Consider the following 72,089-nt stretch of genomic DNA (forward strand, 5'->3'; position numbering starts at 1 on the left):
TGTTGGCCTTGGCCATTTAACCCAGCAGGTAGCCTTAGCCTTTGAGGCCACTGCCTCCCCACCCCAACATATCTTAGTGTCATTACTGCATTGGGCATTTGGCGCACGCTGGGTGGTCAAGCACATAGTGACCATGTTTCCATCAGCCTTAATGGTTGATGGGAAGATGGGTTCTCCCCGCTCCATATGTTGGTCTTTGTTGCATTTGAGTAGTCTGGGGGCAACCTGCAGGACAGGCAGCTAGGCACATACTCAGAACTCCAACACATGTCTTATTGATGGTGATGAGATGGTCGAAGGGGAGCCTCAAGGTGTCATGGCCAAGAGCCATCTGCTGGCCTCGGCGCCGCACCTAGTTGCACCTTCTTGCCATGGGGGCTAAGACCCTTGCGTTATTGAAAGTGATATCCTGAATGTGCCCAGGGTGACCATTGGGGGAGGGGGTTGTGAGCAGCCGTACTATCTTTTGGTCACCGGTAGTGTGGACAGGAGCCGCTGGAGGCCTCAGATGGTCCATTGTGGTTGGGGTGTGGTGTGCGCGTGCAGAGTACATGAGTGATCAGCCCCAATAAATGGTGTTCTCTGTTCTGCAGGAGAAAAATGTGCACAACATCTATGAGCGTTCATGCACTGGTGATGGCCAGGCCCAGCTTCTCATCCTCAGCCGGTTTGAAAAACAGGCTGTGGAGTTGGAAAGGCACCATGCGGCCAGGTCCGTAGGTGTTGGCGAGGCTGGGGTGCAGCAGCCAGGTATTTGAGGGCCACAGTCCCATCCAGTCTGTCTTCCCACCATCCAAAGCACTGATGATTGCTGCAATTGTTAATGCAGCAACACTGCTCATTCACAGACTGATACAGTATGACGTGTGGGTCATACACAAAGGTCCCTTGTCCCCTTGAGGATGCGCGTCTCTAGCACCTTCCAAAGTCGCCTCATCCCAATTGTGACCACTATCCTCATGGCCAAACATGCCATGGCATCGCTGCTGCACATCCAAATACTTATTGCATCTTAGGAGGGTTGGTACCTCCATTACCCTTTCAGCCAGTATGTCCCACATTACTTTATCCAAAAAGTCCTCATCATCTGACCTGTCAACCTCATGGTACTCAAATAAATGCCACCAGGTTAGTCATCCCTCCACTAAGGGGAAATGTTGCTTTCTGTCCACCTGGTCTATGCCCGTCATAACGGTATGAAGGTCAATAATGTGACCTGTCAATCTCCTGTGCTCCACTGCAAATGTCACAAGTTTATGTAACTCCAACTCTCCAGGCCAGCATGCATCCTGGTCAGGAACCTCTGCACTCTCCCCACTCCAATGCCATCCCTCCCATGAAGCGCAGGTTACAACTGAACACACAAGTATAGCTGTGGTCTCGACAGCGTTTTCTGCACTTGCAGCATGACCTCCCTTTTCCTACATTCTATTCCTCGGCTAATAAAGGCAAGTCTGGCTTTTACCTTGTTAAACGCCTTAAGTTCCTGTTCTGCTACCTGAACAGGCCTGCCCAGCAAGCTCCCTGTAATCATCCTTACTTTCCACAGTCCTACCATTTCTCCTGTATTCCCGTACCTTGTTTGTCTTGCCCAAGTGCATAACTTCACAATTATCCACATAACATTCCATGTGACATTCCTTAGGCCATCTGACCAGTCTGTCTGTATCCGCCTGTAATGTTTGGGCCTCCTCTTACCATCCCACCAGTGTTTGTCTCCTTAGGTTCTTGGAGGTTGAGCGCACTATGAGCCTGGGGGGAAAGGGATGAACTGTGTTACTGACTGAACGCTAACTGATCCACTGTCCTTGTTGTTAATTTCAGCATCACCACAGCATGGCCGCCAGGAGGACGTCCAGAGACCCCCTTCCACACCTGAGGGGTGTCAATTGTCACAAGCGTCACATCATTTCAGTGAGCCAGGCACCAGCGCAGCAACTACCATATCGGTGGGGAACGTAACATCGGCTAGTTTCCCAGGGCACAGTGGAGAGGGCACTTCACAATCACTGGAGGAGATGACACAGAGAGTGCCAATGGCTCCAGCAGCCGGAAGACTGCAGGGGACCAGGCACATGTTGAGTCAGGCCATGATGATGCCCCTCTGGAGATGTCCGCCATGCAACAGCTGCAGGACAAACAGCCGGGTGCATGGGAGGAACTGGCAGTGTTGCATGAGGGTGTGTTTCACTTAGTCTCTGTGGTGGATGAATCCAGGTGGAGTGTCAGTGATGGCATGAACCTCATGTCAGAGCATCAGGCTTCGTCGATTGAGAGATTGGCAACTGTCATGGAGTGGGTCTTCCAACAGATTAATCAGCTTCTGATGGGGTTACGCTCAGACCTGCAAGCCTTCAGAGCACCACTGTCCACAGGTGGTTATTGGCAATGTGGGAGATATTCTGCGTCCCAGCTCGGTGCCCATCCATCTGTGGTGAGCAGGGGGGGGTCCAAAGTGACCTCACGTTGGCGCAGCAGCTGCCTGGTGTCTCTGCGAGCTCCTCTCAGGGCGTTCCGGATGAGGGCAGCAGCTCCTCCGTCTCTCTGCCAGTGACCGTTGCGTCCATTGAGGTGCGACAACTGGGGAGGTGCCAGCTGTGGAACTGGCCGCTCCCTCCCAGGCGGGGCCAGCACAGGCTCCACCGGCCAGAGGATGCCCACCAAGGTCATCGAGGCCAACAGGACAGCAGAGTCAGCAGGCTGTCTCACAAGCCTCTCCGAGCGATGGGGCGGCACCTAGACGAGACACCCGCAAACGAAAGTATAAGGCACATTACGCACTCCATGGGTTTGTCACTGGTGCTTTTCTGTTGGCCCGAGATTAGGGAATTTATATTTTTCAAAGCTGGAGCAAAGTTTTGTTTTTGATTTTTGTGGCATCATCTGATGGATGGGAATAAAGTCCACATTTGTTACCATGGCTGAGGTTGGCTCCTTTGTGCTGCATTTGTTTGTTTCACAGACATATCATGAGTGTTTGAGTGGTCATTGATGTTCATGTACTAAGCCCTTAGTTGCAGCTGATGAAGTGGAAGATGTAACACTTAAGTGCTGCTTGTGGAAGCGCGAGGCAATGCTGGTACTGCAGATCCATTTGTGTGGAGCAAGCTGAAGGTTCATTGGATTAGAGTGTCCCAGATGTCACTGCCTCCTTGGTGTAATAGCAGGTCGGCGTGCTGCCCCTCATCATTGCCCTGTGCTTCCTCATCCTCTGAACCACTGCTGGAGTCATCGTGGGCAGCCACATCCACTGCATCAAGGTCTTCATCGTCAACTGCATCCCCCCTTCCCACCGCAAGATTGTGGAGAGCGCAGCATGCTACCACTATCACAGAGACATGATCTGGGGGGTACTGGAGTGCATCCCCTGAGTGGTCCAGGCATCAGAAGCACATCTTGAGAAGACCGATGGCTCTTCGCCACAACCCTTGTGGAGCCGTGGTTCCTATTGTAGCGCTCCTCAGCTTCTGTTCTTGGATGGCAGAGAGGCATCATGAGCCACCTTCTGAGGAGATAGCCCTTGTCACCCAGCAGCCATCCATCCAGCCGAGCCAGAGCATTGAAGAGCCTCGACACCTGGGAGTGTCTGAAGATGTAGGCGTCATGGGAGCTGCCTGGTTACCTTGCACAGACTTGTAGAATCAGCATCCTGTGATCACACACTATCTGCATGCTCATGGAGTGGAAGCCCTTCCTGTTGACGAAGGCATCGGGCTCACCTACTGGTGCCTTGATGGCCACATGTGTGTGCAGTCTATTGCACCCTGGCTGTGGGGGAAGCCAGCAATGGCCATGAAGCCTCTGGCTCACTGTGCCTGAATTGCCTGGTCGCAGCGGAAGTGGATGAAGGTCAATGCACGTCTGAACAGAGCGTCTGTAACCAGCTTGACACAAGTGTGGACGGCTGATTGGGAGACATTGCAAAGATCACCCACCGAGCCCTGGAAGGAGCCAGAGGCATAGAAGTGGAGGGCAACTGTGACCTTCAGAGCTGCCGGCATGGGGTGTCCGCCTACACAGTTAGGAGATATCTCAGGGCCAATCATCTGACAGTTATGGTTGACTGTCTCCCTTGACAATCGGAGCCTCCTTCAGCACCGAACCTCAGTCATACTGAGGTAGCTGCTTCACCACCTACATATCCTGGCAGCAGGATAGTGGCATCTTCTGTGGCCCCTTCCACCTTAGACAACCTCTTGGCCCTGCACCCCTTGTGCCTGTGCCTGGTCTCCCAAAGATGGCTCCCCTGGAGGCTGATTGTCCACTCCTGGCCTCCTCTTTATTCTAGCCGTCCCTTCCTCCTCAGAGGAGCTGCCTCCAGTGGACATGTCAGAACCCCTACCCAGGGTAAATGGAGGCCTCTGGAAAACTGCAGGCCGGATAAAGATTCCTGACTGCAGAGTGCTGAGGTGAAGCTTCAAAGTACAGAGAAAGCTGCTGGAATTCGTTCTGAAATGCCGCAGATCACACAGGCACCTTTAAAATACTTGCTGCAATAAATACTTCACATAAGACATTAACAACCCCTCTGAGCCCACATATCCCGTCCATGGATGAGGTTTGTTAAAAAGTCACTTACCTACCTGCCCGTTGTGCCTGTGCGCCGAGCTGAAGATCGCACGGGCGCCTCAAAATTGGCTTTGATTGTTGGGTTAAGGGCCTTAAAAAGCCCTTTAATTAATGGCGGGCGCACGTCGCACTTCATCATGCGCCTGCCCAGCTAAATATCGCGCTGACGCGCTGTGACGTTGGGACGTTCGCCTTACATCAACGTGTGATATTTTAAGTGCTGAAGTGCGGGGCCCACCCCCCACACATCAGCCAGAAAATTCTGCCCATCAAGTCAACCCAGAGCCTTAAAATTAACCTTTATTAACTGTTCTACGGCACTAACAGACAGGCATTCTCTTTCCAGAAACCCTGAGCATTGAAGGTAGCCATGTTGGCTTTCACTGAATACAGCTTAAGTAAATATGAGATCATTGTTGTTAAAGCTCTGGAAAATTCCAGTGCACCCATTTTACAGCCTTTGGGTTTCGATTCTATGACAGCCCTCAATTTGTTCTGATCCCCGTAGATGCCAATATCTTTTTAAGTGAGATGAATTTCCTAAACGACCAACAGAAATAACCAAAGGACAATATTTTACATTTTCAGATTTTTATTGTGGCAAACAAAAATCAACATAAATCAAACAATATTTAACAGGAAAGTAATACATCAAACTAAAGAAAACTTATTTTCACATTAACTAACCAATGCGGTCAAGCTATGTCTCACGACTCTTTTTGTTATGCAGCTCACGTTTGGGGGCTGATGTGTAGCATTACAAGTCCAAAGTTACTCCCAGCTTTCCAGCAGGCTCAATTCACCCTGCTGCACTAGGTTGAAACTTCCAGTGCTCTTCAAAAACCATTCCATTCAGCCCAACTCTCACCAGCAAGGCTCACCTCAGTGACCCCTTCTTCCTTAAACCTCTAAAAGTCCTATCAGTTCTTTCTTTTGAACAGAAAAGCAATTCTCACATCTAGCATCTTTCCTCTCCACAGCAGCAGTTTCTTTGTTCCCCCACCCAGCAGAATCTCTCTCTCTCTCTCACTCTTTGTCTGTCTCTTAAAAAGCAACTGTCCCTATACTGCTTTACTGTGAGTCACTGTGGAAAGGTTTGGAAACTGTCACATGATACTTGACTAGGTTTCTGTCTGAGTTTCTCCACTATAGCCACCAGATCACATGGGCCTGTCTCTGAGTAGAGGCATGACCTCACAATCCCCTTTCTATAATGTTCTGTTTCACCTAAGATAAAAGAGACATTTTAAAACATATAATGTCTCTTGTTTGTAACATAATCACATGAGATTTAACTAAATCCTTATCCTACATGTATATGTACATAAGAATAGGGCATCTTAACATAAAGAGAAAATATAAATTTTAGGTTCAGAAGATTAATATGAATGCCCAGTCAATTGTCATTAAATCTGTTAAAATAGCATCAAAATACAAATCTGTTGAATGACTTGATAAAATAGTGGGAAAATAAAGGCTGCCATATATGTAAATATGTGATGGAGCAGGGAAGGCATTGTTGACACACATTTGTGTTACAGCTTGGGCTATTTTCTAGTGCAAATGACCTGATAATTACTTTGGGTTCCGGATCCATTATGATCTGAAGACTGTGTTGTTGACATTTTGTCATATTGTGTTACTACAGCTCAGGACTAACAATTATCCTATTTAGCAGTAATACTGCACACTAGAACTTACATTTTATTGCTACTATGACTATTGTAAAGCTGGAAGATGAAAAATATCAAACAGTGGATCTTCTAGAAGGGAAGATATTGACGGGTAATCAGATAATTAGTAACTTACATCATGTAGCATTAGAATCATTGCTCAAAGGAGCCTGTTCCTTCCAGCAACTTCAGACAAGCACTTAAGGCATAAAAACAGAAAAACACAGCAGGTTAGGCAGTTTCTGTGAAGAAAGAGACAGAGTTAACATTTTAGGTTGACGGCCTTTCATCAGAATGTTTATCCAATTGGCAGTGTGGTTTTTTGTTACAATGTTCACAGAGTTTAGTGCTGCCAAATACCTATCAGCATTAAAAACAGGACTAATAACTAAACAACAGACCTTTACCCATCTACTTTCCTTTGACATAGGATGAATTATACATCTCCAATCTCTTCTGCTCAGCTAGGGGCGGTGTTGGAAAGTGGATCTGCAGCTGGGCTCAGCTTTTCTTGGTTAGAGATGTCAAAGACATGTAGGGTCTCTACTTCTGATTGCTAGCCAACAAAATCAATTGGAAAGTACTAAGTAGATATTGTGTGAGGACAATATTTTTTTAAAATTCATTTTTACAGGATGTAGGCTTCGCCGGCTAGGTCAGCATTTAATGCCCATCCCTAGTTGCCCTTGAGAAGTTGGTGGTGAGCTGCCTTCTTGAACCGCTGCAGTCCAAGTGGTGTGGGTACACCCACAATGTTGTTAAGGAGGGAGTTCCAGGGTATTGACCCAGGGACAATGAAGGAATGGTGATATATTTCCAAGTTACGATGGTGATTGCCTTGGAAGGGAACTCCCAGGCAGTGGTATTCTGCCTATCTGCTGCCCTTGTCCTTCAAATGGTTGGAAAGTGCTGTCTAAGGAGTCTTGGTGAATTTTTGCAGTACACCTTATAGATGGTACACACTGCTGCTACTGTGCATCAGTGGTGGAGGGAGTGAATATTTGTGGAAGGGGTGTCAATAAAGCGGGCTGCTTTGTCCTGGATGGTGTCAAGCTTCTTGAGTGTTGTTGCAGCTGCACTCATCCAGTCAAGCGGAGAATATTCCATCACACTCTTGACTTGTGTATTGCAGTTGGTAGACAGGCTTTGGGGAGTCAAGGGGTGAGTTATTCGCCGCAGGATTCCTAGCCTCTGACCTGCTCTTGTAACCGCACTATCTATATGGCTAGTCCAGTTCAGTTTCTGGTCAATGGTAACCCCCAGGGTATTAATAATGGTAATGTCATTGAATGTCAAGGGGCGATGCTTAAGTTCTCTCTTGTTGGAGATGGTCATTACCTGGCACTTGTGTGGTGCGAATGTTACTTACCACTTGTCAGCCCAAGCTTGGATATTGTCCCTGTCTTGCTGCATTTGGACATGAACTACTTCAGTATCTGAGGAGCCACAAATGGTGCTGAACATTGAACAATCATCAGCGATCATCCCCACTTCTGATCTGATGATGGAAGAAAGGTCATTGATGAAGCAACTGAAGATGGTTGGACCGAGAACACGACCCTGAGGATTTCCTGCAGTGATGCCCTGGGACTGAGATGATTGACCTCCAACAACCTCAATCATCTTCCTTTGTGTTAGGTATGACTCCAGTCAGCGGGAGAGCTTTCCCCTGATTCCCATTGACTCCAGTTTTGCTTGGGTTCCTTGATGCCACACTTTGTCAAATGCTGCCTCATCTCACCTCTGGACTTCAGCTCCTTTGTCCATGTTTGAACCAAGGCTGGAATGAGGTCAGAAGCTGAGTGACCCTGGCGGAACCCAAACTGAGCATCAACGAGCAGGTTATTGCTAAGCAAGTGCCACTTGATAACACTGTTGATGACCGCTTCCATCACTTTACTGATGATCGAGAATAGACTTATGGAGTGTGAATTGGCCGGGTTGGATTTGTCCTACTTTTCATGTACAAGACATAGCTGGACAATTTTCTTTTGCTGGGTAGATGCCAGTGTTGTAGCAGTACTAGAACAGCTTGTCTAGAGGCACGGCAAGTTCTGAGGCACAAGTCTTCAGTACTATTGCCGGAATATTATCAGGGCCCATAGCCTTTGCAGTATCCAGTAACTTCAGCCTTTTCTTGACAATATGTGGAGTGAATTGAATTGGCTGAAGACTGGCACCTATTATGCTGGGGACCTGCAGAGGAAGCCGCAATGGATCATTCACTCGATACTTCTAGCTGAAGATTGTTGCGAATGCTTCATCCTTATCTTTTGCACTGATGTGCTGGGATTCTCCATCATTTATGATGAGTATATTTGTTGAGCCTCCTCCTCCAATGAGTTGTTTAATTGTTCACCACCTTTCACGACTGGATATGGCAGGACTGCAGAACTTAGATATGATCCATTGTTTGTGGAATCTCTTAGCTCTGTCTATCGCTTCTGCTTATGTCATTTGGAATGCAAGTAGTCCTGTGTTATAGCTTCACCAGGTTGACACTTCATTTTTAGGTATGCCTGGTGCTGCTCCTGGCATTCCCTACTGCACTCTTCATTGAATCAGAGTTGATCCCCAGGCTTGGTGGTAATGATAGAGTTGGGAATATGCCAGGCCATGAGGTTACAGATTGTGGTTGAGTACAATTCTGCTGCTGATGATGACCCACACCGCCTCATGAATGCTGAGTTTTGAGTTGCTAGAGTTGTTTGAAATCTATCCCATTTAGCATAGTGGTAATGCCACACAACAAGATGGAGGGTATCCTCAATGTGAAGATGGGACATCATCTCCAGAAGGACTGTGCGGTGGTCACTCCAAGCAATACAGTCATGGACAGATGCATCTGTGTCAGGCAGGTTGGTGAGGATGAGGTCAAATATATTTTTCCCTCTTGTTAGCTCCCTCACCACCTGCTACAGAACAAGTAATAGCTATGTGCTTTGTGGTGGTGCTACCGAGCTACCCTTGGTGATGGACATTGAAGTCCACCACCAGAATCCATTCTGCACCCCTACCACCCTCAGTGCTTCCTTCAAGTGCTGTTCAACATGGAGGAGCATAGATTCATCAACTGAGGGGAGTGTGATGTGGCAATCAGCAGGAGGTTTCCTTGCCCATGCCATAAGACTTCATATGGCCTGGAGTCAACGTTGAGGACTCCCAGGGCAACTCCCTCCCGACTATATAACCACTGTGCCAACACCTCTGCTGGGCCTGTCCTGCTGGTGGGTGGGGAAATACCCAGAGATGGTGATGGTGGTGGCTGGGACAATGTCTGTAAGGTATGATTCCATGAGGAGAACCATGTCAGGCTATTGTTTATATGTGAGACAGCTCTCCCAATTTTGGCACTAGCCCTCAGATGTTGGTAAGGAGGACTTTGCAGGGTTTGCTGTTGTCTTTTCCAGTGTCTAGGTCAATGCCAGGTGGTCTGTCAGGTTTCGTTCCTCCTTATTGACTTTTTAACGATTTCGTACAACTGAGGAGATTGCTAAGCCATTTCAGAGGGCATTTAAGAGTTAACCACATTACCATCGACCTGGAGTCACATGTAGGCCAGACCAGGTGAGGATGACAGGTTTCCTTCCCTAAAGGGCATTAATCCTCATTAGTGAACTAGATGAGTTTTTACAACAATCGACAATGGTTTTATGATCATCATTAGACTTCTACTTCCAGATATTCATGAATTCAAATTCCACTGCCTGCCATGGTGGGATTGAAACCCGGGTTCCCAGAGCATTACCCTGGGTCTCTGGAATACCTGCCCAGTGCCAATACCCCTACAACACCGCCTCCCACACAGAATATAACGTTATATTTAAAAATTAATAAAGAAACAAATAACAGGTATCCAACAAAATTTAAATAAATTAGATCAAATGTAAGAAGCATACCTTTAAATATTACATTGCTTATAACCAAATAGTTTATTTTGGTTGAATTGGTCCTCTCAGAGAGACTGCCCATGCCATCAGGCAGCATTGGACTGAGTGGGACATCAGGGAGCCTGTGATTGAAATCATTGGGAATTAGGAGAAAATGCACTACTGGTTGGAGTCATATATAGCAAAAAAGGAAGATGTTTGTAGCTGTTGGAGGCCAATCATCTCAATCCCAGCACATCAATACAGGAGTTCCTCAGAGTAGTTTCCAAACATCTTCAGCTGCTTCATCAGTGAGCTTCCTTTAAGCATAAGAACTGAAGTGGGGATGCTGGCTGATGATTGCATAGCATTCAGTGCCACTTTGCAACTCCTCAGTTACTGAAGCAGTCCATGCAGCAAGACCTAGACTAAATTCAGGCTTGGGCTGATAACATTCATATCATACAAGTGGCAGGCAATATCCATCTCCAACTAAACAGAATCCATCCATCTTCCCTTGTCACTCAATGACATTGCCATTGCTGAACCCCCCACCATCAATATCCTGGGGTTGCCATTGACTAGAAACTGAATGGACCAGCCATAGTAATACTGTGGTTACAAGAGCAGGTGAGAGGCTAGGAATTCTGCAGTGAGTGACTACCACCTGACTCCCCACAGCCTGTCAACCGTCTACAAGGCATGAGCCTGGAGTGTGATGGAACACTCCCCACTTGCTTGGATGGGTGCAACTCCAAGCACACTAAAGAAGCTTGACACCATCCAGGACAAAGCAGCCCATTTGATTGGCACCCCATCCATTATCTTAAACCTTCACTCCCTGTATCACTGACGGACAGTGGTAGCAGTGTGTACGATCTTGAAGATGCACAGCAGAAACTATATCCTTGGTCATCACCTTCCAAACCTGTGACTTCTATCACCCAGAAGAACAAAGACAGTACTTGCAAATTCCCCTTCAAATCACGCACTATCCTGATTTGGAACTATAAAGTGCTTCACTGTTGCTGGCTCAAAATCCTGGAACTCCATTCCTAACAGTACTGTGAGCATACATACATCACATGGATGCAGCAGGTTCAAGGCAGTGGCTCGTTTTCTTGAGGGCAATTAGGGATGGACAATAAATGTTGGCCTTGCCAGCGACACCCACATCCCATGGATGATTAAAAATACATTTGTTGATCTGTGTTGCTAATAATTATCCCCTTCTGTGATTTTATTTAAACTTAGTAATTATTGGGGTAATTTTAATTTTGGCTGATAGTATAAATTGCCAATATTGGATCAGCTGCTCGCAATATCTCTTCTCATTGTCAGTTCCAATGACTTCAATCTAAATGAGAATTAGGATAGATATGTAATGGATGACTAATCTAATATTGCCTGTTTTACAATCATCCAAAAACAAAACTAATGAGTATAATCTGTTTCTCACTGAGATCAGGTCCTGTTTGCAAAATGACTGCATCAGAAACTGAATTTTAACTTTCCGACTTCTCATTGTCCAAAGAAGCTCTTGTATCCTGACCTAATCATTTTTGTTTTGTTTCTGTGCAGCACTGAAACTAACATTCATATTACGTGAATGAAGCTAGTTAAACTTCAGAAATGTCATTACCATTCTAATATTAATCCTAAACTACTGATGTAAACACCTAAAACAGAATTTTACACATAAATACAAAGGTTTTGCTCCACCTGCTATCCTTTTTTCCATTAGTTCTTATTTCGACCTCTTCTCTGTATTTAAAAACAATTGCTATTTTTAAACTCGTGCTACTTATAATAACTCACAGGCTCTTTTCTTTCTATTTACATTTTCCCAGTTGGGAATAACCTTCTTTTAAAAAACGTTAATCAATTAGCACAATTAAATTAAAAGGAGAAACATGAGTCAATGTCCCAGCGCCTGATTGATATCTATTCACTGCTTCTGTTGGCAAGTGTGAATCTGCAGATCTCAGATGAACACAGAATCAGATTGACCTTAAATACCTTACAATGTGAAATAGCTTGACAACACGCACTGCTTAGGTTCACAAATAAAGGCTGCCACTTGCCTTAGGAAATGGAGGGCATCTGGGAGCTCCTTATCTTTTGGTCTTATCTTTGAGCTGTAGATTTCAAAACACAAACTTTCCATCAGGTAACAACTAACTGGTTCATCCTATCTTTTCTCCTAGTGGGTTTGGCTTAGTTACACCTCAAACACAGGTGTAAATGGAAAACACAATTAGTGAGAAATCTGTTTATATGCTCTCCCTACATTTATAGACCGCATTTATCTAAGTTTAAATAGTTTAAGCATAGATTAGTAAGAAAAACGAGACAATGGAGTGTGCAGCTTGCCAACATAGAACATTGATAATTCATGCTGCTCATTCAGCCAGGGACCTATCTTGTCAGTGCAATGGATTACTGTTGTTATCTGGAGTCCTAGGGCAGGAATTAATGTTCATCAGGTGGGCGTATGCCCTACCCGATCAGGCATAAAATCACGCGCGATGACATCAGGCGAGCAACCTGATGTCATCGTGCACTCTTGCGATCTTTCAGTCGACAGTCGCGAGAGTCGGCAGCGTGCCTTAAAGCCCTTAAGCAATTAATGAATTTGTATTGTTCACTGCCTGTCCAACCTTATGGTTGGTGGGTGGGCGAAAAGTCCAGGCAGCCTTTGTATTTTTAACAAAACCTCATCCGCAGGCGGGATGGGGTTTCCAACGGTAAATAAAATCCATTAAATATTTTTCACCATCATTTTAAACATGTCCCTCTTCATGTGACTGAGCCACATGTGGAGATAGGTTTATGTCATCTTTAAACTCTTTATTTTCATTTCTCCAATTCTTCAGCTCGCTGAGGCAGCTCAGTGCCCTCAGGGAATTTTCAGTGGTGCTCCCCCACTGGCTGTTAATTGGCCAGCCAGCCTGAAATTGCAGTTGGGGGCCGATCGCAGGGGCGGGCCATTTCCCTGCCCAGCTCCTGCCCGAAGAACAGAAAATCCTGGCCCTAGGGGTTTTCCAGGCCCTATTAATCAACCAGCCTGCTGGGCAATCATCAACAATGCCCTGGAGTACTATAGAAAAGTTGGCCTCAGGAGCTAGAGTAGCAGAAACCTGGCAGCAGGAAACTGGCATCTTCTGTGGCCTCTTCTATCTTGGCCTTCCTGTTGACCCTGTGCCCCTTGTGCCTGCACCTCTCCTCCCACAGGTCACTCCCCTGGTAGCTGGCCTACTTCTGCTCCTAATTTGTATGTTCAGGCCCCTCAAGCCTGCTCCACCATTCAATAAGATCGTGGTTGATCTAATTTTAACCTTAAATCTACATTCCCGTCTAACCCCAATAACCTTTCACCCGCTTGCTTATCAAGAATCTAACCACCTCTATCTTAAAGATATTCAAGCGGTAGAATTTTTAGTTTGGCGGGTGAGCTAAGCGTTAAATAAGGCGCGTTGATGTCAGCCGAGCGTGCCAACATCAACGTGCACTCTCATGATATTTCACTAGGTGGGCGCACAATGGAGGTGGAGCTGCACCCGCCATTAATTAACTGGTTAAGTTAAGGCCCTTGAGACACCAATTGTCTCTGACTTTATGTAGCCCGTGTGATTTTTCGGCCGTCACATGGGCTTTGTCAAAGCGATTAGTGAGGAGTGCAAGATATCACTTGCTGCTGCTTGCAACTGTGAACAGGACAGCTTCATTTCACTCCAGGACTGCATTCAGGTATTTCAGATGCTTCAGTTCAGGAATCAATTGTTGTTTTCCAGACCCCAGGAGGATTCACACCATGTGGGGCCTTCCCGGTATCAGACAGCCTTCCTTTACCCTGGTAATGGGATTGTGGTCACCACTGGGGGCACCTTCTCTGAGGAGGGAGAGAGGGCCAGAAAGAGGAGGAGGCCGGATGTCCCTATTCAGCTACCAAGGCAGCGACCTGTGGGAGGAGAGATGCAGGCACAAGGGGCACAGGGTCAACAGGAAAGCCAAGACAGAAGAGGCCACAGAAGATGCCACTTTCCTGCTGCCAGGTTTTGCAGGCGGCGATGCAGCTTTCTCATTATGTCTGAGGTGCAATGTCGACAGAGGCTCCATTTCTCACAGGAGATAGTGACTTCCATCTGTCAGAGGATTGGCCCTGAGATCAGCTCCGAATGTGTGGGTGGACACCCAATGCCAGTGGCACTGAAGGTCACAGTGGCCCTCAACTTCTATGCCTCCGGGCTCTTTCCAGGGCTTGGTGGGGGATCTTTGTGGAGTGTCCCAATCAGCTGTCCACAGTTGCATCAAATTGCTGACCAACGCTCTGTTCAGATGTGCACTGACTTTCATTCATTATCGTATGGATGAGGCCAGCCAGGCTGAGTGAGCCAGAGGCTTTGCCGTGATTGCTGTGTTCCCCTGCATCCAGGGTGCAATCGATTGCACACACGTGGCCATCAAGGCACCAACGGTGAACCAGGTGCCTTCGTCAATAGGAAGGGATTCCACTCCATGAATGTGCAGATAGTGTGTGATCACAAGCTGCGATTCTGCAGGTCTGTGCAAGGTACCCTGGTAGCTTCCATGACCCTTACATCCTCAGGCACTCCCAGATGCTGAAGTTCTTCAGTGCTCCAGCTGGAGTGGATGAGTGGCTGCTGGGTGACAAGGGCTATCCCTTCAAAAGGTGGCTCATGATGCCTCTCTGCCATCCAAGAACAGAGGCTGAGCAGTGGTACAATAGGAGCCATGCGTCCACAAGGGCAGTGGTAGAGAGAACCATGGGTCTTCTCAAGAAGCGCTTCTGATACCTGGACCATTCAGGGGGTGCACTGCAATACTCCCCAGATCGTGTTTCCAGCTCTCCACAATCTGGTGCTGGAAAGTGGGGGCACAGTGGAGGAAGTAGATGCTGACCCATCTGCACAGGCAACAGACAATGAGTCCGAGGATGAACACAGTGAGGAGAATGCTGAGGGGATAGACACAGACCTGGGTAACCTTCAGGGTGACAGGGACACCTGGGATGCTTTAATCCAACGCTCCTTCAGCTAGACTACCAAATAAGAACCACCACATGCCAGGACTGCAGGCTCCTTACTCCATCCCTGACAGGGCCAGTTCCTTGGTTAACAATATAAACTTTGTGCCTTTGCAATAAAGTTTCAGGAGACACACATCCATCAAAACATCATGGTGTGCCCTGCACCCAGAAAACAAGTGAAGCATACAGAGACCAGCTGCACAAAATAACATATCATTTACTTGCGAATGTTAAAAGTCGCAGAAATTAACATGCACCGGTGTTTTCCATCACACCATTAAAAAAATGAAGAAAATTGGGGGAACCAAATATCACCCCTGATAAGCCTGTGTTGTGTTTAAGGTGCTTTAAATTTTCGCTTGCGGGTGCAAAGCCTGGGTTCTCCCCCTTGCTGGCTCCGGCATTGGAGACAGCCTGCTCACTCAGCTGTCCTGTTGGTCTTGATGACTTTGGCAGGCGTCCTCTGGCCCATGGAGCCTGTGCTGGCCCCGCCTGGAAGGGAGCAGCCAATGACATGGCTGGCATCTCCCCAATCACTACAGCATCATCGGATGCCCTAGTCACTGGCAGAGGGGTGAAGGAGCAGCTGCCATCATCTGGAGCGCCCTGAGAGGAGATGGCAGGGATGACAGGCAGCTTGTGCGCCAACACCAGGTCGTTTTGGACCTCTTTGCTCTCCATTGATGGACGGGCACCTAGCTGGGATATTGGGTGCCAAATCCATCTCCCATACTGAGCAGCTGAGGTCATTGCCAGTGTGAGGGCTTGCAGGTTCGAGTGTATCCCCAAAAACACTTGATTGGGCCCTTGGAGGGACCTCTCCATGAGAGTTGCCACTCTCTCCATGGAGGAGGCATTGCACTCGGCCACGAGGATCAAAGCAGCTCTTATGCTCCGCATGGACTCCTCCACAATGGACACCATGACACGCATTCCCCCATGTATCTCTGCCAGACCCTCCCACACACACTGCTGGACATCCAGCAGCTGCTGCCTCAGGGATGACTCCAGAGGCCCATCATCAGCCATCAGCTGAGCATTGTCCTGGTCCCCAGCAGTTCTCCGACTACTGATGCCCTGGGCATATTCTGCCTTCGCCTGCACCTTAAGTGAGTGTGAAGTGCCCTCACCAATGTCACCGATAGACTGGAAGGCAACGTTATGCCCACTGAGGTGCTGATATCTCCACTGGTGCCTGCTTGACAGACAGTGTGTGATGCAGGTGCGTGGTGAGCATGGTGGTCCTCACGGGTCAGGGGTGGGCCTTCAGGGTCCTCTTATTGAACTGCTGGTGAGCCTTAAAGTGAGAAGAAGGACATGTCGTTAGTTTAAGTCATGAAACTGTCACTATGCATGCCTGGCACCCTGATGAGACAGAGATATGCACCATGGTGCCCTCGTCTTTCCATTATCAATGGGGATTCCATGTTCCCGGCTCACATTATTATAGAGACTGCACTGGAATGGTAGCAATAACTGACATTCTCACCTCAGTGCACTGCACTCCTACATTTCTCTGGCACCCCAACCTCACTGCGGCCGCTTGACCGAGGTGCATGTCCCCTCTCCAGCTCCAGGGCCTCCTGCTCGTATCGCGTGAGGATAAGGAGGCGTAGGAGTCCCCCGCCAGTCCACGACCACTCAGCATTGTTATAGGATGTTTTCTCCTGAAAGGGCAGGGGAGCATTGATTAGTTTATTCTCTATCTGCAGCGCCATTGTAGCCTGGCCAACCCCACCTGAAGAACGCCTCAGAGGGCTCAGCCGATTCATGACCCTGGAGCTGCAAGGCACTCAGTCCAAGCAGCCAGGGCTCACCCCTTTGGCCAGATCCTGCCTCACTGACATTTGCCACTCACACTCTAACACCTCTGAGCTCCACGGGGTGGGGGGATGGACAGGTCTTAACTGTTCTGCAAAATGACCCATGTCAACACGGTACTAACTCTTCCCGATCCAGCAGATCATTAAAGCGCATCTGGCACTGGACCCAAGTGCGCCTCACCACATCGTGGCTACTGACCCTGGATGCCATCTCCTCCCAGGCTTTTTGGTGAGATGGGTGGGGGGCCTCCTCCTCCTCCCATCCCTGGGGACAAGGATTTCTCTCCTCGCTGCCGTCTCCTCCAGTCACTTGTCCGAAAAACATGGGGCCCATTGCCCCGCCAGCCTGCTCTCCCACCCGCCGTGTCAACCCGCTACGGTCTCCAGTCGCTACACTTCTGTGTCCTTCGGTGGCAGCCTTCCAGGGGCTACCAAGGCCTCTTTTCAATTGGCCACCGGGTTGCCATCAGACCCCGTGGACATGATGCCCCCACCGCCACCCCCGCCCTCACCCCCGCCCGCCCCTTCCTGCACTTTCCAGGCCATGTATCACGCTGGACAGGCCTTAATTGGCCCGCCCACATAAAGTTGCGAGGCGTTGCCGATCGCAGGCGGCGGTTGGATTCCCGGCCTCCCCCGCCAATCTCGTACACCAAGGGTAAAATTCTGCCTGAAGGCTTTGCCTCAACCGTCTTTTGAGGGAGAGAGTTCCAATGTTTCACAACCCACTGAGAGAATTTTTTTTCCTAAATGGGCGACCCCTTATTTTTAAACAGTGACCCCGAGTTCTAGATTCTCCCCCAAGAGGAAACATCCTTTCTACATCCGCCCCTCAGGATATTATATGTTTCAATCAAGTATCAATCCACCTCAGGCACTCGATTACTAATCTTGTCACAATTGGGACGACTTGATTAAAATCTCTTCTTGCCAAGTGGCTAATCCAACCCCAAGGATATTTTGATTACTTCCCACAAAGAGGACAGTCACCAAATAGTGAACTGACAAGAAACGTTTTGAAGTGCTACAATTGGGCAGTAAGTATCAGCAATTCCTCACAAGTAACATGAATGCGGCTGACCATTATATAGTGCATTGGATTCCAGCATCCTCCTGCACATAGCATGAGAAAACCCTATACTATTTGAATGGTATGTGTATCATTTGGAGTCTCAGCAGCAGATGCTTGTCTCTGCGTAACTGGAAGTAGGCCCTGGCTATTATTGGCTATCTCTTGTAAGTGAGGATGATTGTCTTCCATGAGTTCAAAGATGACTGATGAGGCAGATTTGGGATTTGCAGATACTACGAATATGTAACGTAGGGCATTTGTTATCATGTGGGATGTCTATCGTGTATTATTAACTCAGGTCATGGCGTGCTCTTTTCTCCTGATTTTCCCCTTCATTTTGTCGTCATTGGAACTCAAACTGCTGGGACCCTTCCAACAGATGCTGCTGCCAACTGGTTCGGTCCAAGGTGAAGGTCTCCTAGGATTTGATGTCAAAGTTGCATTTATTCATGTTGGCTTTCAGCATATCCTTTGAAGCGCTTTCTCTGTCCTTGATTCTCTGGTGTGTCTGCCCTGACTGAGCTGGGAGAAAAGAATACCTGCTTCAGGAGCCTGATATCTGATATCCGAACTGTGTGACCAAACCAAAGAAGCTGATGGTGGACAATCAATGCTTGTGGTGCCTGCTTGTGAGAAGGCAATGATGTTGGTGTGCCTGTCCTCCCACTTAATGTTTAAGATCCTCCACAGGCAGCTTTAATGGTTTGACTCCAATGCCTTGAGATACCTCGTGTATGTTATCCATGTTTCATCCCTGTACAGAAGGTAAGCATCATGACCATATGATAGACCATGAGTTTGGTTGTAATCTTCCAACACTCACTTCCTCAGATGACCAAAGTCTGCACCAGCACATTTCAAGTGATGCTGGATTCCTTCATCAATGTCAGCCTTCTGTGAAAGATAATATCCAAGGTACTGGAAGTGTTCCACATTTCCCATGCAGTCATCATGAAGCCTAATCAATGTGGCTGGAGTGTGTGCATTTGGAGTTTGCTGATGGAGGTCTTTGGTTTTCTGAATGTTGAGTATCATGGACATCTATTCTGTTGCATCCACCGTATGGGAGCCAATTTGATGAACATAATTGAATGAATAAGCTAGTGATCAGTCCAGCAGTCATAAGCTCCTGTCCCATGTTCTGCGTCTTTGATAAGGAGAATGCTGTTGGAGTTGATATTTTCAATTCCCTCCCTGCCATTAGTTCCATTCCAGAGATTGGAATTTCTTCCAACTCTGGTGTTAAGTGTCCGAGGAGAATAAGCTTGTCCTCCTTCCGAACCCCACAGAGAACTTGGTCAAATCTGACATAGAAATCTCCCTTGGCTTCATTGTTGGTGTCCAGAGTTGAGGCATATATGCTGACCACGTAGTGAATTGGCTCCTTGCCAGTTTGAGATAGAGATTCATGAGGCACTCATTTCTTTCAAGAGGGAACTTATGAAGCTCGTACACAAGTTCATTCTTGATAGCAAATCCAACTCTGTGAACTCTTCCTTTTTTTCCTGATTTCCCCTCAGTGTTCCTTGAGCTGCTCCTCTCCAGCTCATTGGGTCTCACTCAGAGCGATGATGCTGATGTCGTATTGCCCGAGTTCTTGGGCAACAAACGCAGTGCGATGCTCTGGGTAATCACTTGTGGGTGAGTCCATGAAGGCCATGATGTTCCAGGTTCCAAACTTTACTACTTGTATCTTTCCTGTGTTTCTACCACAGAATGTGATCCCTCTGGACGTGGCTATCCAGTTGGGAGATGGAATTTGTTTAGGGCACCTTTTCCAATACCCTCCCTAATAAGAGGTGAGCAGAGTGGATCCTATAGAGGGCTGCTCAGTTGCATTTACAGCTGCCGAAAAGTACTCCTGCCACTAGACCTCCATCTTGTAACTGCCATGATCCAATGGCAAGGAAAGCAAGATGATTGGAGGTTTCATTCTTCTGCAGCCTTCATCTGCCAGAACAGCCATTGGGATATTGCAGATGACACAGCTTTCTCCACCTGATCTGCCCTTGAAGATATGTTTGCCAGAGGCCCTTCTGCTGAGTATTTCTAGGGTTCCTTATGGGACTTCAAAGTAAGCAAAGTGGACCAGAGCATAAGGATTCCCACTGTAACTCATCCTGTTCAGATCAACCCTTTCTTCCACATTGCCCAGGTCTCGCGGCGAGGATAAGGGGGAAGGCTTTAGAACCTGCCCTAGATATACGCATATTTTGCCATGCCTGCTCTCAAGATAACATTTTATTGAAAAAATAGCATATCTTCATGTCTTTCCACTCTCAGGAAGTCCCAAAGTGCTTCACAGGCAATTATTTACAATGTGGTCCCTGTGGTGGAGAAGGCTCATGTCAATCCCAATTTTTCACAATATGTCTAGGGTATCAAACTCTGATTCCATGTATTCCTGAAACATAAGAACATGAGCAGACCATCCAGCCCTTCAAGGTTGTTCTGTTATTTAATTAGATCATATCTGTGACTCCGCGGTCTGGATTTAATTCAGCCCATTGTGATGTGAAGCATGGTAGCCACTTTATCACAGAAGAGGCCCTGTGCCAGTCTCCCAGTGGCATTAAAGTATCCCGTGATTAAGTTGGGGGGAGGAATTCCTAGCTGCCGGAGATGTCATGTCAATTAGGCTCATCATCCTAGCAGCCCACAATTTAATGGTGGTCTTAGAGAACTATGGGTGCTGGGGGGTGGGTGAGGTTGGGGTGTGTAGGGGGGGTCGGGGGTGGGGAAGGGGATGTGCAAGACTTTCCTGCATTCACAGAAGACCACTCAGCAATCCTGTTGGGTTTGCCTGTGTCCTCATGGGCACTCTGCCAATTCAAGGCACCTGGAATTACAAAGGCAGGTGGGGCGGGGAATGCTGAAATTCACACCCCCACCCCCACCCCCGCGCCCTTGTTCCCAACCTCACTGTCCTCTCTGGCGGGTGCATTGTTGCCACCTGCCACTGCTCCTGCTGGCACTGTGGCAAGAGCAGCTCCTGGTCTCTGACGTGTGGAATATCTATCACCAGGGACCTTAACTTTGATGGCCACTTAAGTGCCTGAAGGGCACTTGATTTTGTGGGGCCTCCCCGATGGAGCTGATGGGGCTTCCCCAGTGGTTCCCCATTCAGTGGATGAGACCCCCATCAGCCCGACAGAATCCCAGCCTATGATTCAATGGGCAGACATTTCCCCCCATCGGGGGGTGGGGTTGGGTGGGAGAGGGTGCAAACCCAATCAGCAATCCTGATCGAGGACATGGCGCCATTTTACGTGGGCGGGCCAATTAAGGCCGGCCCAGCATGACGCTCACCCGGAAGCACTGAGCACTCCCTGTGTGGGCGGTTGGGGGGTAGGGGAGGGGGGATGGAATTCCCTGAGTTGTTCCCTGCACTCTTGAAAGAATACAGAAATCTCCCTAAGGCGCAGAGGTGCCTCAGGGAGATCGGTCTGACATGTGTAAGTTTAAATAAAAACTTTTAAAACATGTCCCATCATGTGACACTGTCACATGAGCTGGGACATGTGAAAGAATTAATTTAAGAATTTTTATTGACTTTTAAAACACTTCATGAAACCTCATCCCGCCCATGCATGAGGTTTCAAGAAAAATGCGAAGGACGCTTGGGCTCTTTGCCTGCCCGCCAACCTTAAGGCTCAGCTTATTGAATTAATCACTACTTAAATTGCCTTAATAAGCCTTTGACAGTTTGGCGAGTGCGCAGGTGCCTTGGCTGCCCGCCCGCCGAACTGAAAATCTAAGGGACATGCAGTGACGTTGGGACGCTCACCCGACATCCCTGCGCGTCATTTTACATGTCGGCAAGCAGGCCCTACCCCCACTCACAGACCGGAGAATTCTGCCTTATGATAGCTGATCTGTAGGTCAACTCTATTTCAATGTTTTTAATCCATCTCCCTTGATGCTCTTGCCTAATAAATAATCTATTGATTTCAGTCTTAAAAAATTTCCAATGACCCAAAACCAACTGCACTTTGGGAGAGAGAGTTCCAGAATTTCTTCTACTATTTGTGTAGAAAAGTGCTCCTTGTATTCACTTCTAAATGTACTAGCTTTAACTAGAAGATTATTCTTTTATTTTGTATTCCCTCAGCAAAGGAAATAGTTCCTCTGTACCAGCTTTATTGATAACTATTATGATCTTAAACAGTTTAATCTGATTACCCACAATCTTCTACACGCAAATTTATGCAACCTGTCCTTGTAATTTAACCTTTTAAGCCTGGTATCATTTTGGTAAATCTGTGCTGTATCCTATCTAAATCCAATATATCCTTCCTGAGATGCAATGTCCAAAAATGAATATGGTACCCTGATTGGATCTGACAGAAGCTCTGTATAACTGAAGAGTAACATCCATTCATTCATATTTGCCTCTTGTTGATAAAGCCAATTCTTTTAGACATTTGGGTTACTTTTTGTCTCTGTGCTCAGGCTTTTAATGGCTTCTATACGTGGGTACTGAAATCCCTTTGATCCGACAGTTTCTAATCTCTTGCCATAACAAAACTTCCAATTTGGCTTTCTTGCATACGAAGATCAAAGAACAAAGAACAAAGAAAAGTACAGCACAGGAACAAGCCCTCCAAGCCTGCGCCGATCATATTGCCTGTCAAATTAAAACATTTTGCACTTCTGGGGTCCGTGTCCCTCTATTCCCATGCTATTCATGTATTTGTCAAGCTGCCTCTTAAACACCACCATCGTACCTGCTTCCACCACCTCCTCTGGCAGTGAATTCCAGACACTCACTGCCCTCTGCGTAAAAAACTTGCCCCGCACATCTCCTCCAAAGTTTTCTCCTCTCACCTTAAATCTATGTCCCCTAGTAATTGACTCTTCCACCCTGCAAAAAAGCTTCTAACTATCTACTCTGTCCATACCACTCATAATTTTGTAAACTTCTATCAAGTTGCCCCTCAATCTCCGTCACTCTAGTGAGAACAATCTGAGTTTCTCCAACCTCTTCTCATAGATAATAACCTCCAGACCAGGCAGTATCCTAGTAAACTTCCTCTGCACCCTCTCCAATGCCTCCATATCCTTCTGGTAATGTGGCGACCAGAATTGCACACAATATTCCAAGTGTAGCCTAACCAAGGTTCTATACAGCTGCAGCATGACTTCCCAGCTTTTATACTCAATACCCTTGCCATTCCTGACTACCTTATCCACCTGCGTTGCCACTTTCAGTGACCTGTGGACCTGTACACCCAAATCCCTCTGCCGTCGATGCACTTAAGGGTTCTGCCATTTACTGTATAACTCCTACCTGTATTAGACCTTCCAAAATGCATTACCTCACATTTGTCCGGATTAAACTCCATCTGCCATTTCTCCACCCAAGTCTCCAACTGAACTATATCCCGTTGTATCCTTTGACAATCCTCTTCACTATCTGCAACTCCTCCAACCTTAGTGTCATCTGCAAACTTACTAATTAGCCCAGTTACATTTTCCTCCAAATTATTTACGTATTCTACAAACAGCAAAGGTCCCAGCACTGATCCCTGCGGAACACCACTAGTCACAGCTCTCTATTCAGAAAAGCACCCTTCCACTGCTACCCTCTGTCTTCTATGACCAAGCCAATTCTGTATCCATCTTGCCAGCTCACCTCTGATCCCATGCGACTTTATCTTCTGTACCAGTCTGCCATGAGGGACCTTGTCAAAGGCCTTACTGAAATCCATGTAGATAACATTCACTGCCCTTCCATCATCGATCATTTTTGTCACTTCCTCGAAAAACTCGATCAAGTTAGTGAGACATGACCTCCCCTTCACAAAACCATGCTGCCTCTCACTAATATGCCCATTTGCTTCTAAATGGTAGTAAATCCTGTCACGAAGAATCTTCTCCAATAATTTTCGTACCACTGACGTAAGGCCTGTAATTTCCTGGATTATCATTTCTTAAACAATGGAACAACATTGGCCATTCTCCAGTCCTCTGGGACCTCATCAAATACAAATTGGATGACTTCACATTTCCCTGCATTGAACTCCATCTGCTATGATTCCATTTGTAAGGCCTACTTCCATCTACCTGACTTATTTTGTTGCTTAACTTAATGTTGTCAGCAATTTGGATGCACAATCCTTATTCATTCATTGAATTCCTTGATATATCACAAGATTGCTTCCAATTCCACATAACTTTCTTTTTGCAAATGATCTGTTGTATTCTCAAATGCCTTCTAAAAGTCCATATAGACAACATCCATTGACATGCTGCCATCCACAAAAGAATACCCAAAAAATTCAACTAGCAAAGTCAGATACCCTTCATAAATCCATGCTGACTCTGATCATCTCATAGTTGTCCAAATGCTCAGTCATTCTGTTGCTGGTGATTGATTCCCTACATTTCATCATGCAATGTGGCATGATAAAGAAAACAAGTCATGATGAGAAAAGTTAGAGAACTAAAATACTTTTACCAGATCTAGGGAATATGTGAATTATTAAAACAGGTTAGCTAAGTTGGAGGGGGGAGGATGAAAATCTGGCAAAGTGAGGTAGAAGTCTGGTACAAGGTAAAGGCAAGTAAATTCCATGGGTGAAGATTACGTTGCTGGGGGTGGACCTCTGAGCGATCCCTATCCCAAGCACAATTGGGTAACCTCGATCACCACAGTTTTTAATTCTATTCTATAGGTATCTGGATTCAACATTGACTTAAACAACTTCAGACATTCACCACAGCTCTGATTTTGTTTCTGACACCCGTGAAGGATGGGTGTAGCATCCAATCTGCTTTAACAACTCATATATTGTCTGTATCTTGTATTTGTCTTTTATATCTGTAATTTCTCTCATTATGCCAATTTTGTCTTACACAATTATCAGTTCCGACAGTCAACTAGCTCCTGTTCTCCACTTAATCAATTTAACAGCTCATTTTTTTCTCATCTTTCCCCTACGCTCACCACACCTTCATTACCTTTCTCTCGCACCATGTAAGCTTGCTTCATATAAGTTGGTCATTGATAATATTTTCATATCCTGATGAAGGCCTGACTCTGCCTGAAATACTAACATTTCCATTTCTTCACAGGAACTGCCTGACATGCTGAGTGTTTTCTGTTTCTGCTTGAAGTTTGCAGGATGTTGTTGTTTGCTCCACAGTCGCAGGCCGGTTGCAATGAGTTGGAATTTGTAGTAAGTATACTGGGAATTTCACTATGGATGGTGCTGCTTCATTGCCGACAAATGGCACAAATGGCACTGGGGAGGAAGCAGCTATAATGAAGTTGCAGGCTATTCCTTTAAGTGGGAGGCAATGAATAGCTGCAATCAACAGAAGGTAGACGGCCGAAAGTGCAGAGTCTGAATCACCAGCAAGATGATGGGGGTGAGAAGTGCAAGCAGAAAGGCACCAAGGAAGTTAGCAGCAGTGCCCAGGAGACCATTCCTCAATACTTGGTGACTCCCAGATAAGAGAAAAATTGACAGCACTAAGTATGAATGCTGGGCAGGGAGTTACCATTGCAAACACCCTTCTCTGTTTTCAGTGTTTCAATCTGCTTTCAATTTATTGAATCCATACTCTTGTTAGTAAACCTTGGCCTCTCCATTAAACTAAGATTGCGCTGTCCTAGAACTATTCTAACAATTTCAGGTCTTCGTTAACACGTTCATTGTATTTCAATTGTACCTAAAAGTGTAGTTTTAAATTTGACAAAACCAAAATTAGAGCTTTTCTTTTGCTCATTCTCAGGAAGTCAGCATCACTGATAAAACCAACGTTGATTCCCTACCCACTGATACCCTGAGAAGATGGGGGGGGTGGCCATTTTCTTGAGCAGTTGCAATTCTTCTTTCATAGCATATAAATGAATGGCCTCTGTTTGTTAGGTTTTACAACAATCACACAGCTTCAAGGCCATTTTTACAGACACTGTAGCTTTTTATTTATTTCCAATTTTTTGTTATTAAATTTGTCATCCGCTGTGTTGGGATTTGAACTCAAATTCATCTGAGTTATTAGTCTAGTGTTATGAATGATGCAGTTGGTAAAGCTGAGTTATTTAAAATTCCCAGAGGGAAACTTTAAACAACTGTCATAACCTGTAAGTTTAAGTGTTATGTTTGAGATGTGACTCTAAATTCAGGAATCAGACCATCAGTTCTTAAGTTTTTTACATTAAGCTAATTAAAAAAATTATTAAGTTACATAGGTTCAAAATTTATATACACATGGCTACAAATTACTACTATCATAACTTTTTACAAGTTTCAGAAGAATTTTTAACAATTTCCCAAAATAATCTCCATTAAGGCAATAGTAACCCATAGATTTAACCAAAACACCAGGCAAAGAATTTTTACCTTATGAATTTAAAATGAGGCTCTTTTCACTGTGGAGCCAGTTGGAGGTTTGCAGCTGCTTTTTGATCTTACATTGTCTCTGCCTACACACCCGAAAACTGCTGAATTTATACCTACCATCACTGATTGAATTCAAATTCCCATTGTCTCACCAATCCCTTTGAATTTTACCTTTTACAATGAAACCCCTTTCATTGTACCCATTTTATTAGTAATATAAACATATGGCTTGGAATCTGCTAGAAAGACGTCAAGTTTTCACCCCACTCCTTGAATGCTCTATTCAAAAAATGCAAATGCAGGCTATCTCTCTTCCATAACAAACTAATACATATCAAAGCACCCAGACTAGCTGCCTTTAATCCAATTAAGACATACCCACAGACTAAACCACTATTTTAAAAGATAACCAATACAGACCACTGTACCCAAACATGATGCGATCATAAGTTAATATAACCGCGAATGCTGCCTTACTCCTGTTACATTGCTGACAGATTTTTTTTAAATTACTAAGACCAGAATTTTCCATCCAATGGTGTCAGGTCCCATGGCGGGTGGGGGGGGGGGTGGCAACAATATGGCGAAAAGGCCAAATGCGGTTTCACACTGGCATGAAAGCACAGCGGATCATGCAATCGTATCCGCCATGATCAATCCCACTGGAGGCCAGCGTGAACCCAATTTACATTCCAGCAATGGGATGCAAAGTGAGGCCCGACTGGAATCGTTCCCCCTCACCAGATTTACCATTACACATGTGGGAAAATATGTTGGCCCAGAATATGCCTGGACAAGTGTGACATGCAGAAGTCAGAAATTAACTTTGGGCCTTGCTCAGAATGCGGATATCCAAGGAGCAGAAGATGCTGCAGCCCTATAGCTAACGGAGCCTCGATGAACACGTGCATGGCATGCTAGGTGGATCCTCATGGGCATGGCTCCCCCTCGAAGCAGCTCACCACAGGTGGGAGGTCTCTGTTCATGTCTTGGGTCTGCTTCAGAGCATCACAGTCTTGGCCATGGGCTGATATGGATGATTGGCAAGTAGGGAGAGAAGAAGGTCCAGCTGTGAGTCGGAGAGGAAGGCTTACTGGGGGGAGTGGGAGACGAGGTTTAGGTGTGACTGGGAGAGGAAGGTGTACCATGTGGAGTGGGCTGAGGCTAAGAGGGGAGGGTTGAACATGTCAGGAGGGGTGTGGTTGGAAAGGGTGGAGGGGGAAGATGTCAGGGGGTGAGGTTGTGAGGTGGGGAGGAAGTACAGGCCAAGGAGGATGTAATAAGGGAGAATGCAGCAAGTGGAGAGGTAGTTGTAATGGGAGAGGCAAGTAATGGAAGGAGCTTGGAGGGGGGAAGGAGTTCAGAGGAGAGAAGGAGTTCGGCAAGGGGAAGGGAGAAGAAATTGTCCTTGGGGAGGAGGGAGTTTGGAGGGGTGAAGGTGTCCAGCGGGAACAAGGTGTCTGGGGGGACGAGGGACTAAGGGTGGAGGAGGGGTAAGGGGTAAGGGGAGTTCAGGTGAACGTGCAATGCCGGGGTCTGTGGAGTCAACGACTGCCTCCTGTGGAGTGACCTGAGGGTGGGCGAAGTAGGAGGGAATGGTGAGTGTGAGAGGGCGCAGAGGGAGCTGGAAGGGTGGGAGGGTGAGGGTGCATCGGTAACAGGGAAAGGGATGGTGAGGGGGGTTTGGTGGGGATTTGGAGACCAACACAGATCCTGGGGCTGGGGAGAAGGAGGTTGGAGATGTCAATGTGAATGGAGGTTGGATTCTCAGGAAGGCAGGGAACATGCCCCTTTATCTGGACATCCTGGAAAGAAAAGGGTTCAGATTGGCAGATGATGGTGGGGAAGTGGAAGGTGATGCCAGGGGATTGACAGTGATGGGAGAAACAATATGAGTGACTGGGGGAGAGGAAAGGACAGGGGAGCCATTCAGAAATCCAACTATAGCCAAGGATGTTGAAATCGAAAGTGAGCAGAGCCTCGTGTTGGATGGGCACAGGTGTTACATGGGAGTGTGATCAGTGGGTGGGCGGAGATGCAGGTCAGCTCAGGTAGACAACTGAAAGAGAACCCCAGCAGGCAGCACTGAAAATGCTCGGGACAGTGAGATAAGTCTGATGGAGGAAGGATCGCATGCACGGGAGAGTGCTTGCAAGAGGCTCTGAAAGGCCCCGTCACACACACACTTCTCCCTCTGGAATCATTTGTCATTTGGCTGTGTGCAGCTGAACTGCTATTGGGGGGCATGTAGTGGGAGGATTTGTGAAGCCTGTCAATGAAACTGAAAGACGCCATATACATTATTCAGTGAACGTCACTATGTATTCTGATCTTAAAGTGGCAAAAAGTGTTCACCTATGCAGCCACTTGCAATCAGAATTTTTTAACTTTTCTAGGCCTGCCACTTCTTCTAGATGCTGCCCTGACAACCGCAGCAAGGGTGGAGGCAGCCTGTGCAATGGTTGGCCCTGTTGCCTCCAATGACTTCAGTGCTCGTCCTCTGGAGAGTTGAGGCCTTCAGGATCCTGGCTTGCTTTGGCTGTCCTCCTGTGGGCCAGCTGCTCCCTCTGCAGTGACAGAGGGCAAGGTTGAGGGGGTCACAGGTAAAGGGGACTTGGAAGGAGCGGACAACCACTGAGGTTCCTGAGTGGATGATCCAGGGGTGTCCAGCTGCCGTTCCTTCTCCCTTGGGGTGTCTGAGGACCCCCGCCAGAATCCTTGAGGGGAAGGAGCACCTGGAGGGACATTGAGGTGCCCTGCTACCCCCTTGCATTGCCAGTGCAGGAACTCACCCATGGCTACCACAATAGTGTGCAGGTCGGTGCACATCTCTGCGTTCTGCTGGACTAGAGTCTCTACCATCCTTCCCATGGAGACCACCATGCGCGCACATGTGCGCAACACTTCATCAGAGAGCAGGTGGACACATTCCTCCAACTCACGTGTCACTCTGTTGAGGGCTTCCAACAGCTCTGTGTGATTTTTCCCTTCCTTCTGCTGACTCTCCACGATGAGTTGGAAAGCTGAGTCCAAAGACTAATCATCTGACTTGGAACTCAGCAGTGTTCTGAGTGCCAGGGAGCTCGGCTGATACTGCCTCCTCCTGTTGTGGACACATGTCCGTGTAGTGACCACCAGATTGTGAATCTGAGCCTGCTCTAGTTCTAGGTCCCACTGAGGTGTGTACCTCTGCACTGGTGCAGGGTGTGGGTGAGCGCTGAGACGATTCTTCAGAGGGGTCTTTGGGGTTTGAGTTGAGGACCTGGCTCATGGACCGATTCAGCTGCTTCCTAGATGTACCTGCGAAAGCAAGGAGACACAACTAGTGCAGGGCAGGGGAGTGTGGAACAGGGGAACTGACTCACAGCATGGTTGTCTGATGGATGTTACAATGCTGGATCCTCACTTGGTTGAACACCGCCGATTTCACCATCAGCACAGCTACGGTCCAGATCCTCGCCAGCCAACTGGAATACTCTATTTTCAAAACCTGTGAGGACCTTGATGTCAGGCATTCCTCTACCAATCTATGACCTCTTCCTTTTGTTGTGTGCCAGCTTGTCCTGCATGAAGACAGATGGAGGACGTGTAAGCATGATGCCTGTTAGGCCAGATGAGAAGAGTGCCTGGCATGTGTAGGTGCTGAGTGGTGCCATGGATGGGAGGAGGACATGATCTGCAGGGCAGATCAAGGTGGGTGTGAGAGAGTGATGTCCCTTGAACTGGTAGTGAGTGAGATCCCTGTGGATGCATGATGGGTTTGTGAGTGTGTGAGGTGAGAGTGATGAGAAGGGTGAATTACCCTGGCGGAATGGAGGAGGTCATTCATTCTCTTTCGGCACTGGGTGGCTGTCCTCTTTTGCTGGACATTGGTGCTGACCACTGCTGCCACCACCTCCCACGCTGGATTAGTGACCTGGCTTGCTGGTCTTTGCCCAGAGCTGGGGTGGAGGACTTCAAAGCACACCTCCATTGCAACCAGTAGGCACTCAAGGGAGGGTTCGCTAAATTTTGGGCAGCATGTTCCTCCATTTGGCATCCATGACTTTGTAGCCACTTCCTTCCCTTAGAGAGAGCTAGCTCTGTGCAGGGGTCCCCCTTAAATATAGCGCCCGGATTAATGAAGGCCTGAGGTGACAGCAGGGCAGGCGAATCAGAGGCCACCCCGCCAACAATCCAGCACGTTTCCTAGGAATGTATTATTAATGAGGCTGGATGCTGCAGGAGTGGGACAATATGGTGTGAAAACCCACCACTGAGGCCGGCAGGTGAAACATCCTTTTTTCCTGCCCACTACCACACTTTGTGCAAACCTGGGATGATTCTGCCCGAATTTAAAAATGTCTGCAGGCTACGTAGGTTTTAGGCTCAATGATAACTTTCTTGTGGCTGAATATCTTGGCCTTATCAATTATAGAATAGAAGCCATTAAGTATTTGGTCTTAGCAGTTACCTTTTATCATAAGATAGTCTCTTGCCCAAGGCAGTTAAGAGTTGCTCTCTTGATGCACAAGATAACCAGTGTCCCAAGTTTGATAGAATCATAGAATTTTGCAACACAGAAGGAGGCCATTTGGCCCATTATGCCTGTGTTTGCTCATTGAAAGAGCTATCTAATTAAAGCTTCTCTGCTACTTTTTCTCCATGCTGCTTCAGGTTTTTCCTTCTTAAACATATATACAATTCCCTTTGAATGTTGCTTATGAATCTGCTTCCACCATCCTTTCATTCAGTGTTTTCTAGGTCATAACAACTGCTGCATTAAAAATAATTCCACTCATCACCCCTTTGGTTTTTTACTGACATTTAATAATACAATTGGAAAGCAAAGGATGTACTGAGCTATTCATAGCTGTATCAGTTGCTGTGCTGCTCTGAACTTAATGTCAGTGACATGTAGCTGGAATGAAAGGAAAAAATACTGTTGCTGGAGGGATTTACACCACCTTTGTCATTCTAGGCCTGACATATTCCAATCAACCAAACTGACCAGTGACAGTTATGAACTAAGGCCATCATAGATATTCTTTCAGTTCTGCAGGTCCTCAGCATTATAAGGCTTCTGAAATACATCGATCCATTAAACCAAAGCTTAAGTCCATAAAATTATCTTTGTAGGGAGAAGGTTATTTGAGTGCATTCAAATCTTTGCAAAAAGGCAAAGCAGCTGTCATTGCATTATGAACAATTTACTCATGTAACATACACTTGAGAAGTTTCTGAGAGACATGAAAAAGCATTACATGAATGCAAGTCTTTTTACTCTTGCCAACTTGCATGTTTCTCAACATTGTGGGCCTTGGCCTTTCACCTTTGCTTTTCACTTAATAAATAAATCCTACATAGCTGAGTTAATGAAGAGGTGCAAGCTTTATTTCGACACTTTATTTCCCTAGTTTTTTTGTAGTTCTTGTTACACTGAGGAAGGTGTGCAGAGAAAACAAGTCAATATGCATCTGAGTTCTTTGATCAGAGATTTACTGCTGCTCTTTCACAAATCTAGGGAATCGTTGAAGCTTTTTCTGTTTTTCTGGCAACCTTTTAATGAAGTGAAATTTTTCATGGCTGTAGAGTCACAAAATTATAGAACCCAGGGACATAAGATATTCCTTTATTTGGTATAGATAGATGTAATATGTCATAAATGATTTGCTGTCCTTTTTTACTAACAGGCAGCTTGATGTTCATTCTTGATCATGCACAACTTAGAATTATCAGAAAGCAAAGCATGATTTTCTTTAAAAAATTTAAAAAAATAAAGTTCAGGATTGAGATCATCAGGTTTTAAGTTACAGCCCAAAAGGAACATGAGAGAAGCAGATTTGTTGCTGACATGCAGCAGGTTGTGGATGGGGAAGGTAAATGTAGTGTGATTATAGCCAAGCCCTGCATATTCAATGCACAATCTTCAAAACAAAAACAGAATTACCTGGAAAAACTCAGCAGGTCTGGCAGCATCGGCGAAGAAGAAAAGAGTTGACGTTTCGAGTCCTCATGACCCTTCGACAGAACAATCTTCAAGCTTGCTCATGTTTGTGTGCCATTGTGTCACATTGTACTGCTCTCTTTCTTTTGCCAGCAGAAGCAACCAATACAGTAGAAAGGTCAGGGTTCTAGATTAAACACATTAAGACACACATAATAAATCATTACAGGGTTAAGTAAACAGTTTGTTGCAGCAGAACACCACAGGCACAATTTAGGCAGTAGAATAAACAGGGCTTTTACAATGGTCAAAATAAATTGCTGTACTCGATGTGATAATAGATCAAATACATATTATGACACATAAATGTGGGCCATTTGCTTTGCATTGTGAGCATGCAGCCAAAGTGGATTCCTGAGCAAAAACAGAAATACCTGGAAAAACTCAGTAGGTCTGGCAGCATCGGCGGAGAAGAAAAGAGTTGACGTTTCGAGAACAGACATGAATGAAGAAGGTGATTATTTGAGGGACACATACTATTAATTATTCGCTACAGTGACTCCTTAAAAATTCTAAGATGAGGAAGGCAGCATTACTCTTTGATAAGAAGTGACTTATTGCGCAACTTATTGGGGAAATAAGCAGTAACTTGAGTATTGACGTTATGCTGCAATCATGAAACAATTGCACCCGTGAGTGTTTTTAGTCTGCAAACAATATATAATGTACAATTCAAGCAGGCACTTTCTGCAACATCAGCTTTTCCAGCGGGCCAATGTATATTCTATAAATAATTTTTCTTTTCCTTTGCTGCTCCTAAGCTGAGTCTGTTCACAGATCCTCCAAAATGGATCTGCTCTAGCAAAGTTCCCTGTTTGTTTGATGCCATTTGAAACTTCCAGCCAGTTCCAACAAAGGCTTGGGACTATAGACACAATATTGACTTGAATATATGTGTTGCAAGCAACTGCATCTTTCAAACTTGTAAGAGCATCCCAGACTCCTCTCTCTCCCCTCAGATAATTCACATTTTCCATCAATGCAATCGAACAGTTACAAGACTCAATTACTCCTGTTGACTTGATTTTAAAAGCTTTCAAAGATTTATGCCCCTTTAACTGAAATGTTGTCATCACAATAGGTGTTACGTAAGCACATATTACTCCCATGTTTTCTTTGTTTCTTACTGTCCTACTTTACACCAATCCTAAAGTCTACTGTGTGGATTTTAGCAGGCTAAATGGTTTTCCTTCACAAAATTACAGTTTATTATCTTCTGTATCTTTTAATCCCATTTGGATCTCTTCAATAAAAAGGAACTCCCCATACTTGGCATACATAATTGTCTTTAAAAACTTCTAGTTCAAGGGGTCAGTTGGCTAAGAGTGTGGTACAGAATAGCTTAATTACTTCATCAGCCTTAATCCCGCACCTTGTACATGGCAGCCACTGTTTCTCTCTCGGATAGCAGTAGTTTAGGCTTTCACTTGTAAGGTCTTAGACTGAATGTTCATACCCTTTGACTGCCCTTTCAGCTGTATCTACATTACCTCATCATGCTCCCATAATGATTCAATGCCCAACTGATTGCAGTTCCTGCTGCAGCTCCTATATCTAACCATTCTCCCAATATCTCTTTTGTTTTGCATTCAAAATTGTAGGTCATGATTCATCTAAATCTCTACCTCCATTTTGCTGATTAAAATTAAGGCACAATTTCTTGAGTCATAGAAGCATAAACATTTTCATACTTTGGGTTGCATGACCTTTTACCATAGTTCCTGCTGATAATTTAAACTCGGGTCCCCAGAGCATTACCCTGGGTCTCTGGAATACCAGTCCAGTGACAGTACCACTATGCCACTGCCTCCCCAATTGTTGTGTGACAAACCCATAATGTGAACAAGCAACGTTCACATAATTTACTCCGCTAATAGTTAAAAGTGCACTGTTTGAAAGATGGTGCTGCAATGTTGAGTGATATGCAGTCTCCCACTCTTTCCATAATTGCAAAATCTTCCTCATTAAAATCAGAGTGGAATTTCAGGGCTTGACTTTCTATTATCATAATAATCAGAACCTCATCATCTCCCCTTGACATTCAATGGCATTCCTGCTGCTGAATCCCACACCATCAACACCCTGGGGGTTATCCACCCTGGATCAGCACCTTCTCAAGGGCAATTAGAAATGGTCAATAAATGCTGGCTTTGCGAAAATGAGAAAAAAATAATCTTACTACCTCAGGTCCATTGATAAGGTGGTGCTGCTCAATAACATATTGTATTTTGTCATGCGACCATGCAAATAGTTTACATTGTTACGAAGGAAGATTGGGTGCTCATACATAGCATGTGTCATGATTGTAATGATATCAGTTCATGTGAGAATTTGGAGGTAATCCATTAATACCATTCAGTGCTATATCAATGCTATACTTAATTACATACATAATTACACCATCTGCAGGATTCATTTTTTCTCTTTTTTTCATTCATTGGATGTGGGCATCACTGACAAGGTCAGCATTTATTACCTATCCCTAATTACCTATTACCTATTACCTATCCCCTGATCAGGGATAGTCAGCGTGACTTTGTTATGGGAAAATTGTGTCTTACTAACTTAATCAAAATTTTTGAGGCAGGAACAAGGAGGATTGATGATGGTAGTGCATGGATGTTGTCTACATGGATTTTAGTAAGGCATTTGACAAGGTCCCACATGGCAGACTGGTCAAAAAAGTGAGATCCCATGGGATACAGTGGAAGGTGGCAAGTTGGATCCAAAATTGGCTCAGTGGCGGGAAACAAAGGGTAATGGTGAATGGATGTTTTTGTGAATGGAAAGCAGTTTCCAGTAGTTTTTCACAGGGCTCAGTGTTGGGGCCTTTGTTGTTTGTTGCATATATTAATGATTGGGACTTAAATATGGGAGGCATGATTGGGAAATTTGCTGATGATACAAACACTGGTAGTGTAGTTGATAGTGAAGAGGGTAGCTGTTGTCTCCAGATTTATTTCAATGGTTTGGTTGAGTGGGCGGGAATTCAATCCAGAAAAGTGTGATGTAATACATTTGTGGGGGGCAAACAAAGGAAGGGAATACTCAATAAACAGGACGATATTAAGAAGAGTAGAGGAAGTGAGGAGTCCTGGAGTGAATGTCCAGAGGCCCCTGAAGGTAGCAGGACAGGTGGATAAGGTGGTAAAGAAAGCATATGGAATGCTTTCCTTTATTGGACAAGGTATTGAATACAAAAGCAGGGATGCAATGATGGAACTGTATAAAATGTTGCTTAGGCCATAGCTGGAAAATTGTGTATAGTTTTGGTCACCACAATACAGGAAGGACATAATCATTCTGGAGAGTACAGAAGAGATTTACAAGAATGTTGCCACGATTTGAAAATTGCAGCTTTGAGGAAAGATTGGATAGGCGAGGGTTGTTTTCTTTAGAACCGAGGAGGCTGAAGGGTGTTGAGGGGCTTAGATAGGGTAGACAGGAAAGATCTGTGTCTCCAAGTTGAAGGTCAATTGCCAGGGTGCTGAGATTTAAGATGATTGGTAGAAGGATTACGGGGGACATGAGGAAAAGCTTTTTCACCCAAAGGGTGCTGGGTTTCTGGAATTCACTTTAAATTGGTGATTGAGGCTGAAACGCTCAACTCGTTTAAAAGGTACCTGGATCTGCACCTGAAGTGCAGTAACCTGCAAGGCTACGGACCAGGTGCTGGAAAATAGGATTAAAAATGAGTGGCTAGTTTCTTTTTTTCTCTTTTTTTTTGGCCAGTGCAGACATAATGGACTAAATAGCCTCTTTCAGCGATGTAACTTTTCTCTGGTTCTGTGGTTCTAATTGCTTTTGGGAGGTGGTGATGAGCTACCTTCTTGACAACTGAATGTGGGTTCATTTTGGAGAGCAGTTAAAAGTCAACCACATTACTGTGAGTCTGGACCAAGTAAGAATGGTAGATTTTGTTTCCTAAAGGGCATGAGTGAATGAAGTGTTTTTTACAATAATCTGGTAGTTTGGTAGCCACCATGAGAGGATTTGAGTTCATATAGGCTGAAATTTTAGCCCACTTAAAACCCATCCAGCTGCACAGAATTAAAATCATGTTCCATGGGCTGGGTTTTACAGGGAAACACAATCCCCAACCTCCCAATTAAAAAGGTTTGTTGGGAGCCCACCCATGAAAAAGCTGGTTTACCTGGAGCCATTTTATGCCCAGTTGGGTGGTAATTGACTCAGGCTGAGACTTCTGCCCCCATCTGGGGAGGTAGCCCCACCTTAGAGAGCTGTGGGCAGTAGCTTTGTAGCCCCAGTAGCGACGTGTTTGACTGGTAGCCACTGCTGGGACTATAGCCAGTCCCCGAAGAAGGGGAGGTTATGGAGGCTGGATTGAAGTTAAGTCCAATGTATCAGCAGGCTCTGACCGGCAGGCCTCAGCAAGAGGGGGTGAGGGAGTGGGTGCCTAGGTTTGAGAGGCTAGGGCATAGGGTTAAAAGCGGGGGCATATGATCTTGTGGGAGCAGGGGGCTCCAATACACACAGGGGGGCCCAAAGGAGGTCTCACCCCCACCTCTGACACCAGGTCACCTAGTAAAAGCTGCCGGGCTACTCGCTTGACGAGGACCTCCCTCTGCTGTAGGTAAGGGGGGTGGAGGGGGGCAAGAGCTTGGGGAGTGTAACCAGCCCCACGTCTGGATTATTGGTCTAGACCTCTGGGTTACTAATCCAGTAACATAAACATTATTCTACCTTACCTGCTACTTACTATAATAAACCAAGTCGTAAATGCTTAATTGTTGATATCCCGAATTTGTACAGAGGTACAGCAAAGACAAAATCCTTTATCATTTAATGGTGGGTTATTCGGATTTATAATACATTAGAAGACAAAGCAGATTTTATACACTAAAGTGAAAGTCAAAGTTCTGCACTAGACCTATAACCCACCTTTTATGTCAAGTAACCTTAATACAATATCCAGTGGTGATAGTTGTTAATTTACAAGCTCATCTCTCTAGCTTTTCAAATTATGTTTTATTACTTAGTTTTTAACCCTGTTCTCTGTGGGGAGTCTGCTGTTTGTGTACTGAGTGTGTGTATATACAATTTTTTACTCCACATTCCCACTGGATAGCTTTCTGAGCGGTGGCTTCACCAGAACAAACAACTATTTGACATGCTTTTTCAGTCAATAATTAACACTTAAGTCACGCCAGAGGTCAGTGCACACAGTACCAGCATAGCAGATTTATTTTGGCATGTTTTAACTTGAAGGTTGGTAAATCTTTTAGGAAGGGAAGTAACAAGTCCTTGGCTAGTTATTGTACTTTGTCAAAAAAAACAATTTATATAACAAATTGTACTCTCTACCCAGTTTAGCAGAATGGCTCTCTTTTCTGACTCTCACTGAATTTTACATTTAGATCCTGGCTCTTTCTTAATAGTGATTTTTTTGCATCACCAAAACTGTTATCCATACATCAGTAACAGAAGCCTATTCATTTATCTTCTGCTCATCTAGCCCATTGTAGCTCTGACCTTTTAGTTTTTGGTGGGTTGAGGCAGTTCACACAAATAAAACTAAACAGAAAAGCAGGTTATCATTAAGTAGCTATGGAGATTAGTTTGTTAGCCCAAAGTCATGAACAATTAGCTTGAGGGATGACCTGCTGTCATAAATAATGCTGTCTCTCAGAGTTGTATAGGCAGCAGTGGAGGAACATTACAATGAATGCATGCCTCTACCAGAGTGATCATCAAGAGGTTCATCAGGGCTGCTTTTGTTCCTTGGCAGGTCTGAAGATGTTTTGCTGCTGCTGATGTTTGTTTACCGACTGCTGTGCCCTGCACAACCTTACCACACAAAAAAGAAAGGAACATGGACATTTCTGTGGTTACATCTGACTTCTTTGCTCCTATGTCACTACAATAAGAACCACCTGATGATTAAGTCGGTGCAGAATAATTACACATTTTTCTCTACAAATACAATATCCACACATAGGTCAGAATATTTCACTTGTTGGGTGGGTGTGCACCTGACCTGAAGGAGCGTAAATGATGCACAATGACGTTAGGCGAGCGCCCTGATGTCATCACACAATCGTGCGACATTTCGGTCAGCGGCCACACATGGGAGTGGGCAGGGCACCCGTCGACAATTAAGCGGCCTTTTAAGGCCATTAAAGTCATAACTGAAAGAAATTTTTCACTGCCTGGCCAACCTTATGGCTGGCGGGCAGGCGAATCAGCCGGGCGGCCTTCAGATTTTTTGTGAAACCTCATCCATGGGCAGGATGAGGTTTCAATCAGTGATTTTAAAAAAATCAAACTAATTTCTAACATGTCCCTGCTCATTTGACAGAGACACATGAGGGACGTGTTTTCAGCATTTTTAAATTCTATATTTTTTCTTTAAAAAATCTTCAGCTCCCTGAGGCAGCTCTGTGCCTCAGGGAATTTTTACCGCGCGTGCCCACGAGCATGCGTGAACTTGGCCTCCTCCCACTCCCCCACCCCAGCAGAACTGCAGCACGCGATTCACGCTGGCTGGCCGCCAATTGGCCAACGAGCAGGAAATCGCGGTCCGGGTCCATTTTGTGGCTGCTCCCACTCGCCCCTGCTGAGCCTGCCCAACAACGGAAAATCCTGACCATAATAAAGTATGGGTGCACCTTCTCTCTTAATGCAGAGTATGCAGGAATTGACTTGCTCTTTCTGAACACTGTTCTTTCCCTGGGTGTCTAAACTTGCGTTTCTTTCGCCCATTCTAATGCTTCTCTTGGATGCAAGCTAAGGTCCAGCATAACAGGAGATGGATAGCTGGTTCTGTGTTATGAAGTTTCCTGAAACTGAGGTAGACTTCTGCCAAATGGCACCTTGCTCTTCAGATGGGGTCATTGATGATTAGTAAAGGCAATTATCAGACCATGGAAGAATAGAGTAAACAGCCTGGATCCTGGCTCCCATGGTCTGGATGTAGAAATGAAGGATAGTAATCTCTCTGCAACTACCACCAGAGCTGCAGTCTGCGTTTCCCATGGAGAAGCAGGAGGAATTGTTTGATCTCTGGGGCGTTTCATGGATGAGGATACTGCAGATTCTAATGAAGTTACTTTAAATACTATTGATGCCTGCAGTGAAGAAACATCATGTGGCTGTGTTGTTGCCTCTCAGGGATGCTGTGGCGTGTACCTGTCAATGGCATTAGGACTGTGTCACCAACATTGCTCTCTCCCACAGTTAGAGCAGGATGCTTCTCCAGAAGCTTTTGGCATGCCTGTCAGTGGGATAGAGTTCTTCAATATCAGAAATATCCCTCTCTTGCCATATATAATTTTCTCCTATGAGATCCATTAAATAAGATGTAGACTATTAGTTGAGGAACCCATTCTATGTGGTGTCAGATAGCTGATGCAAGAGGCCTGCAGTTATTACGGATTAATTCTGGCTGACACCACTAGAGCCTGCAAAATACTAGGTGTCTTAGTTCTTTTTTGTGCCTGTATCGCTGCTATTTGAAACCTGACTCCACTACCCCAGTACTCCCCACTACCCCACCTCCCCCCACTTCCCAATTATCACCCTGGGGTTACACCAAATATGAAGCATTAAAATTGGGTCACAGCAGAAAAAAGTTTGTGAAGCGCTGCATTACCCCGTAAAAGTGAATGAAAGATACAATCCACTCAAGTGAACAGAATGCAGAATGAAGGATTACTTGTGCAGCTCGTGCTTTTGGAGGATTGCTGGTACCAATTGTGCCCTAAAGGAAGAAAATGGCAAGTGGGTCGTGTGTCGCTTTGTCTGCCCTCACCATATCATTGAAATTCTTGTGGCATTGATTTATAGTGTGTAGGGGTGGGGATGGGAGGGTGCGCTGATACAGTTGGTGCACAGTTCTAGGGCCATCTTCCTCCATATGGCAAGTGTCAAACATTCATTGTTTCCTCCCATGCAGACCCCTCCACAGTTTCCTCTTTCTCCTTCCCAAGAGATTTTAATGATTTTTTCTCATTTGAAATAGTTCATTCTTGTTTTGTTCCCCTTTGCAATAATGCATTTGTTCCTTCTTTGGTTGTTTCTGCTAGATTACCCAGTGGAAGATACTCTGGGAAAGATACCCTGGGACTAAATCATACATGATCCATCCAATGCAGCTACCTAGCAGCTCAGTAAACCAGTTTCTTCCAAATGTACCCACTAGATTCCAAGCCTGCTGCTGCTTCAGCCAGACTTGACGTTTTAAACCCTGCAATCTCATTCCTAAGCACCATCAGCATGGTATTTCTATTTTAAATGAGATTTGGAATCAAGAGTTACTAATGGATATTTAATGAACTCACCCTGCAAATAATTCACATCTGCAGAAAATCAGAGACCAATTGCTTATTGGTGTAAATGTGGTACAATTGGCTGTGGAATTTCAGGGCTTGAGTCTCTAATATCATAATAATCATAATTTACAAATAGAAGTAGGCATCTTTGTTTGTTTTTGCTCTATTGATTTACTACAGGGCTAAAAAAGGGAAGAAGACCAAAATGTACAGCTCCATTAGGTTAGCTCATGGTCTGAAGGCTGTCCAGCTTAGGTAACGTCCCAGAAAGTGTACATTTGATAATATGGGCAGATCTACATGCTCATTAACTCTGAATGGATTAAGCCCTCACAAGTTCTGAGGGAAGAATCTTTACCATGATCATAGATCCATCGATCTTTTTTTTTCAAAACTGTGCATTACCGTAACTGTGCGTTACGGCATTTCCTGTTTTTATTTCAAACTTTTTAATTTGCCTTACTCTCCTTTTGTCAACACCTCATTCTATTCTTTGTTGTTGATTTCAGAAAATACTTTCTTCTGAACTTGAAAAGTCTTCACGCTTCACATTAATATTTAGTTAATAAAGTAGTCTATGGAAAGGAAAAATGGCTCCACATTCATAAATAATTACATCAGTGCTTTTTAATAGAAACAGAACTTAGCCTTTAGCATTAGGTACATGCTGTTGGGAGGAACCAGAGTAACCAGCTCTGAACTAAGCAAATTCAGTAAATCAATGCATTGCAGCATTCAGGGCCCAATTGTGTTGATCTTGTACTGAGAGATATGAATAATGAAGGCACCAATGTACTGATGTAAAATTCTGCTGTCAACTCGATTCACAAGAGTTCTTATGAACACAGTGGGTAACTTTCACACCATTGCCTCATTCCTGCTAGTGCAAAACCACAGGCCCCTTTGCAAAATTAAACTGTGAATTATAATATTATCCACTGTGCATGCTGCCATCAATTTTGTTGTGGACTCAGTGTGATTAAAGATATCAGTTCAGGATCTCGAAAGACAAGTTTTATACTTACCTTACTGCAGAGCCAGGAGAAGCAAGAGCTGGATATCCTGGCACCATAATAAAAATGTGGGATGCTGCCAGCCAGCTTTCATCCCACTCTCCTGAGATCCTTGGATGTGTTTGAGAGACATCCAAGGGCATATGTGGTGTTGAAAGCTCATCAGTATTGTACTAATGAGGCCTACAGACTGATTGACCATTGTTCTACCGCATTCGATACCTGAAAGGTTGCACCCAAATCAGGATTGCATTCAGGGAAAACCAAATTGGTAAAGGATGCACCAAGCAGGTATTTGGCCTGTTACTACATATGGCCCTAATACTTTTTCAGGTATGGTCTTGAATGCCTATTCCAATAGGACAGGTAGCACACTTCAGACTCACTTTTATACGCCACCCCCATAGTGGGATTTATGATGCCTGTGTTGTGCGTTGCATAATGGGCAAAGCATCGTTGAATTTCTAGGTCTTATATCAACTGAAAATTGGAATAGGCAAATCTCTGATCCTTCATCCAAATTATTAACATGTATGGTGCAAAGCTGAGGTCCCAGTATGAATCCCTGGAAAAACCCCTTTTCACATCCCAATTTTCAGAGCACAAACCTTTCATCTCTACTCTCTGTTTTCCATCTCCCAACCAGTCCTTGTCCTCATTGACATCATTGCACAGACTCACTCATGTTTACCTCTGCAACTTCCTATGTAACAGATTGCAGCATCAGCTCATCTGACTGTGTCCTCCTTTATATTTGCTCTCTCTCTCTCTCTCTGTCTCTGCTTCACCTTTAGATGTTTGAACCCTATGTTCCAACTACTGTCCCTAAAATCTTCCACCATGCTGCCAATCTTCCTTCATCAAATAGCTACTCAACGCCCACCATTTAGACATAGTCACTTCACTGTTTGGAGTCCTTTAACATTCCAGCCATGGTTCAGTGGTAGCTCTCTCAAATTTGAATCAGAAGATTGTGGGTTCAAGTCGTACTCCAAAGACCAGAGCACAAAATCTAGGCTGTACAGCACAGTACTGAGCACATGTTGCACCATTGGCGTTGTTGTCCTTTGGATGAGACATTAAACAAGACCTTATCTGACCTGGCACATGGTTGTAAAAAATCTGATGGTACTCTTTCAAAGAAGAACAGAGGAGCCATCCCTCAAACAACACCAACAAAAACAGTTTAAATGGTCGTGAGAATATTTCTGTTTGTGGGATCTTTCAGTGCACTAGCTGGATGTCACATTTCCGCCATTACAAAAGTAACAATGGGCGGTATCTTCTGTTCTGGAAGTAAGTTGGATGGCAGGAGCAGAAATGAGAATAACTTCCACTCAGGAACTGGCCGTGTGCGATCTCATGCTGTTCAGCTCATTATATAATTATAAATATAAATATAAATATATGGGGTGGCGATGGCATATTGGTATTAGCACTGGACTGGTAATCCAGAGACCCAGGGTAATGCTCTAGGGACTTGGGTTTGAATCCCACCACGGCAGATGGTGGAATTTATATTCAATAAAAATCTGGAATTAAAAGTCTAATGATGTCAATGGAAACATTGTTGATTGTTGTGAAAACCCATCTGGCTCACCATTCTGGCTCACCAATCCGTCGTCCTTGCCTGGTCTGGCCTACAGGTGACTCCAGACCCACAGAAATGTGGTTGATTCTTAAATGCCCTCTGTCCTTCGTGTGTTACAACTGAGGCCTAGCAAGCCTCTGGGCAGGTGGTGAGGGAACCAAGAAGAGGGAAAAACAAACTTGACCTCATCCTCACCAACCTGCCTGCTGCAGAAGCATCTGTCCATCCATGACAGTATCGTTAGGAGTGATCACCACACAGTCGTTGTGGAGACAAAGCTCCACCGTAACATTGAGGATATGTCGGAGATTAATCACACCAAGACATCATTTCATACGTAGAAATCCCATTTATTACTTGTGCACAAGGGAGACATGCACAATAAGAGCTACTGTACAGTCTCGTAGTAGAATACATGCAGACTTGTTAAAAGCATCTTTACAGCCAATCAGTAAGTTTTGCAACAAACCTATCCACTTATTTGCATAAGTTAACTGACCAATCCATGTTCCAATAAATTTCCATTTCCCTCACAACAGATGTTTGGTTACACAGTTGCTTATCACATCCCTGATTACATTCGGCCTGAGAAAGAACAAAATGGAATGTCTCAGGGCTTATCCTACAACTGTGGTCAGACAAGATTGTATTCTTCTCAAGGTTGTTGTATTTTTCTCTTAGGCCTAGGCATACAATCAACTTCTCATTAACCCTTCCAGCACCAAATGGGCTCCCTGCAGTTGCCTAGGCCACCACAGATACCTCCCATTCTGTTGTGTGGCACTAGCTGTGTGCTAAGTGGGATAGATTTTGAACAGAACAAAAACAGAATTACCTGGAAAAACTCAGCAGGTCTGGCAGCATCGGCGGAGAAGAAAAGGGTTGACGTTTCGAGTCCTCATGACCCTTCGACAGTTCTGTCGAAGGGTCATGAGGACTCGAAACGTCAACTCTTTTCTTCTCCGCCGATGCTGCCAGACCTGCTGAGTTTTTCCAGGTAATTCTGTTTTTGTTTTGGATTTCCAGCATCCGCAGTTTTTTTGTTTTTAGATTTTGAACAGACCTAGCAACTCAAAACTGGGCATACATGAGGCACTGTGGGCCATCAGCGACAGCAGAATTGTACTCGAACTCAATCTGGCCCCACTCTATCAATACCATCAAGCTAGGGGATCAACATGGGCATGCCAGAAGCACACCAGGCATAACTAAAAATGAGGTGTTAACCCGGTGAAGCTAAAACACAGAGCTACTTACTCGTGCGCCGAACAGCTTAAGTAGCAAGTGATAAACAGGGCTAAGTGATCCCACAACCAAAGGATCAGGTCTAAGCTCTGCAGTCCTGCCACATCCAGTCATGAATGGTGGCGGACAATTAAACATTGGAGGAGGAGGCTCCACAAATATCCCCATCCTCAATAGATCCTCAATCCCCAAATCCCCAGCACATCAGTGCAAAAGATAGGGCTGAAGCATTTGCAACAATCTTCAGCCAGAAGTGCCGAGTGTATAATCCAACTCGGCCTCCTCTGGAGGTCCCCAGCATTACAGCCAATTTGATTTGCTCCATGTGGTATCAAGAAACAGCCAAAGGAGCTGGATACTACAAAAGCTATAGCCCCTGACACTATTCTGGCAATAGTACTGAAGGCTCCAGAACTTGCCGTGCACCTAGCCAAGCTGTTCCAGTACAGTTACAACACTGACATCTACAAGGCGATGTGGAAAATTGCCCAGGTCTGTTCTGTACACAAAAAACAGGACAAATCCAACACGGCCAATCACTGTCCTATCAGTCTACTCTTGATCATGAGTAAAGTAATGGAAGAGGTCATCAACAGCGTTACCATCGGCACTTGCTTAGCAATAACCTGCTTACTGAATCCCAGTTTGGGCTCCGGCTGAGCTACTTAGTTCCTGACCTCATTACAGCCTCGGTTCAAACATGGACAAAAGAGCTGAACTCCCAAGGTGAGATGAGGGTGACAGCCCTTGACATCAAGGCAGCATTTGGCCAAGTGTGGCATCAAGGAGCCCTAGCAAAATTAGAGTAAATGGGAATCAAGGAGAAAACTCTTTGCTGGTTGGGGTCATATCTAGCACAAAGGAAACTTATTGTTGTTGTAGGAGGTCAGTCATCTCAGCTTCAGAACATCACTGCAGGAGTTTCTCAGGGTAGTCTCCGTGGCCCAACCATCTTCAGCTGCTTCATCAATGACCTTCCTTCCATCATAAGGTCAGAAGTGGGGATGTTCGCTGATGATTGCACAATGTTCAGCAGCATTCGCGACTCCTCGGATACTGAGGAAGTCCATGTCCAAATGGAGCTAGACCTGGACAATATCCAGTCTTGGGCTGAAAGTGGCAAGTAACATTCGCGCCACACAAGTGTCAAGCAATGACCATTTCCAACAAGAGAGAGTCCAACCATCACCCCTTGATGTTCCATGGCATTACCATCACTGAATCCCCCACTACTAACATCCTGGGGGTTACCATTGACCAGAAATGGAGCTGGACTAACCATATAAATACTGTGGCTACAATAGCAGGTCAGAGGTTAGGAATCGTGTGACAAGTAACTCTTCTCCTGACTCCCCAAAGCCTGTTCGCCATCTACAAGGCTCAAGTAGGAGTGTGATGGAATACTCCCCATTTGCCTGGATGAATGTAGCTCCCACAACACTCAAGAAGCTTGACACCAAACTGGACAAAGCAGCCCGCTTGATTGGCACCCCATCCACAAACGTTCACTCCCTCCACCACTGACGCACAGCAGCAGCAGCGTGTACCACCTACAAGATGCACTGCAGGAATTCACCAAAGGTCCTTAGCCAGCACCTTCCAAACCCAGGACTACTACCATCTAGAAGGACAAGGGCAGCAGATAGACAGGAACACCACCACCTGGAAATTTCCCTCCAGGTAACTCACCATCCTGACTTGGAAATATATCTCCATTCCTTCACTATTGCTGGTCAAAATTCTGGAACTCCTTTCCTAACAGCATTGTGTTTGTACCTACACTACCTGGTTTGCAGCAGTTCAAGAAGGCAGCTCAGCATCACCTCTCAAGGGCAACTAGGGATGGGCAATAAATGCTGGCCCAGCTAGTGAAGCCGACATCCAGCGAATGAATTTTAAAAAATGCACGAAGAGCTTGGCAAATTGGCAAGTTGCTATTTCTGTCCCTACCTCAGGCAGTCAAAGATTATGGCACCATATTCAAAGGGCACATGGACATACAGACACTAACTGCAAGCCAGGGTCTCCGGATTCTGAATCTATCAGAATGGTGCTGAGCAGACCATATGTGGCCCCATGGTTCAGCAATGCCTCCATATAGGTTCTCTTCCAGCCATTCGGGAAAGGCGGGAAATCCTGTTTCACAGAGTTGGCAGCAGGGGACCCTCCTGTCTGACAACGGTGGCTGGACTGAGGTCACAGTGGAGGTTAGCACCTGTGGGGTCAACAAAAGAACCAGCATGCGGTTCCGAGAAAGGATGAATGATCTGCTGCACTCCACCAGGGTAAGTGGCACTGCCTACTCACCGCAAAGTGACACTCATAAGGGCATCAGGCAGTTTAAGTGTGCGAGTGCACAGGGATGTCAGATAGGAGTCTGAATTGCAATACTCAGCAGCAGCTGAGACATGTGCACTGAATACACGCTAGCCATTTCATACTCTCAATGTTCTATCAGTAGCAGGACATTGTGCTGTTAATCGCTTGCTGGGGAGGGCTCAGGAGCTGGCATAAGCATGCACACTCCCAAACTGCTCACGCCCTGTGGTAATCTGATGTGTAATATACCTTGAAGAAGAATGTTATAATGGAAGGTCACATGATCTTAGTATCCAAAAGCAGAGTAGCGCGGGTTACCTCTGAGGTCAGTAGTCTGTAGTCAGTTGTTAGTAGCAACAGTAGTGTAGACATAGGCTGGGATTTTCTGGCCCTGTCACGGGCAGGGCCTGCCATGGGTGAGGTGGCACCCCAGCCAGAAACCCATTGACTTGCGGTGGGACCAGAAGATCGCGGAGGCGGGTACGGAAAATCCCACCCATAGATTTTGAAGTGTCAGCACATGTTTAGTTGCTGATGAGTACCTTTGTAAATAAACACAGTTTCCACCTATGAAGTGTCCGCTACTCAAATCTATCATTATTACCAAATCAGCCTCCCCTTACAACAAGCATGCGAACAAGATCCAACAAACTGCTAAAAGCAAAATACTGCAGCTGCTGGAAATCTGAAACAAAAACAGAAATTGCTGGAAGAATTCAGCAGACCTGACAGCACCTGTGGAGAGATAAACAGAATTGATGTTTTGAGTCCATATTACTCTTCTTCAGAGCTCTGAAGAATTTTCTGTTTTTGTTCCAACAAACTGGTGACTCGGATCCAACAAGCTGGTGACAAGGATTTGACAAACTTGCAACGAGGAATAAAGTTAAACAGAAGCAAGCAAGAGAAATGAAATCAGCACTGTAGCTCAAACAGAAGTTCCGTTCAAATTGTCAAAGTAACTCCCTCTCAGCATGCTGCGATTTGAAAGTGGAGTTAGAGATTTGAAAGCTATACAGAGCGCACAAAATGGCACCATCCTCCACATCAGGCAAGAAGCCCCAGCCAAAAAATGCACAAAATTGCTATACTCTACTGAGAGGTAGGAAACAGCTCCCGCTAGCAGGAAAATGAGAAAAAAAACAACTCAGCAACGAAAGCAAGAAGTAATGTCAATTGAGGTGGAAATAAACAATCTTTTAACTATTGGCACTGTAAAAAACTGTTTTTATTGTCATAAAAATGGTCACATAATGAGACAGTGTAAGGAAAAAGTCAAGCAGACTTTTAAACAAAAGGAAAAAAAAATATTGAGATCTACAATGTAGAAGAGCCTGAGGCAACAGATTCAGATATTTATTCATTGTATAACTTGAAGGTTGGAAGAACAGAACCAATCTATGTAACAGTGAAAGTGAATGGTAGACCTGTTCGAATGGAGTGGACACAGGAGCTTTCACTACAGTAATTGGGGAATATACCTTCAAATATCTGGGTAATGAGGAACATCAATTAAATTTGTAAGAAACAACTGCCCAATTAAAAATAATAATGGGTGAAGACATCCGAGTCAAAGGCATAAGCAGTGTTAATTATGGGAGCCAATCAGTAAAGCTACCAGTGTTGGTATTGAGAGGCAGAGGACCAAGACTCCTATGGCGAAACGGGTAAATCAACCTTGAGGGACCACTGAGATTCCAAAAGGAAGCAGGAAGCATTTCTGCTTTGGAAAAGGAGTGTGTAAAGACTCAACAACCTGAAGAACTGCAGGCTACCCCAAGCCAAAACATGGAAGAACAGCAGAAGAAACTCAAAGAGACCATGCTTAAGGACAGAGTTCGAGACAAGGTGAGCAACTTCTAAAAGGAAAAAGAAAACCTGCTGAAAGACCTTCACACACAAGATTCCCTCAAGTCAAAGTTTGTACCACTGGAAAAGTACGAAGAGAAACAGAAAGAATTCAGCACCTCTCTGACCAAAATGAAGGATGAGCTGGCACAATAATGCTTAATTTTCCAGGAGGCAGCAAACAAATACAAAAAAGGGATAGAAGAGCTGAAGAATCAGCTATGTGAAGCCAAAGAGCCTTTGGAAGCAAAAGCCACAGAATTTTCTAAGAAGCAGACAGATAATGAAATTCTGGGAGATCCAACCACTGAGTTCACTAAAGTAGAGCTTACACCTGAGACTAGTCTGGCCAATGTTGAAACCGAAGAGAAGGCCAAGATTAAAGTCAGCACTAGAAAGCAGAAGGCACTTAGAAAGAAGACACAGAAACACAAATAAGGCTTTAATGCTGGCAGCACACGAGTACACTTTCGTACATAGGCCGCGTAGTCAAATTGCAAACGCTGATGCACTTAGTCATTTGCCTTTACAAGAAAAGGATGTGGAAGTCCCAGTTCCACAAGAACTTATTTTGTTGTTACATTTCTTAGATTCATTACTGGTATGTGCTCGACAGATCAGAGACTGGACAAGTTAGAAACCCAGTCCGAGCACAAATATAAGAACAAGTACTGCATGGTTGGTCACAAGAGTCTGTAACTGACAAAGTGAAAACGTACTTCACAGAAGGTATGAAATAAACAGCCAGGGTGATATCTTATTGTGAGGAGCACGAGTGAGAGCTCTTCCAAAGGGTAGAGAGCCATTGCTAATTGAACTACACAGGAATATTCCGAATGAAGCGCATAGATAGCACTTAGCTACCTATGATGGCCTGGGATGGGTGGTGAAATAGAGAGTTTAGTGAAGAATTGTGTGCAATGTTAATAACTACAAAGGTTACCTTCAACAGCTCTGTCACACCCTTGGGAATGACCAGGTAAATTGACTATATAGGACCTTTCATGGGAACAATGTTTTTGCTCATTGTTGATGCCCACTCAAAATGGACATATACGAGGTGAAATCATCAACATTTTCTGCTACAATTAAGAAGTTTTGCCATTAATAGGCTACCAGGGGTAGTCGTTTCTGATAACAGCATAGCATTTACAAGTGCTGAATTTCAATGGATTATCAGCCTCAACGGTATCATTCATGTAAAAACTTCACCGTACCACCCTTCCTCAAATGGACTGGTCTAAAGGGCGATTCAAACATTCAAGGCAGGCATGAAGAAATTAACCAGAGATTCCTTAACAACCAAGCTAGCACACTTTATTTTCTATTATAGGACCATCCCTCACACATGCAGGATTATTGAAGAAACACTGTCTTAGGAAGAGATTGAACTTAATAATGCTAAATTTAGGGGGCAACATGAAAAGGAGTCAGGAAAGTCAGAAAACTAGACATGGCTGGCATAGTCGCAAGAGGAAATTGACCGTGGGAGAGACGGTATACGTGAAGAACTTTGGAGAAGGACCAAAGTGGTTACTGGGTGAAATAAGTGCAGTATCTGGACCTCTATCTTACCATGTGGAGGTGGAAAGTTGAGTCATACGGAGACCTATGGATCATCTAAGGAAGATAGAAACTATGCACCAAGAAGTGATTCCACCAATGTTCACAACTGGGTCAGCATTTCCTGTTGAGAGAACTCTATTGTTCCATCAAGAGTGGAGGAAACAAATCTGCAGGGGCCCACTGAAGCAGCTGATGGTCAGACAACTCAGGAAAAGGAGGTTCCTTACAAGGCACCTGAATTTGTAAAGTTAAGATGTGGATAATGAAACCCCCAGAAAGATTGAACTTGTAAATTATTTATCAGTGTAAATATTTTGCTATTTTGAGAAAATTGTAATTGTAAATATAAAATGTATTGCTGAGTAAAGGGGGAGGGATGTGGTAATCTGATTTGTAATATACCTTTAAGAAGAATGTTATAATGAATGATCACATGATCTTCGTATCCAAAAGCAGAGTAGCACAGGCTACTCTGTGGTCAGTATTCTGTAGTCAGTAGCTAGTAGCAGCCATAGTGTAGAGATAGAGTTTGAAGTGTTCGCAGATGTTTAGTTATTGCTGAGTACCTTTGTAAATAAACACAGAGTTTCTACCTATGAAGTGCCTGCTACTCAAATATATCATTAGTACTATATCGGCCTCCCCTTACAACAAGCTTGTGAACAGGATCCAACAAACTGGCAGCTAGGGTCCAACAAATTAGTGATGAGGATATAACACACACCCATTGGGATAACACTCAATCCTTCTGCCTTTTTGCAGGACAAATATATCCACATCAGGAGGGAGTGGGCCCAGGCCAGTGGCAGCATTCTGGATGTCAGAATGCTCAGCACCTTAGAGGATGAGGCTGCCGACCAGCTGGGAGGACCAGGGCCATGCATACACTGAAGATGAGAGAGGACTCTCCCAGGCCGCCTGTGCGGATACTTCCAGTCTGCAGTTGTCAGAGTGGGACATTGTTTTAATAAGGATGCCTACTTAGGCATCCACTAAACATTTTTCTTCCCCATTCCAGGTGCCAGCACGAAAAAGGAGGAGGAGCAGAAACCAGGTGACCAAGAGCTCCATCTCCAACCCTATCTCTGAGGATGATGCCTCAGAATCCTCAGAAGTTGCACCGTCACACCGTTCACCTGTGCACTCCACCAGTACAGAGACATTCACCTCGGTGGGCGCACATTCTAGAGTAGGCCTGGGGTTACAATCTGGGCACATCAATGACGCAGGTACACAACTGACAGGGGAAGTGACAACCAAGGTCTCTGGCACTTGGAGGACTGCTGGAGACCAGGTTCCTGCTCAGCACCATGCGGATGACGAGCCTCTGGACTCAGCCAAAACATTCACGTCGGAGATGCAGAGACAGTCAGGGGAACGTCAGGCAGAGATTCCAGAGACCATGTTTAAACTGAACCGAAGGCTGGAGAAGTCTGTCCACATTCTGGCCAGGATTTTCCAGCCGCGTCACCAGCGGGACCCGTCGCGGGCAAGGCAGAGCCCCAGCCAGAAGTCCATTGACTTATGGAGGTCCGGAAGATCCTGGCAGCTGGCGGGTGCGGGAAGTCCCGCCCTCTGTCTGCTGCCATGGCTTTGGCATGCGAGTGCTTGGCTGCCTCTATGGAAAAGGTGGCAGTTGCATTTGAGAGCCAGGTCCAGCAGAAGTAGCTGCCAGATATGCGCTCGGACCTGCACTCTGTTGCTCTTGCCATGGGTGCTGTGCATCACTGGCTAGGCGAGAGGGGGAAGAGGCACCTCAACTTCCCTCCAGGTGGCCTTTCTTGTCAGGGAGGTGCCATAATTCATCGACAGGGAGGAGGAGCGCCATCAAGGCACCCTAAGAGCTTAAGCCCAGGATACTCCAAGGGGTGCCCTGCCGCTCAACACCCTCTCTGCCAGCGAGCCCATACCCTCCAACAGGTCAGGCCAAGGAGGGTGCACCTGCACCTGTGCGGGAGACCCTTAACCCTGTAGGCCTTGTGCCACCAGAGGACGTCTGCTAAAGTCAAAGTCATCACAGTCAACAGGACATGGGAGTCAGCAGGCTGCCCCTGCCTCAGCTGTGGATGTCAGAGCTGCATCGAGACATGATGGTAGGAAAAGAAAGATAAAGAAGTTTTGACGACAAGCAGGTGGCACAAGTGTAGAGCCATTGTATGTAGTTTTGGGACTACTAAATATATGTTCACTTGTATTATTTGGAAGTTTCTTGGCTTCTCATCTTGCTGCTAGTTTCTTCAATGGCCATGGGCATTTAATGGCATGAAACTTGGTACCCCATCAGAGACTGATAATGTTCTCCTATAGAGTTACTTCTCTCACATTATCAACATTGTGATCACTGAATATTCCAGTGTAAGGGTGTTTAAGCACTGGCCATCATTTGTGATGTGCGGGCTGGGTACACATCATGTAATCCATTACTTGCAGCTCACCAGGTTCTGAGCTCTGAGATTAATGTCTGTGCAGAGTATGCAGCAAAGTCATTGCATCTCCTGTTGCTGTTGCCCTGGTGTAAGATGTAGGTTGACAGAAGGAGTCCTCAAGGTGAATGAAACAGGCTCTGTGAGTGGCAAGGAACACTGTAGATGCAATGTGAGGATTAAAAGAGTTAAACTCTCCACTGTGGTCTGAACAGTACAAAAGCAGAGGCTTCCCAAGGTGTTAGGAGGATGATGGGGTGTCCAGGTTCTATTGCCCCTGGCTGATCTTGTTCAAATGTAATATTGAGCTAACATGCAGGTGAAAGCTGAAAGTTGCCCTTGACTGCAAGTGGGATTGAGTGTAGGATTAAAGTGTGTGTGTGCAATTGACTGCAGCCTTTGTGAGAATTGTTTGGCTTGCTTGTATCCTTATCAAGGGTAGGATTAAACCTCGCAGAAAAGGATTGCAACCTAAGTGCACTCAAATTCATTAAAGGCCTGTGGTATTTTCCTATGAGGTGGGAGCAAGTAGAATGAGCCTGTGCGCTGGACTGTGAGGAGGACTGAGAGACCATCCGTGTGAGGCATCAAGAGCTCCTACAGGGCCTTGCATGGTCCATGCAGGAAAGATGTTTAATCTGATTGGGGTGTCCAAAATGATGGAACACAGCCTCTCAGTAATACTAAGGCCATCTAGTATGGAGATTTGAAGGACTCTGCAATCGGAGGGTTATGAGTGGTTGATCCTCCATATCCCTTAATACAGTTGAGGCACTGCCAGTGAGTGGACTTCAAAGTTACTTCGATACTTTTTGGGATGAGAAACCTGCCAAAGGATATGGGGTAACTGTGGGTAAGTGCTGATCAGGGGCCAGTTACAAGAACTTCTCTGATCAAGAGCACAGAGGAGCAATCTCGACTGGCCAAATAACCTACTCATGCTGTCTTGCCAGTACACGCATGTCTCTGGTACCAGCTGAAAGAGCTCTCTGCAAGGTCCACTCCCCACTCGGAGCAGGAGGGTGATTATGAGTGTATCCCTGCCGAGGTAAGGAATCATGTTGATTTCAATGTGTCGTGTGCGGACTTTGTGAAGGCATGGGAAAAATTTCATTTCTAATTACAGGTGCCTGAGGAGAACAGAGTCCTCTGCAGGTTCTGATGTGCATATTTGGTGCAAGGGTTCTCAATATCAGCACAGTTTGGCGTGTGAAAAGGATCACACCACCAGCAGAACTTTTGTTAAGTAGTGCAATTTAATTCAGCTGTCATAAAGCAAGGTACATGAGAGCAAACTACAATATGTGTTACAAATAAGGAGCCATGGCCTGATAGCCAGCAGAGGATTGAAAACCAGATAGAAAAGGAGAAGCTTTCTCCACTTGGAATCTGCTAATTATTAGATTGCCACAAGCCTGTCTGCCATGCCATAACTTTGCAACAGCATCTGCACATGCCTCCGTGACATCCTGGCCCTCATCTTCACCATCCCTTCATCGTCCTCTTCATCTCAGTCCTCCAAGTCTCCCTCTGCCAATACTTTGTTGCACGAGGTTGTGCAGGGCGCAGCAGACAACAATGATCTGGGACTCTATTTGCGGCAAGTATTGGAGTGCCCCAGCTGAGTGGTCTAAACATCTGAACCTCATTTTTAAGAGACCCATTGTCTGCTCAGTGGTAGTCCTTGTGGACGCATGTGTGGCAATATAGCTTTCTTCAGTGGCAATCTATGGACTGCAGTGAACTGCCAGGCCTTCTGGGTTATCCCTTGTCCCCAAGGGACCAGCCTTGCCATCACTCAGATCCTTCAAAAACTTGTGGCACCTGGGAGTTGCTCAGAATATAGGCAAAGTGAGAGTTCCCTGGGAACTGTGCACAAGCATGCAGGATTTTTCTTGTGTGATCATATATCAGCTGCATGTCGAACCTTTCTTGGTGATGAACGTACTGGCCAATGCCAGTAGGTTGCCAGTATGACTACCTCTCACCATGAGATCATCCATTATCTGGCCATGAGCTTAATACTTCAACCCTACCCAACCCAACTTCCCCACTCTGATTGTGACTGTACACTCTGCCTCCCAGGACCCTCTTTTATACCCTTAGGACCAAAGCCTTTGAGATCACAAACCATGACCTTTAGACGCATCCTTCCACGATGCTCACAGCCCAGAGAGGCCATCTAATGCCTTACAATGGGACCCAGGTATAAGTGACTTTCTTACCCTCCTAACATGCCCCAGACATTGTGGCTTCTTTCGCAGGCACCTTCCCGCACTTCCCCACTGACCCTGCTTCCCTTGCCCAGCCTCCACTCCACCCTTCCCTGCTGACCATGCCTCCAATGCCCACCCTTTGTGTAGCTCAGCCTATCAGCACTCAATCTCAATTAAGAGGCTGACATTTCTGACCAGTCCTCAAGAAGGACAAAGCAGCGGCTACTCACTTCACTGTCCAGGAAGAAGTCTACCAGGCGTATGCCACTTACTTAAATGTGGAGGTTCAAATTTCTCGCTGGCGGTGAACATAATTTGGAGACGCCACTTAAGTCTGGTGAGCTGGCCCTTTAATGGGCATGCATGACAGACCAATACATGCAGAAGGATTTCCCAACACTGTTCATCAGGTAACTCCACACATCTCTAATGTCCCAGGAGCTTAATTGCAAAACTTCACCCCACTGTCGGAAAACTGATTTTTGGCATCCAGTTAAATTAAGTTCCTCGGCCCGCTAAGCTTCTCACTGCAGGTGGGACCAGAAGATTCCGGCCAATATGCTTCAAATTGTACTTCGTTGACTGTCAAGTGCTTTGGGATGTTCCAGCATCATGAAGGGTGCAATAAACATGCAAGCCTTTCTTTACCTCTTATTACATCAAAGGCAAGATGTTGGCTTTGTTAGGAAGTGGGACTGTTATCCCAGTGGGACATTATTACAGTTGCACACACAAAGGAAAGTGAGAATTTCAAATAAACTGGGGCAGGAAAATATCCAGAACAAATCCATGTCCTTCATATTGCAAGGTTCCTGCTGTTATTGCGAGCAGCTGTTCTCCTCTCCATTCCTAACTCTGCTCTTCACTTTGCATTCAAGCCAGAGTTTTCTAGGTTTGTTTCAACGGCCAGGATTTTTCACTCAGCATACGGGCGCACATCCGACAGGCTCGAACGTAAAATAGCGCACGATGACATCAGGTGAGCGTCCAAACATCATCGCGCAATCGGGCGATATTTCGGTTGGCAGGAGAGCACGCGTGCGAGTCAGCAGTATGCCCGCCAACAATTAAGAGTCCTATTAAGGCCATTAATGTAGTAATTGACTGGGATTTTCACTGCCCATCCAACGTTACGGTTGGTGGGTGGGGAAATCGGCCAGGTGGCCTTTGGATTTTTGAGGAAACCTCGTCCAAGGGCGGAATGAGGTTTCCGATATTAATTAAAAAAAACAAAAATGTTTGGACAAAACTTTTGTAATCTATATGTTTAGGTGAGTGAGTCCGATGTGTGAACATCTTTTTCTGCATTGTAAAATCTTTATTATTTGTATTTCAATTCCTCAGCTCCCTGAGGCAGCTCTCTGCCTTCAGGAGCTTTCATTGTGCGCTTCCCCGCGTTGACTTCAGCGCTCTCCCTCCACCCGCCCCCACCCCGACAGCGCTGAGCCTTTCAGCGCACCATTCAAGCTGGCTGGCTGTTAATTGGCCAGCCAGCCTGAAATTGCGGCAGGGGGCCAATCACGGGCTGCTGTCCGTTTCCCGGCCACTCCCGGGCCTGTCCAACACGCCCGCCTGACGACCTCAAAATTCTGCCCTATGCTTTGGAGAAAATTAGGACTAATAGAATCAGCTAAGGAAATGATTGAAATGGGAAGGGAAGAAATATAAGTGCAAAAAAAATAATGTGCTCACAACATTACATGTCTATACTTTACAACCACCCCACCCCGAGGAACAAATCATTAGCTATTTATGGTTTCCTTGCTACAGCACAAAAATGTTTCCATATGGAAAGTAAACTTCAGGTGGTCTGTGAATGCCAAGTAATTTCCCTGTACCTGCCAATGTTGATTGATGGCACCCACAAAGGCACTGCATGACACTCGACAGCTCAAAGACATGTTCCTTACTTCACAGTCGTCTTCCATAAAATTGTATGGAGATTACCAAAGATGCACATTCTAGCCTTCCCTCCACAACATACTACTATCTCATCCACTTCAGCCCCATCAACACCCGGTGCTAACACATGTCCAGCTCCAAACTTGTCACAATATGATAGATTATTCCTTGGTGCTACAGCTAAGGGGCTGAAAAGGGCAAAAGGCTGGAGATATCTTATGGGTTTTAAAATAGGAATGCAAATTAATGGTGAACAGGCAAGAATACTTTTTACTACATGAACAGATGTTTTAGATTTACTTTTAAAAGACGTGAAACTATTATTATTGCTTTTTAAACAGTCACAGATTTATCAGGGGGTACAGTCAGAGCACAAACTCGATGCTAACTTCGCCAAATGCCCGTTCTTCATGTAGGAGCTGAGGTAATGTGCGGAATCGTCCAGTCCCAATGGCGGCGGGCGTCATGGTGGGCGGGGGGGCACAATTTGGCAGGAGGGGCAAAAATTGGTTTCTTCCCAATGCAAAAGCACAGCAGGATAATCCGATGGTGCCTGACATGGTGGAATGAGAATCCTGTTGGAGGCCGGTGTGAACCCAATTTGCAACCTGGTAATAGGATGCAAAGTAAGGCTCAACCAGAATTGTACCGCCCACACCAGATTTAGCATTACGCCAGTGGGAAAACACACCAGCCCAGAACACGTCTGGACAAGCGTGATGTGCAGAAGTCAGGAATCACGGTTAGGGCCTTGCTCAGGTCGCGGACTCTGAGGAGCAGAAGATGCTGGAGCGCTACAGCTACTGGACCCTGGGGGAACACATGCATTGCATGCTGGATTCCCATGGCTATGAGAAGCAACTCACGGAAGTGGGAGGTCTCCGCTGATGCTTCGGGTCTGCTTTGTAACATCATGGTCTTGGTGTTGGGCTGCTAAAGATGATAGCTGATGGGGAAGTGGAGAGGAAGATGTCACTGTGAGTGGGAGAGGAAGATGTACCAGGGTTGGGGAGAGTGGGGGTGGGTTGGGGTGGCAGGGGAAGATCCAGGTTGACTGGGAGAGGAAGATGTATCGGAGGAGGTGATGTTGTGATGGGAGGGGGGCGCGTGTGGAAACAAAGGTGTTGGGGGGGCAGTGAGGTTGGGGGGGCAGTGAGGTTGGGGGGTAGAGGTGTGGACAAAGGTGTCAGGGGGTTGGGGTTGGAGAGAGGCAAAGGTGCTGGGGATTAGGGTGGAGGTGAGGGATGAAGGTGACAAGGTGGGTGAGGTGGGGAGGTGGGAGGAGGAAGTACAGAGGGAGGAGTGTGCAACAGGGGAGAATGCAGCAAATGGGGAGGTGCATTTAAGGTGGGAGGAAGGTGTAAGGGAGGGAGTTTGGAGTGGGGAAAGTGTGCGGGGTAAGGGTGGAGTTCAGAGGGGTCAAGGTTTCCGGGGGGAGGAGGGAGATCAGAGGGACAAAGATTTCCAGGCGGAGGAGGGAGTTCAGAGGGGGGAAGGTGTCTTGGGGGGGGAAGGAGTGAGTAAGAGTGGAGGAGAGAGTAAGGTTGGGGGGTATGTCCAGTTAAACATGCAAGGGAGGGGTCTGTCAATGACTGCCTCCTGCAGAGTGAACTGAGGGTGGACATGATAGGAGGGAATGGTAAGAATGAGAGAGGGCTGAGTGAGTCAGTAGGGTGTGTTGGTAGTGGTAGAAGGGATGGCAAGGGAGGTTGGTGGGGACTCGGAGGCAGGCACAGACCCTGGGAATGGGAAGGAGGAGGACGGTGAAGTCAATATGGAGGAGGGGGGATTCTCAGGAAGGTAGGGAATGTGCACATTTACCCCGGGGCATTCTGAAAAGAAAGGGCTCTGGCTGGTGGGTGCTGGTGGGGAGGTGGGAGGTGATGTCAGTGGAGTTGACAGTGATGGGAAGGCAATCCAAAACTTCACTACGACCATGGTTGTCGAAATCAAAAGTGAGCGGAGCCCCGTGCTGGACAGGAACAGGTGCTGCATGGGAGTAAAATCAGTGGGTGGGCGGAGATGCAGGTCAGCTCAGATGGACAACTGAAAGAGAACCCCAGCACTGAAAATGCTCAGGACAGTGAGATGAGTGTGATGGATGAAGGCTCCGCATGCATGGGAGAGTGCTTGCATGGGTCTCCGAAAGGCCCTGCCACACATGCATTTCTCCCTCCAGAATCATTCAATTCTTGGCTGTGTGCAGTTGAACTGCTATTGGGAGGGGGATGGTGGCGGGGGATAATGCAGTGAGAAGTCTCGCAAAGCCTGTCAATGAAGCCGAATGACAATGTTACATATTATTCAGTGAAAGTGAATATATTTTCAGATTATAAAGTGACAAAATATATTCACACTTGTGACCACTTGTGATCAGGACTTCTTAACTTTTCTAGGCCTGCCACTTCTTCTAGGTGCTGCCCTGACATCCGCAGCAGGGGTGGAGACAGACTGTGCAATGGTTGGCCCTGTTGCATCTGATGACTCTGGCATGCATCCTGTGGAGAGCTGAGGCTTGCTTTGGCTGTCCTCCTGTGGGCCAGCTGCTCCCTCTGCGATGACAGAGACAGGGCTGAGGGAGTCAGAAGCAAAGGGGACTCAGAGGGAGTAGATAGCCTCTGAGCTTCCAGAGTGGATGACCCAGGGGTGCCCAGCTGCCGCTACTCCTCTCTTTGCATGCCTGAGGGCCCCAGCCAGACTTCTTGAGGGGAAGGAGAACCTGGAAGGATGTTGAGGTGCCCTATTTCCCTCTTGCATTGCCACTGCAGGAACTCACCTATGGCTACCACAATGGAGTGCAGGTCTGCATGCCTCTCCACATTCTGCTGGACCAGGGTCTCCATGGTGGCCACCATCCTTCCCATGGAGGCCTCCATATGTGCACATGTGGGCAACACTTCATCAGAGAGCAGGAGGATGCACTCCTCCGACTCATGAACCACTCTGTTGAGGGTTTCCAGCAGCTCTGTGTGATCTTCCCCCACCTTCTGCTCACTCTCTGCAATGAGATGGAAGACCAAATCCAGAGGCTCGTCATCTGAATCCCTCCTCACAGATGCCCCCTCCCCAGCTGTCCACCGTGTGCCCAGAAGCTCAGCTAAACCTGGCCCTCCTGCTGCGGATACATGTCCATGCAGTGACCACCAGATTGTGAACCCGAGCCTGCTCTAGATCTAGGTCCCACCGAAGTGTGTGTGTCTCTGTGCTGGTGGAGGATGTGGGTAGGTGCTGTGACAGGTTTTCCAGGCTGCTTATTTCCAGCTCTTCAATGGAGTAGGTGTCCTCTTGGCTGGAGGCAAGGACTTGGATAGAGCGGAGGGACTAGCTGGCTGAGGGTGTCAGTCCCTTGGCAGATCTCCCTGTGAACCAAAGTAGAAATAATTAGTGCATGGCAGCACAGTCAAAAGCAAGAGAGAGAGCACTCACAGTTGCATTGCGAGAGGGATGATGGGATACAGGATCCTCACCAGGATGTTCACTGCCGACCTCACCATCACCACGGCACATTCCACATCCCTGCCAGTCAGCATGATGGCATGCTCTTTAAGGTGATTGAGGGACCTGAAGTGGGCCACTCCACCCCTGACCTGGGACCGCTCCCTGCTTTTGTGAGCCAGCTTCTCCTGCATGAAAACAGATGGAGAGAGTGTGAACAGGACACATGGCAACACGTGGAAGATTTGTGTGGTGAGCGGAGTCATGGACGGGATGAGGACGGGAGATGCAGAGGATATGAGCCTGATGGAGATGTGAGGGTGTGTGTGAGAGTTACTGGTGTGAGATCCCTGTGGATGTGTGATAGGTTTGGGAGTGTGTGAGCTGAGAATGATGAGGTGGTTGACTTACCCTGGCAAAACGGATGAGAGCATTCATCCCCTTCCTGCACTGGCCGCCTCTGTGTTCCAATAGCTCTGACCGCCACCGCCACCGCCTCCCAAGTGGGATTGGTGACTCCGGTAGACCTCCTGCATCCAAAGCGGGGGTAGAGGACATGGTGGCAGCCTTCCTCTGCATCCATCAGATGCCCCAGAGAGGCATCACTAAATTTGGGAATTGCCGTCTTCTTTGCTATCAGGGCCATCTGTCATTTGGAGCAGTCCTGTTCTGTGGACATAAAGTAGGCATGTGTTCTGGTGTGCTCTAAATATAGCGCCTGGAGCGAGGAAGCAGTGATGTCACAGCGTGGTGGGCAAATCCGAGCCGGCCTGCCAGCGATCTATCCTGTTTCCCATGAGTGCTTTATTAATGAGGCAGGACGTGTCGGGAAGGGGACGATATGCCGTGAAAACCCACCATTGTGGCTGGCGGGTAAAATGATTTTTTTCACTCCCGCTACCACACTTGGTGCAAATCTGGGATGATTCCACCCAATATCCACATGAGCCATATCTTACAGAGTACATTCTCAAAGTACAAAGATATTGGCTGGAATTCTACCACAGCTATGCAGATGGGATAGAAGGCTGAAGAGGTGATAAAATGGCAGCGGGAGGTGCCAGGAGGAGAGCCCGTCGTTCGCCCATCGCCACGGGATATTACCAGAGGCAGGAACATCAGTAGCCCAGTGGCCTGCCTACTAGAAGTGGGCAGCCAACCAATCCAATGGACAGGCCAATTGATGGTAATTTTACAACCCTGCTGGTATTGTCCCAGTGATGGGTTGCGCCCCCCTTCCCCACCCCGTGAGGGGATGACCAGATGGCCTCCCAGCAGCTTCTGGAAGGGGGCCTTCCTTTATGGCTATTCCATGGCCTACAGGGGGGACCCATCATTGGCAAATGCCAGCCCTGCTGCCTTGATGCCGGCACTGAGGGGTTTTTCCCTCTGATCACCAGCGCCTGTCTTCCTGACCCTGGCTTAGAAATAAGCATTCCTAATAAACAGGAATAAACTTTCCTAATTACCTACGAAGATGCTTCAAGATGGAGGCACCCTATCTTTCCCCCTGCAGCCTCAGCATTGGCCACCTCTATCGGTGGCACTGCCACAGTTGCAAAGCTTCCAGCCCCCTGTTTGGACCGACAGCTCGGAGGGGCAGGCCATCGTCTTGGTGCAGCCTTTTAATTGGCTATCGCTCGTAAAATAACCTTCACAGTCCTGCTGCCGAACGGCATGAGTTCAGAACACTCATTTGGTGTGTCAGCATACCAATAGAATTCCAGCCACTAATACTGACTTCTCTCTATTCTACTTCTTGCATTCTACATTTTGCTGGTCATTGATGCATTTTAACGTCACGCTGTGGATCCTGACATCAGGAACAAATGTGTGTTCCAAGCTCCCCGCTAGCAGGTCGTTGCTAATATCTGGAACAAGACCCCCTGCCTCATGGGTCAGGTGGGCACACGTTGCCACTGGTGCTTGTGGACTACCCCACACTGCACCCCCCTCCATGTGTCTCTGCCTCTCCCCGTGACTGTGTGCTCTCTTCTCCTGCAAGGAGAGAAAGCAGAGAGTTATGAATGCTATAAGTGGCTTGCATAAGTGGCAGTGAAGGAAGACATTTGCTGGAGGATGAATGTGAGATGTGTGTGAACAGGCAAGAAGATGAGGGTAAGGGTGAGCAATGGCTGCTTAGATGGGGTTGTGAAGTGCCTGGAGAGAGCAGAATTAGTGGAGCTGCACGGCATATTGTCCTGAGGAATGTCATGCAGGAGAATGCTGGGAAGGTCAGGGTGTATAGCTTGGTACCCTCCTGAGTTCACAGGTCCTCGTGGTGCAATGTCTCCAGGTCGGAGGGAGAAGACTTCTGCATTGATTTCCTCAGCCACTTCTATCCATGCCTGCTTAGTTGGAGAGGTTGTCCTCTTCCTCCCATCCTTGGGAGACCTCACCTCACTCCAGCCGCTCAGATCCCATAACAAGACCCTCCCTTTAAGCATGAGACACTTGGGGAGCAGCCATTTCAGGTCCCATCTCCATTCCTGTGGTTGCTGTAGCCTCAAAAACCCATGTCCAGGTGAGCAATTGTAACACATGCTAGGGTTCTTACATTTAGAAATCCTTCTTTTAAGAGATTCAGCGTGTCTTTGCAAGCAGCCTGCTTGATTGGCTGGGGAGCCCCAAGGTAGGATGCCAATGCTGTGGCTCAGTTAAAGAACCTCAGGAAAGCCCGCTTCAGCTGTCAATGAGTTCTCAACCTGCTGATAGTCCTGCTGTTTAAGCAGGGACAAGGTACAGAAAATTCAATTCGGAAAACCCGAAGGGTTCGATGAGCTGAATGTATTTTTTTTTTGCCTTGCTCTAATCTTTCTTGTGATTTTTCCTTTATCTTCCTTACTGTTGAATTTTTAAAATCTGCCTTCTATATTATTAATTTAACTTGCATTACAACCGCACCCATTTTCCCATCCAAAATATAGATTACTACCTGCAGAAAGATGGGCAAGTGCCATTTGACTCAAGGGTAGGGTGCCAACTGAATACAGAAAGCTAGAGTCAAGTTTATATATCTCCCTCACCTCTCCTGTTTGTTACAAAATTAATTGTGGAATTCTTGCTTATTGAAGTCGGAAATATGAATGAAATGTTTATTTTTGTTTCATTAGGCAAAATAGTTGGAATTCTTTGAGTTTATTGCTCGCTACTGTTTAAGAATTTTGTATTTCTTGCACAGCCATCTTTTGACCTCTTTGATCAAGGTAATCAATTAAGTGCTAATTGTCATCAACTTAGGGGTAGTTTAATGCTGTGTGTCATTCGATAAGGAACTGGGTTGGCACTGCCCAAACTCAATTTATTTCATATGGAACCTGTAGGAGTTAATAAATCAGATAGAATGGATGGCATTACATAGACAATTAGGTAGGAATAAGGTTTGAAAAGGATTACATCAGTCTCTGGCCACAAAGAAGTGCTGGGACCAGCAGTTAGGTATGTGATGTTGTAAGTGTGGAATTTTAATTGCACCAGTATGTTTGAGAACCCAGGGATTTTGTGGAAAGAGAACGGGAATTTCCATAATATGTACTTCAGAGGGGATAAAGAAACAAATGTATCAAGAATGGTCAGTTATAGATGGAAAATACACAGAGAACAATAACAGATAATATTATTAATCAGCATACACCTATAGGGGAAACGTATCCATATGTTTGTAGGCGCGATGCTGCACTAGCCACGCGTGCTTGTGCATTAACAAAATATATAGAAATACTCTTATATATTAGCCTCACTTGTTTTATGAGATTAACCTTATAAAGATGCTGAATTTTTGCAACTCCATCCAGTATAACATAAAGTTAATATGAGCAGTCTTGAGGAGAGAAGTAATTAACCCCAGAAGAGTTCTCTATTTGCGATTTTGATTGGCACTGATCTCATGATGACCGCATGTAATGGGATGTATTATAGGGTGACCATGCATCCCTATTTCCCTGGGAGAGTCAGTGGATGAGTTATCACATTCTCACACAAACAACACGCCCACTGGAAGAGTTCACAAAACTTGTTGCCGAATTGTTAACAAATCAGGAGGATGTGGCTACCCTATGATGGGTCAACAAAGTGGGTGGGCTGTCCAAGGGGCCAGGTCATACCAACAGGTACAATGTAATCACTACCTGTGAGGGCAAGGAGAAAGACTGCAGGACGGACAGCCATGTTGCAGATCAATGGGAAGGCAAAGAGGAACTATGAAATTAAATTATCAAGGAGTATAAATTGTAAAATAAGAACAGGTACTAAGAAAGGGAATCAGAGATAGGGATAGGACCATTAAGGGATAGGCAAAATAATACCACAGGTAATGATGGAGAGATGGCAGAAATATTAAATAATTATTTTGTTCTGTATTTATGAGGAAGGTAGAACAGGTCGACATGACCTTGAATGATTGCTCATTGAATAATGAGATAAATACATTTAAAATAAAAAAGAAGATATATTGAAAAAATTAAACAAACTTAACGAGGATAAAAAAACTCCTGCTTCAGATTGCTGCATCCATACATTTTAAAAGAATCTAGGAAAGAGATATAGAGGCATTACTTTATATATTTAATGATTTGTTAAAAAAAAGATGCAGTGCCATAGGACTGGCAGATAGCTAATGCAATACCCTTTATATGTGGCACTTATGGTAGGCTTTGCCTTTCCAGAATCAGTTGGTTCAGCCATCAAAAGAAGCACAGCAGATGATCTCATCTGACCTCAACAAAATTCTAAGGCTGCATTCCCATCATCTCTTGCAGATGCCAATTTATACTTAAGTAGGGGTACAGAACATGCTCACGGAATTATAAGCGAATCAGTTTAATATTCACTGTATAAATAACGAAATCCTTGCTAATGGAGAGAATAGAAGAACATGCAGAACTGAAAAATACAATAATGAATAGTCATCATGAATTTCAAAAGGGAAAATCTTGTTTGCCCAACCTTATTAAATTTATTGAAGTGGTGACAGAGAGAATAGAGTATTGCAGTAAATGTAATTTATCTGGATTTTCAAAATGCCTCCGATAAAGGTGCTCCGTAATAGACGAATGAATGAGGTCAAAGAATGTGAAGCCAGAGGACAAGTGGAAGAATGAATTGGTAGCTGGCTTCAAGAGAGAAAGCAGAGAGTGGAAGTAAAGGGCAGTTATGCAGAGTAGCAGAAGATGGGAAGTGGTGTTCCACAAGGATCAGTGCCTCTCTGGGCCACTGCTATTCACAATTTTGTCATGGAAGTATAATCATTTTCATAATTTTTTTTGGTTTGTTGTAAAGTAGGTTTATGGGGGTAAGTAGTTGGGTCTGTCTGTGTGTGATTTTATTACATTTGAAGTCAGGTAGACTGTAGGCTTTGTTTGACCCACCAAAAGAAGCTAGGTGCTTGGTGTGCTAATGAGTAAACATGGATCCTGGCTTAGCATGTAATATGTGAAGGGAATTTGCATTTTTAGATAGATGAAAGAGATTTTAGTTTGTTTACAAATAGCCGACAAGCAAGGCTAGGGAATGTGTTTATTTTTCCCAAGGGTTACTGACAAATAATAGCGATATAATTTTATATTATGAGGAAAATAAAGTTTCAAAGACATATGAAACTATCAAATTTACATATTAAAAAGGAGAAAAACATATATAAATGAAAATGAGGCCATGTGTTAGAGGAAGGCATTGTGAGATCTAACAGTGTGAAGTAGCCTTAATGAAGCCTCCAGTATTTGTGCATAAGCCTGCTGTCTTCCAAAACTGAAGCTAGAGGAGAAAGCCATTTAAAATTACATTGTCCCGGTTATTGTGTTAATTTGCTGGATCTGTTTAAAATCTAAAATCTATCCTTGGACTGTTGCCTTAAAGGGGGTGTAACTGGGATTCAGGTTAATTGGGGTTTTTAGGAGTTATTATAGTAGTACTTTGTAGTTCTATATATGTTCTTGAAATCTTTTCTTTTGTTAGTTAATATTTTAATTTAGTTTTTAAAAAACCTCTAAAATCCTGGTGGACTTGTGATTTAAATTTTGAAATCAAAAACACAATTTCTAATTTTGTGGTTGATACCAATTTGTTGGAGGAAAGGCATGGACAGTAATATTGAAGAGGATTGCAACAAATTGCAGGCAGACATTAATAAACTTGAAGAATGAGCAAATAATTGGCAACTTAAGTCCAAAAAAGATGAATGTGATACAGTACATTTTGGTAGGAAGAATAGGGATGTCACTTATTACTTGGAGGGTGTGAGTCTATGTGGGATACAGGAAGAAGGGGATCTTGGAGTACAAATATACCAATCACTAAAGGTTGTGCCACAGGTTAGCAAGACCATAAAAAAAATCAAAACCCCAAGCAGTAGGCTTTATTTCTAAGAAGATAGAATTGAAAAGCAAGGAAGTTATGCTCAACCTGTATCAAAACTTGGTGAGGCCACACTTAGAGTACTTGTATGCAGTTCTGGTCACCATATTATAAAAAGGGCATAGAGGTACCGTAGAGGGTACAGGGACAATTTACAAAGATGGTACCAGAAATGTGAGGGTGTACATATCAGTAAAGGATGAACAGGCTGGGCCTATTTTCTCTTGAAAATAGGCTGACTGGTAACCTAATAGAGGTCTTTAAATTATGACAAACTTCTTAAGATATAGGGAGAATGTTTCCACTTGCAGGGAAAGGCATCTCAAAAGGTCATCAATATTAGTAACCAAGAGATCCAGTGCAGCTTCCAGATGTGAAGGGTTAGTGTAACACCCAGTTCTTCAAAGCTATTGCATAATTTTAACAGTATTATTCTTATCACAGTCAACTGACGTATGTGTATGATTAATTTCAGGAAGTTATAGCACAATGTTCTTTGCAATCGCTCGCATGTTAAAAGTAGATTGACGTTAATAACTACAGTTAATAAATCACTGCAGTAATTGAATCACATTAAATACAATGTCATTCAAATTAGTTATAATTTAAGTTGCAATAAATTATAATGAACATATAGAACATTAATCACCAGAGATCACGGGTCAATTGTGATAAATCATTTTAACTGAATATCACTTTACTTGGAACTAATTTGATTTTTAATTAAGTGATAAACTATACAAAGGCTTTTACCTTGTGCACTCTTTGCTTGTACACTTTGATCTATTTTGTGCTTTCAGTCAATCCTACTTCACATTAACTGATATTTCATTATCTTTCCCAGTCTATCATTAATTTCACAAGCAGTCCTATCTGCATGTTCAGTCTTTTTATTGATTATGAAGTTTAAATTATCTCTATGTTCCTTGCTCACATGTGATTCGCTTCCTTCAAAGGATGAGAAAACCTCACACGAATACTGGGGCTTGAGGTTCTTTCTTTTCCATCTTAACTTTCCTAAATCCATTTCTCTTTCTCCGCTCGAACTCTGTCTTCATTCTATTCTCACTTTCTCCCTCATGGGCAGATTTTCCTGTTGGCACGCTGGGGCAATGATCTCTGATGAGCATCCGCCATCAATTAATGGGCCAATTAAGGCCCTTGAGGCACCAATTGATGGCGATTTTGCAGCGATCTTCAGGCGGGCAGATAAGAGACATTTATATAAACCTCACCCACAGGCGGGATAACAAGGTTCAGTGGGGTTGCGAGTGTGCTCTGTCAAATATTTAATTTGCAAAGTAACTGATACTTGCCTGTGTGAACTGACATACTTCAAAACACATACCAGCTTTTTGGACTGAACTCACAATCTTCAGGTCAGCACTCAACAGTGAGGAATCATTTTGGGGCCTGCAGGTTTCAGGAAGCCTTCCCTTAGCCTGGGAATGGGAGTTGAACTCTCCACTGGAGGCACTTCCTCTGAGGATGAAGGGAGGACTAGAAGGGGGAGGAGGCCAGGAGTGCACATTCAGCCTCCTTTGGGAGGACAGGCACAGGCACAAGTGGTGCTGGGCCAAGAGGTAGCCCAAGGCAGAAGGGGTTGCAGATGATGCCACTATCCTGCTGCCAGGGTATGCAGGTGGTGAAGCAGCTACATCAATATGTCTGAGGTGCAGTGCCAAATGAGGCTCCGTCTCTCAAGGGAGACAGTCAACTATATCTGTCAGATGATTGGGCCTGAGATCTCTGCCAACTGTGTGGGTGGGGACCCCATGCCTGTGGCTCTAAAGGTCACAGCTGTCCTCAACTTCTATGCCTCTGGTTCCTTTCAGGGGTTGGTGGGTGATCTTTGCAGTATCTCCCAATCAGCTGTCCACACTTGTGTCAAGGCGTGCATTGACCTTCATCTACTACTATTGGGACCAGGCCAGCTAGACACAGTGAGCCAGAGGCTTCAAGGCCATTGCTGGCTTCCCCTGCATCCAGGGTACAATAGATTGTACACATGTGGCCATCAAGGCACCAGCAGGTGAGCCCGGTGCCTTCGTCAACAGGAAGGGCTTCCACTTCATGAACGTGCAGATAGTATGTGATCACAGGATGCAAGGTACCCAGGCAGCTCCCATGACGCCTACATCCTCAGACACTCCCAGGTGTCGAGGCTCTTCAGTGCTCTGGCCCGGCTGGATGGATGGCTGCTGGGTGACAAGGGCTATCCCCTCAGAAGGTGGCTCATATCGCCTCTCCACCATCCAAGAACAGAGGCTGAGCAGCAGTACAATAGGAGCCACACCTCCACAAGGGCCACAAGGGTGGAGAGAGCCATCGGTCTTCTCAAAATGTGCTTCCAATGCCTGGACCGTTCAGGGGGCGCACTCTAGTATCACCTAGATCATGTGTCGCTGATAGTGGTAGCATGCTGCACTCTCCACAATCTTGCGCTGGAAAGGGAGGACGCTGTGGACGAAGAAGATGTAGACGCAGTGGCTGCGGCTGCACACGATGAGTCCAGCAGTGAGTCCAAGAATGAGCAAGCACAGGGAAATGCTGAGGGGGTAGATGCTGACCCGGGCATACTCCAGGGAGGGAGGGGCACCCAGGAGGCTTTAATCCAATGAATCTTCAGCTAGCACACCACAGAAGGACCTCCAGCACAAGCCTGAGCTGCAGCCTCCATGCTCGATTCCTGAATGCTAAATCTGCCTGGATAGGAACATTAACTTAGGGCCTTGTCAATAAAGCTGACTGTCCCACAAATCACTCATAACATTATTGGTAACAATCCACTTGCAGAAGAAAAGAGGCACCCTCAGCCATGGTCACATGTCTGAATTTAATTGTATAACAAAAGGAAATTAAGGAAACAAAATGACAAAGGTGTTAAACATTACACTAAATCATAATGACCTTGTTGCAGGCCAACACAAAAGCACCAGTGATAAGCCCGTGATGTGCCTAAGGTGCCTTATGTTTATGTTTTCGGGTACTATGTCTTGGTGCTGCCCCCTTGCTGAGATTGGCATCTGAGACAGTCTGCTGACTCTGCTGTCCTGTTGGCCTCAATGAACTTGGCAGCTGCCCTCTGGCCCCTGGAGCCTGTGCTGGCCCTGCCTGGGAGGGAGCCACCAGTTCCACAGCTGGCATCTCCCCAGTCATAGCAACCTCATTGGATGCAATGGTTACTAGCAGAGACGACAGGCAGCTGCTGCACTGATGTGAGGTCATTTCCGACTTCCCTGCTCACCGTGAATGGATGGACACCGAGCTGGGAAACTTGGTGCCCAGACCATCTCCCACACTGGCACTGACCAGCTGAGGTCAATGCCAATGTGAGGGCTTTCTGGTCTGAGCACATCCCCAGGAAGCCCTGATGGGTTTCCTGGAGGAGCCTCTCCACGTGATTCACCACTCTCTCCATGGAGGACGCATGGCGCTCAGACATGAGGCTCATTGCACCGACCACAGTCCGCGTAGCCTCATGTATCTCCCCCAGATGCTCCTGAACACCTGCTGCATTTCCTACATTTGCTGCCTCACGGACAACTCCAGAGGCAAGTCATCAGCCACCAACTGAGCTTGTGCCTGGTCCCCTGCAGTCCTCCAACTGCTAGCACCATGGGCACTCTCTATGTCCACCAGCTCCTCCAGTGACTGTGAAGTGCCCTCACCGCTGTGCCCCAGGACGCTAGCCAATGATCTAATTCCCACTGAGGTGTTAGTATCTGTGCTGGTGCCTGCCTGGCAGAGATGGTGTGACGCTGGTGTGTCCGAGAATTCAGGGCTTTCGGATGTGAGAGGGGGCCTCTGCTGCTCCTCCTCCTGGCCCTGCTCCGCTGATGCTGAAAGGAAGAACAAGGACATTGGATCAGTTAACATGGAGACAATGTCAATGTGCATCCCTGTCCCCTGAATCATTGTGCGCTTATCCTTCCATAAGCAATGGTCAAGTCACGTTGCAATCTTCAATCACTGAGCATTCAGCACTGCCATGGCTGTTGGGAGAACAATGGTGACCTCGGTGCTGGGCAAATATACCTGCCCGTGGCACCCCAGCATCACTGACACCAGTGGATCTGGGCGCATGGCGCCTCTCCAGATCTAGGGCCTCCTGCTCGAACCAGGTAAGCATCACTACCTGGGCCAGCCCTCCACCAGTCCTCACCCGCTTGGTGGCATTATGTGCATTCTTCTCCTGAAAAGGAGAGAAGAGCATTGATTAGTGCTACTTGTACCTGGATTCTCTTTGCGCATGGCCCACCCCAACCAGAGTGGGACATTGCAGGTCTCCAGTTCCTCCTCACCCCGCTGCTGCCAAACACTCACACAAAGATGCCAGGCCTGTGCCCACCCCTCCCCTCCCTCCCCCCTGCCCCTTGGCCAAATGCTGTCTACATCACACGTGGCACCACACAGTCTAACCTTCCATAACAAGGAGGCGCAAGCACATGGAGCGCAGAGGACAGCAGATCGATCGGTGCCACACCACCTTAAAGCTCCCCACCCAGCATGTCATCGCCCTGACTTTGACATGTCCTGGAGTTCCAGCACAGCGCCTAGGTGCAGCTCCTCCAGGTTGCCTCCAAAACAGTCATGTTGGTCTCAGTGTACCACATGCTGCAGGGGCAGAGCCCATCTCTTCACCGCCCTCTCAGGGTGACCTCAGCATGGGCAATATCTGCTGGCCCATCCAGCGAATGACACATGCCGTCAATGATTAAATGCAGTCACTACACTCAGACTTGGGGTTTTGGGGGCAGCAGGGGGGAAAGCCAACCTGCTGGGTTAAGTGACCAATGCCAACATGGTACTGACCCTTCCTGAGCGCAAGAGGTCACTTAAGCACTTGCAGTACTGGATCCACGTGCATGGCACCATGTCGTAGGAGGTCACAACCTCCGCAACCTCCTCCCTGGCACGTTTGGCCATGTGGGAGGGCCTCCTCTTCCCGTCCTGGGGTACAAGGACCTCCCGCCGTGCTGCCACCTCCTCGAGGAGGGCAGCAAGGCACAGTGCCCCCCTGCCATACCCTCCTGCCTGGCCTGCTCACCAGCAGCGCTCTGGGGAGCCCTTCCATTAGCCATGTTTGACAGCCTTTGAAAGGCTGCATCAGCTTTTTAAAACAGGCCATTGGACCCAGTGGTCATAGCAGTCCTGCTGCCGCCTGCCCACTCCCGTTGTCCTCAGGAGCCGTGATTCACGCTGGGTGGGCCTTAATTGGCCCTCCCGTGTAAAATGGCGGCACAGACCCGATCGCGGGCAGCAATTGGATCCAGAACTGCTCCCACTCCACCCACCCGACAGGCAGATAATTCTGCCCCATATTTATTTTTGTCTTTTCTTTTACTCTGAGTCGCCACCCATTCTTTCTTTCCTTTTTGCTGATCTTGTTCCCTGTTTCTTCTCTAATTCTCTCCTCTACCAGAGTCATGGATTCACTGGCTGAACACAGTTCAATGGTCACTTTTGATATCTTGCCCATATAACAATTGTTCA

This window comes from Carcharodon carcharias, chromosome 6 (assembly GCF_017639515.1).
Source record: "Carcharodon carcharias isolate sCarCar2 chromosome 6, sCarCar2.pri, whole genome shotgun sequence".
NCBI lineage: Eukaryota > Metazoa > Chordata > Chondrichthyes > Lamniformes > Lamnidae > Carcharodon > Carcharodon carcharias.